Here is a 65,472-nt window from a genome sequence, read left to right as displayed (position 1 = left end):
CACATGCAGAAATCTGCTTGACTGTGTCTAAATTAGTTAATAAGAAAATTTTGGAAATTTTTATTAATAGTAGGAGATGAAAAATCAACTCCAGTACTGTTACAATGAAAAATAAGGTGTAATATGATATATTTTTCACACAGTATTATTCATTGGTCTGCAATTTGAAAAAAATGTAGACCTATAAATTCCCACTGTCGTCCATCCATCTGTTTTTCCTTATCTCAACAACAGAGTTAGATAGAAATCTGAGACCAGATACGGAAACCTTAGGGACAGGAGGCTCTGCTTAACTGTATACAAACTTCCAATGCAAGCTGGAAGTCATGCTATTTCAATTCAAAAAGTTCTCCCTGAAAGCAGTTAATAGATGACTGGCGCAACTGTATTGTTAAAGGACAAGTATGATATACAGAGCCAAGCCACTAATTTGAGGTGGAGAGCATATATTTTAAATTAAATAAATTAAAAATTGCAGCCTGGCATTGTGACGATGTCACAATAAATAATTGCTTGTAAAGTAATTATAGTAATAGCAATGCTCCTTACAGAATGTAATAGTTGAAACAAGGCAAAATATCAATTTAATACATTATGTTTATTTCTGCTGTAATCTATAAACAAACACTATTTTTAGTTCTAAATGTATGTATACAGTAAAACTTTCCATTTGTGATCACTCAGGGAAAAATCAAAGTGGGTGCTATTTATAACTTTTATTTCAATATAAATTATTACAGAATTTTCAATAAATCGCAAAGACAAGAAGGATGTGTATTCAAAATTTAAGATAAGTTTTAATAGCAAATTAAACTATTTTAAGCAATTAATCTGTTTGTATTAATGGTAAACTTACTGCTTTTGTCAAACATTTTTTCATGTTATTAATAGTTTGATTTATCAAATCAATCAGTTTTGAAATATTAGACACTTGGTTAGTGAAATGGAATGTCTATGTAAATGCTCTGTGAACATTTTTGATATTCAGAGTAATGTAATCTGATGAAGGTTTTTGAGTAAGGCCAAAAATGTTAGTTATAAGAATTTATGGTTGTTTACAGTTCTGTCAACAAATGCAAGTTGCCAAAAGAAGTCATCAACCACCCTAATTCTCTTATTACTAAAGACAAGTTATATTTCATTGGTTAGTGATAATCATAATAAGATTCCTGGAAACAGAACAAAGAAAGCAGATCTATACAACAAGGAAATTGCTTGTGAAGTAACTCCACACAATCTTGTGCAAATAGTCACATATCAGAGGGTGAGTTGGTGGAAGAGACCAAAACTATATGGTTACATATTACAGATGGCTACAAAATAGAAGTCTATATCCCATTTTAAATCAATGGAAAAATTTTGCCAAACATTTCTGTTGGTCACAAATTCAAGGTAGGCAGAAAGAACGGTTGGTCACAAAGGGAAGTTTTACTGTATTTTATAAATTGAATTAATATAAAAAAATTATTTTTTAGTATATTTATTTAAGCCTGTTTTTATTGATAGAATATAAATTAAGATGTAGGTCAATCATTTTTGTTTTTTAGCTGTTTTTTAGTTATTGGTGCCTGCAAGCTTATTTTTTGTAGATGAAAATATTGTCATGGTATGGTGTAAAATAATAATAAAAATAAATGTTTTCTGTTAAAAAAATATTAAAACTTTGTTTATAAATGTTCTATTTTTTAGTTTAGTATTAAAGTTGTATGCTGACATTTAATTGTATTAAGCTCTTTTATTTAATATTAAAATCAATGTTAAATATGGTTAGATTATTAATTGAAACAGGAGCTTATTTAAGATCTAATTAAATAATACAAATTTTTAGAATCAGATTAAAAGATTAGATGATTATTATAATAACTAAAGAGAAAACAATTGGTTACTTATGTTTCTTTAAATTTATTTAAAGTTTTCAAAATAAATTACAGATTTCCTTCATTTACAGTAGATTACATTCTGATGAATTCATTGTAAGTTGAATATTATATGTTAAATAACTAACTACTGTCACTGAATAAGTAAATAAACATTTATCGTAAATATTTTAACTGATATTAATAAATGTTTTACTACAGGTTCCGTATAAATTTCTAATATAAAATTCAAATTTTTAAATTGCATAATAATTCACAAAACCAGAGAAATACCGTATTTACTCGAATATAAGACGACTTCACATATAGGATGTGGTGTGACTTTAAAGATCAAAATAAAGAAAATTAGATTTATTAATACAATTCTAATTTTATTTCATTTAATCACAAGTAAAATATCAAATGAATGTAAATGCACACATTGTCCTGCAAAAATTACTAGCATTTTAATCTTTAAGGAAAAATCTTGTAAAATTGACAACATAATTTGTTCACATAAAGCGGAACCTTTTTTTTTTTGCCAATTCTTAACAGTCGAATTCACTCATTCACTCTTCGTCAATTACACTTATGAGTTTTTCCAAATTCTGATTTCTGAATAATCATTTTTCACATGGGAATAGATTAAAACTTATATCGTGCTCCCGTTTGATTTTGAAATTGGAATTTCAATCTGGAATTCAATTCAAAAGCTTTGCTTTTCCTATTGCTATTCATCTTTACTCCTGACAATATACAAGAACGATTCAAACGATCCAGATAAAATTCATCTGTTTTTAAATACAAGAGGGTAAGCATCCAGAATAAAGTGCAAATACACAGTTCACAAAAATTTTATTTTCAAAAACACAAAGAATCTTTTGCTTGTGCCTATAGGACAACCTAGGAATTTGAAGCTGTGATAAATGAATAAAAACCTCGTCTTATATGTGAGTAAATACAGTAATTATTAAACCCAGCCATACCTTCAAAATTCAGAGAGAACGGTTCAAACCCAGTGAGGTGGATGATTTGAAATATTTAGGCCTCAATAACCATTTCCAGGTCAGTGAGGTGCAGGTCACAACCCTAGGCTGAATGGATGCTGTGCCATACCTGGCACCAGTGTAAAATATCATACAGCATATCATTAGCCCAGTAACAGATCAAAATTCAAAGTTTGATAACTACTAAATTGCTAGTACACCATCATAAAGTGGGATATGACTTATGAAATTTTATGTTGGTTTATCTATTTTATGAAAAAATTGTATGGGTTAAAACTGGTGGCTCACTAATTTTTTGTTGAGAAATTTTGAAAATAGATACATTTTTATTATTTAAGCATTTATAACAAAATCAAATAAATTTTAGTTCAATGCTGTAACCTTATTCTTCTTAATCTCTTATGTAATTGTACCATCAAAGAGTACATGAAAATTTAAATTTTTTCTTTTCTGACCTATAGAGAACTAAAAATTTATTTAACTCTAAACCATTTGTTAAAAATGAAATAGAATTTTTTAAAGGTTAAAAAATCAAACAAGTCTTTCATAGAGAAAAAAATACTGTTTTTTATTACATGATATTTATTCCTAAATGCATTTTGTCAGTTTTCTGGCCTCCTCAGTAGGGCTTACAAATCTATATATATAATCAAGACGAGTTAATAATAATAATAATAATAATCAGTGCAGAGTCCAAACTGTTAGGAGTTGAAAGTTGAAATTTGCTACACAGTTAGGATACGTCACAAGAATGCAAACTAAGAAGGGATTTTTTGAAATACCTCTCCACGGGGGGAGAGACAGGATTAAGGATTTCAATTAACAATGGAAGTGTCAAGTAACAATGGAATTGTTAAGAGAAATCGACGTGCATGATGCAGATGCAGTTTTTTTTTGTTTTTGCGGGAAATCGAACACATTTTTAGACCCATCTAAAAATTCTCTAATTAGTCTGGAAATGGGGGACCCAATTCTTGCATTCTGTGAAAACGGGTAAGGTTGACTGTAATGTAATCTTAATTTTCGCTAAAACTGTTAAGAGTTGAAAGCTGAAATTTAGTATACAGTTAGGGTACCAAACTTAAGTACCAAAGTGTTAAGTAACAATGGAGAACAAGAGAAAGCGATGTGCAAGATTTACGGGCTCTGGAAAAAAGAGAAAAATGAAAAAGGGTAATATGTTAGAACACATTCGATTTTCAAATTTAAACAGATTAGTTCGGTTTTTCTCTACCTTTTTTCTTTAGAACATTCGATGAAAATCGAACGATATAATCAGAACACTTCGTGAAAATCAAACAATATTGGAACATTCGATTTTCAAATTTAAACAGATTAGTTCAGTTTTTCTCTACCTTTTTTCTTTAGAACATTCGATGAAAATCGAACGATATAATCAGAACACTTCGTGAAAATCAAACAATATTGGAACATTCGATTTTCAAATTTGACCTTTCTTTAGAAATACTTAGTTTGTTGATGAAATTACTCCTTTTCTTTTGTGACTATAATGTAAAAATCTTAATCTTCGCTATTGTTACTTTTGCCCGAGCAACACTGGGCCTACCTGCTAGTACAAATATAATTTAAAAAGCCAACAATGACAAATTTTCATTACCCAATTTGTGTACTCTTTGATAGTACAATTACATAAGATTGAAAAATTCTGACTCCATTGCTTTTAATAATTTATTTTTACAATCATCTTAATCTGTTCAAGATTAAAATGTAAGTGGCTCTAGCTCACTGGCTTGTCCAAATTGGTATGTTAATATGCTTGCTGTTAATCATTCTGATGTAAAATGATGAGAAAATAGTCAGTATTGAAGAATATATTTGTTAATATTAGTGATGAGGAATATATTATTTTTAAAGACTTGTAAGGTAATATTTAACCAATTATTACTAAAAAAAATCTTTTATTTTTGTTTAGCTAATTTACAGTTTGGCAATAAGAATATAGCATTTGTTTAATTTGTTTAAATATTGAGTTGATGATAGACATTTTAAAGAACTTCGATTATTTTAAATAGATTACAAGAAGACCCTCCTGCTGGGGTTAGTGGAGCACCAACAGATAACAATATTATGATGTGGAATGCTGTTATATTTGGGTAAGTATATTAAAACTTTATACAATAATTAACTATTTCTTTAGCATTATATACCCAGCTTATCATTTCTGTATAAAGCACTATTTTATAAGTTACACATAAAATGCTATTTTTACTATAAATATATATATTAGAAAATGTAACTTCTCTGTTGCCAGTTTTGACTAGTTCTCTTGGTATATTGTGAATATTCATAATCCGCTAAGAGAGATTTTGTTTATATTCACATAACTAATCAGAACATTTATATCTGTAAGTTCATATGCAGTAATATTCTACTGTCTGGTAATCCATTGTTTTGCCATAATTGTGTTGTGTATATATTCTTGTTGTTTTTGCAGATTCTAATTGGTAATGAAGGTTGATAGAGATGTTTTTTGGCATATCATCTTGCTTCCTAGACAGATAATTCAAAAAATACAGTTAACCCTATATAGTTACAACATAAGACCAACACTCTACAACAGTGGTTCTTGACCTTACAAAGTATATGACCAATCATATACTTTTTATTATGAAAAGTTAAAGGAGGATAGTTTTCAATTTTGTGAAATGTAACATTTTGTTGGCAGCTAAGACTCTTTGCACTGTTCTGGAGATAGTGGCATGTCTTCCATGAATCTCCAAAGATAAGAATTTGTTATAACATGCAAAAAATGTTATAACCTCTCTCTAGCTTTCCCCACATTAATTATAGATTTTCACACATTTTTGAAAAAATGGCATCAAAGATGGAAAATTGTACTGCAGTGGTTTCCAACCTTTTTGTACCTGTGCCCCCCTTTAAAAAAATTGTTGCGCCCCCTTAATTTTTTTAACAATCTAATTTCATAAATACTCAACTGATATTATAATTTATTTAATGGGCTACAAAATAATATACAATATTATGTAAAAATATACATAAAAAAATAATTATTTATTATAAGAAATAATAATTTTAAATGTAATAAAAACAAATTTTACAAAAATACAAAAAAAAGAATATATAATTAATACAACATTATAAAAATTTAATGCGACGGTTGAGCTTGTTTTTCGGCACAAATTTTCTCAAACCATGGTATCATTGAAGAAATCGCGGTTTTCAGTTCCTTTTCAATCACTAAGCGAGATCGATACTTTGTTTTTAAGACAGCTACTGTAGAAAAACCAGTTTTAGCATTTGTACCCGAAAAATTCGCGGCGAGGATTGTGGATTACATATACCTATTTTGCTGATTCATTTTTTGACACCTATTCGACTTTTTTGGTTTGTATTTGAAAATGATATTTTGGAAACAGCTGCATGCCTCCTTGCAACAGTCTCGTGCCCCCCACAGGTTGGAAACCACTGTTGTACTGTGTGTGTAGTACACCTTTATATTCTCTACATTTAAGTCAGTCATTGTGCTAACATATTATGGAATTACAAAAAGACATATTTTTCAATGTTCCACTTATTCCAGAATCACATCGTAAATATTTTCTGAAATGTACGTTTCAGGAAAGTGAATGGCATTTAGTATTACCATTTTATGTTTGAATTCTGAAAAATTTTAAAAATATATTAAAATACTTAAAAAAAAAACCCTTATCTATTATTTATGATCTATATTAATCCAACTTCATTACAAATCTTTCTTGCCCATTTCATCTGTGTATATTAATTTACTTTTTAAATATTCTCCTCAGTAGTTTAACTTAATGGTCATTAAATCAAACAACTCCATTACTGAGGATATTGTATTTTTAATACGAATATTTTCTATAAATGAATACAATAAAGAAAAATAAGATTCATTAATGTAAATGATTTGATCGTTTATATATTATTTTTAATTAATTAATGCATTTTCTTTTAGGCCACATGATACTCCATTTGAAGATGGTACTTTTAAGTTAACTTTAGAATTTACAGAAGAATATCCTAATAAACCAGCAACTGTTAGATTTGTGTCAAAAATGTTTCATCCAAATGGTAAGCATTTTGAAAAAATATTATTATATAGAGTTGAGTTGGTGCATATGAAATTGCTATTTTGAACTAAAAATTCCAAACAAAAAATACTTGTAATAATTTTGATTTAAATAAAATGATTACATTGACTTTTTTATACATGCTTTCCAACAAGTAACTAAATCATTTGTCTTTGCATAAAAATTAGTGTTCTTTCATGAAATGATTCCTGATAAGATGCTTTTCAATAGCTCCTTCATGTTCAAATTGTTGATTTTGCAAAAGATTATTCAAACTCTTTTAGAAATCTATTGGTAGAACTGGGCAGTACTTTAAATAAAAGTATTTTAATTCCTACTTCAAATATTTTGGGACTGTTTTGGTATTTTTATTTGAAATACAAGGTATGTTAGCTTAGAAGTGCCAAGAAAAATTTGACATAAGTAGTGACATTCCCTCATCAATATTTTTCCTCCAAAACCACTTGATCAGAATGGTGACAGGAAGGGTTTATTGCATCTGACTTTATTCAGAAACTAAAATTGCTTGAGGTTCAGAGAAATCTTAAAGCTGAATTTGGGAATCCAGTACCAAAATTCAAGACATTATCCTAGACAAAAAAAGCATTTCAATACAATGGGAAACATGCAACTTCCACATTTAGGTAGGCCTGTCTCTATATGTAATAAAGCCAACAAAGCCTGTCTTCCCTTAATTGGAGAGTTCCCACAAAAGTCAGTCAACCAGAAACCTGTTTGCTAAACTGAATATTCTGAAGCATCCACATATCTAGCATGAAATAAAGCATTATTTATACCCCTCTAAGCTAATTCACTCTCTCCATGAGAATGAATCAGATTCACCTATCAGACGTGCTTGCAGTTTGCCAAAAAAATGTATCAAAAAGCTTCAAGACAGTCCAGATTTGAGAAACCATGTCATCTGTATTGATGGAGTAAATTTCATTTGTTTGAAAGTGTAAATAGGCACAGTTCCATAAATTGGGCTACTGACAATCCAAAGCCTTTTGTGGTCATATTCAGCAATAATGATGTGGGATGGTAATGAGTGATCTCGTGGACCTGTTCTTTTTAGATGATTGGTAAATGGTCAAACTTATCTCAACTTAAATTAAGGATACTATTTAGAGATTCTACAAGAAAATGATGGCAACAAGATAGGGCCTTCCTCAATAGCCACAATTGTGCATTATGGTTAAATGACACATTTCCTGGAAGATGGAGCAGTCACCTGATTTTACACCTCTCAATTATTTTCTGTGGGAATATTTTAAGAACAACATTTATGCAACATCTTATGAACAGTCTTGAAGACATGTGCTAGGTGATTATTGCTGAGTTCAGGAACATATCCTTTTTATATGCTTTAAGGCACATCTCCATTGGTGTGTGGGATTGGAGCAAAGGGGGTGACAACATTGGTAGTGCACAGGTTAACCATGAGATATCAACTAATCAGTCTTTGGATAATTTTCAATCTAGTTTGTTTAAATGAAACCTTGCTTTCACAACAAAACTAATGTTTTTAATATCACAGCACTTTAAACATTTCTACTACTAACTACTACTACTACTAACATCCTATATTTTTGAAGGATGTAGTTATAAACAAAAATGCTGGAGCAGGGTAATGGTTTTATGGGGGTTAATAAATCTAATAAAAGCAAAAGCATAGAAGCAAAGATCTTTCAGTGTAGAAATTGTGCATCAAGTTAACTTTTGATATACAGTCAAACCTGTTTTTATGCGCTCTTTTTATGTGCGATTTTTATTTGTGCGATTTTTTTAATGCGAATTTTTAATTTATTCGGTTTTTTTTTGTGCGATTTTTAATTTGTGCGGTATAGTTGGCGACTAGTCTCGTGCGATTCGTCATGTCTCACGTTGACTTATTATAGCTAAATAAACTTATTATAGCATAAATGCACTTATTATAGTAATATTATTGCATGAATATGCGAAAAATGAAATAATTTACTTTTTAAGTCAACAAAACACCACCTGGACAAAAATATGTAAAACAGACGATAGACCAGACGATGCAGTCAAGTGCTGACATCTGTTGTCAATAAATTCTATTTCGTACGGTTTTGAGTTATTTTCTACGTGAGACTTTTTTATGCGTTCCCTATTCACCGCATAAAAAAAATATTTTTTTAATTGTGTTGCGAAAACTATTTTTTACAGCCATTCGTGAAGTTTCGTGCGATTTCTTTTTATGCGTTTTTTTTAATGCGGTCCCTATCCCCCGCATAAAAACAGGTTTGACTGTACCTAGTTTGTTTAAGATTTATAAGTTAACAATTTGTTAAATATTGATATTGGATTTTAATATCAATCTTGAATATTATTATGTGAAGGCAGCCATTTTTAAAACACAAATTAACACACTTAGAAGCCCTAATATTTAGGAGTGATGTTTTTTTTGGCAGAAAATGTGTTTGTAGTATTACAAGTTAGAACATAAGTAAATAATTTATAGTTAAATTTAGTAGCAATATAAAAATTAGCTAATTTTGTAATTTTTCTATGCTACTTGCCCTTGAAAAAGCTATTCAGTGATTCAGTAAAAAGCACAAATAATTTTCAAAGTATTTGAAAATTATTTGAGCACTTCAGAATACTCACAAATATTGGTATTTAAGATATACTGTATTTAAAACATTTTGAGCATTAAATGTATACTGTTTGATATATTACTGTCATATTAATGTATACTGTAATATTCATATTTTCTCCCTTGTTGTTGTTTTATTTTTGTTTTCATTTAAGAAAACAACAAAATTTGTCAATAAGATTTTTCTCAAAATTAGAGACAATTCCTTTCAGTGTGATGTATCTCAAGCCTGCATGCATTAACTAATCCTTTTGATGAGTACGTGTGTGTGTGTGTGTGTTTGTGTGTACAGTGGAACCTCGCTTAACGAGCAAAATTTGTTCCAGAGTCTTACTCGTAATGCGAAACACTCGTTAAGCAAAACAATTTTTCCCATAGAAATTAATGTAAAATACTATAATGCATTCCACGCTGAAAAATATACTCAAATATTTTATGTATAATATTTATTCAAAGAAAATTATATAATAAACATTGTTAAGGACCATGAATCATCATCTTTTCTTCTAGCATGGAATGAACCAACCTGAAATGAGAATTTGATTTGCAGAAAACCAAAAAAATCAGATAATTTGTTCAATAAACACACCAAATTCTTGCGCTATGCAAAGGCTATAATTAAATATTAGAAATTAACTGCTACCTCTTGTCAAATTAATTATGTTTCTATCTCATATTAAATTTAATAATCTATATATATATATATATAAAAACAAATGTATGTCTGTTGTCTGTCCTTCATACATTACCACACCATTTATCCGATTGCCATAAAACTTTGGGAAATTGTTTAATACACTCCTGCGAAGGTTTCTGGCATATGTGAAGACCACCATTTCCCCCCTTCCAAAAATATCTTTATATATGGATTAAGGCTTTTATGTCCATCAGATGGGGCTAACTCTGACGAACTAAGTTTGCTTTTCTCTGAGAATAGATAGAAAAATGATCTGCTTTAGTCCATCTATATAAATAAAATATAATGTTTGTTTGTTCCTACCGATTCCTTTGAAATTTTGACAAAATGTTACATTCAAATACGCACGTGTTTTTATATAATATACATGTCTAAATTCCCCCTACTGGGGGGAGATGGACAGGATTGAGGTTTACCGTAAAGAACACGGCTTCTATTATACTATTTTACATGCGGTTTTTTGCGTTTTAATAGGTTACATCAACAGAATATACACTAAAAAGGGATTTTTTGATATCCCCTTGCGGGAAAGAGGGACAGGATTAAGGCTTACTGTGAAGAACTTGACTTTTATTATACTGTTTTAGATGTGTGTTTGATTCCATTTTAATAGGGTACGTCAAGAGAATGTACACTAAAAAGGAATTTTTTGAAATTCTCCCCACGGGGGAAGTGTTATACATTTATAATATATACATTTTGAGCCACAACAACGCGTGGCCGGGTCTGCTAGTTATAAATAATTAATTTTTAATTTAGACATTTCTGGAATTTAATTTGGAATTGGTCATTAAATTAATACAAGATGGAAGTATAACTGCCTACCTCTAGTCAAATTAATTAATTTCTAATATGAAATTATAGCCTTTACACAGCCCAAGAATTTGGCATATCGTTTGGCATGTTTATTATATAACGGGTTATGGTTGTTGATGTTTATATGTAATGTGTTGGAAAAATGTGTGATCACAAGTGAGACTAAGATGCTAGCTGAATGAGTGCTAGATGGAGCATGTGCACAATCCGGGACTTCCCCTCTCTTGGCCATTCGGTATGCGAAAATTCGTTCGTTAAGTGAGTCATTTTTGACAATTTATTTTTGCTTATTATGCGAGTGCTTGTTAAGTGAGGTTACACTGTATAAGCACGCGCACACATGTGGTGGACTCTACATATTAAGTGCATGTGTGTATATATGTTATGGACTAAGTGATGAATATGGGCATTATAAACAATACCCAGTTGTCATGAATAATGACAAACAACATCAGACATTGTAATAAATTATGATAAAGAACATGAAATGTATCACATTGACTGGTCAATACGAATACTGCTAACATCATTCCTCAAAGTATCTGTTGGGCAAAGTGGTGATGATGATGATCCAACAAAATATTAAATTTTTTTTTTACACCATATACCAAAATGACATTCCAAAAGTTTCCTTTAAGTTTTTTATGACAAAATTATATAAATTTTGTTAATTAAATTAATGTCAACAGAAAGTATTAACACAGTTAATTTTTTTAAAAATATTTTTGTTTTTATCAGTATACAGTAGAGCATCGATTATCCGACTTAATTGGGGACTGGGGTTGGTCGGATAACCGAAAAGTATGAAAAAAATACATTATTAGTATAGTGTATTAGGCCTGGTTTAAATACTAGCCTCTCTTTCATGGTAAGCTAAGCTCTTTCATGGTCTGCTGCCAGCTAAAACATGCAAAAATTTAACAAAAATAATATTAAAGTAGCAAGACATAACCAAATATTGTAGTGCCACGTCACTAGCGGACATTTGAATTTGTCAACTAGAACACGGTCGGTTAACTGATAAGTCGGTTAATCGGGGGTCAGATAATCGATGCTCTACTGTATTTAAAAAATATTTATGAAATTTTCACAAATTATTTTGTTGAATGTGATGTAATTGCTGAAGTTAATTTAATAACACAAAATAAATTATTATATAGTTTGTGTTAGTTAATGATTTTAATGTAATAAATGTACAGTACCTATATTAATATAAATCATATAATGAGCATGTTTTTCTTAAAATATTTTAAGAATATTTTATTTTTGGTAATTATTTCAATTGAAAAAAGTGATTAACTTTGAAAATGAAATTGCACAATGGGAATGTACAGGTATACCTCACCTTACGTCAGTAATTGGTTCCAACAGAGAAGACTTAAGTCGAATTTACTTGTCACTAGGCTAAACCACAAATAACCATTTCCAGTTCTGTATTTTATTTATAAATGCATTTTTAATAATATATGGTTAATAAGAATCTATTTTAAGCTTACAAACAAATGACTTTTTTTCTGTACTATATTAAAAATTAAAATTTATCTAAATTTACAAATATATGTACAGTACATGTTTACAGTACTCTTTATATCATCTTAGAGCAAACCACATTAACAAATAAAGTAAAAGGATTTTGTAACGTTAAATAACAAATAGTTATTAAAATTATTTTGTGATAATAGAAAATAAACTAATTTACGTTAAATTTACTAATAAAGACTGCTAAACATAATGTTTTCATATTTTGTTCTCTAGGATTTATGATGTACAGTAACATTTACTGTAAATGTATTTTAATATGATTTTATATACTTTTATTCTTATTTATTGTATAGTAATATGATTTTATGTCTGTCCGTCACAAATATTGAAGTCGCAATATCACTAGAAAAGCGTTAGAAGCACATAAAGTCGAATAAAATGACTTAAACTTGACTTTTGTTTGTCAAAAATATATATATATACACGAAAAAACGATGTATAATTGAGAATGACTTAACTTGAAATGATGTAACCTGAGGTATACCTATACTTTATGCATTATGTCTGGTCAATTTAATAAATTAATTTATATTTATCAGACTGCATGGCCATATTAAATTTACTGTTTTTTTTTTATGCAGGTTGAATTTACATTATATATACACTCTTAGAAAAGTTTTCTTATAATGCAAACAATATTAAATAACATTTTAAAATTTAAGTCATTGTCTGTATTGAGTTTATTAATTTTAAAAATTTATCATGTAAATTAATGCATTTTTCTTGTCCGATTTAGTTTATGCAGATGGGAGTATCTGTCTAGATATATTACAAAATCGTTGGAGTCCAACTTATGACGTTTCTGCAATATTAACATCAATACAGGTAAAATTTGATTTTTGTTTTTCCTTGAAAGTTTACAATATACTTACAATTACGAATTTTTATTTTCCAGTCACTACTCGACGAACCCAATCCAAATAGTCCTGCAAATAGTCTAGCAGCCCAGCTCTATCAAGAAAACAGACGAGAATACGAAAAGAGAGTAGCTGCTATTGTAGAACAGAGCTGGTTAAATTTTGGAGACGACGATGATAAAGAAGAAAAACAATCTTAGAAAATAATAATTGTGTAATGAATGAATGTAAAGAATCTCCTTCCTGTTTTGAATGAATGCTACTAAATGTTATACTGTGGAAATGTTTCAATCATACTCAATAAGAAAGGAATTTTATTTAAGACAAATTTGGATCAGACTATTGTATTTATGTACATACTGAACAAAAAAACTTTGGGTAGATGATATGGAAAATAAACTTTTGATATTTTGAGATTTTTAATACTTTTAACAATTGAGTAAAAGGCAACTCATGTAAATGCAAATTATTATCCTCAAAGTAGATTTCTATTTTGAATTATATGTACAAATATAATTATATATATATAAGTTACAAAAATAAATTTGTGCATTAATATATATTGGCTCTAGTGTGAATTTTAGATTTCTATTGGACGTTGAGGCATACATAAATTATAAAATGCTGAAGCATCCCAGAAAGAAGGATCTTTCCATCCACACCAACCCTGAAAAGAAAAAAGTTTTCTAATACTGTACTTGACCAAAAGCTAATACAGGAAATAAAAATGAAATACCTTATTTTGAATTATACTGATATCTTCGGACCCAGTGTAATGCGGATCTAGGATCAGGAATTTTAGTTCCCCACTACCTTCATTAAAATCCACTCCAAGTATTGTATGAGCTAACATACCACCACCTGTAAAAATTTAAATTCTATAATTTATACACTGATTTTAACTAAAAATTAATTGAATTTTTAAAATAATACTGTAACATTTATTATTAGATTATATCAGTTTATATTACATTTTAATTTGAATATTGACATTTTTAATAAATTGTTTAAATTTACTTTATATAAAATTTTAAGGGCATCCACCACCCTTCCATGGAGGTTACATTTCAGAAATAAAATACACGTGATGCAAATTATAAAAATAATTACCTATCATAATTGGGGTACCTTGTGTTGAGAAATGACTGGATAATTCTCTACCCTTATTTGCCAGCTCAGAACCAGAACTAACAAACATTATTTTGGATGTCACCTGGAATATTTTAATATTAAGCTTCAAAATATTTTGAAATGCTTACATTTCTCATACTTACTCCAATAAAATGATTCAGACAATAACTGACTTCTTGAGAACCAATCCATTTTTTTGAACCCACAAATGATGATGGTTTATCTCCCAGAGTTACTAAAGCCTATAAATTAAATTAAATTAAATGATTTATCCTATTCTACAGACATTAAAGCATCTTAAATATTTTCATATTTCATTTTCCAACAAAGCTACTGTTCAATTAACACCGTTGCAAGGAAAGCACCAATTAGTATAGCTTATATGTAATCACCATATTTTTGTATTATCATTTAGGGAATAAAGTTTACAGTACATCAATTTGGCCACTGTGGGAATACAAAAAAACAAAATTGAAAGAATATTTATTAAAATAATCAATTTTTATAAATTTTTTTTCTTGAAAAAAAATTTTGTAAACATTTCATTATGTAAAATTAAGTAAATCAATATATTTATATACAGTAAGATTCTGCTTAATGCTGATTCGATATAATGCAGTCTACTCGAAGCCTTAAAAAAAAAAAAGCTCAAAATTTACACTGATTCAAATTATTGCGGCATTTCATTGATTTGTATATAATAAGATTATTTATGAACATGAACCAATCGGCAAAAGGTGGAAATTCATCGTAGCACTGTACTTTCCTTAAATCTATGTTTGTTTTGTGCAATTTTGGAAAAACTATAACATCACGGATGTCACAGGAAATAATTCTTGCCAAGTGAAGTCTATAACTGATAAATGCATGAATGGAGTGTGGAAGAAGTTATGGCTGAAGGTATCCAAGAATTCTCAATGAGAAAAGCCCATTGCTGTATCGTTTAGGTTGACAATTTGGTCAACTTAATCAATACAGCAGGATATTGAGGAGTTACTGCAGGATTCTGGTGAGAGCCTTACCAATGACAACCTTCATGAATTGGCAGAATAAGGAATTCATGTGCAACTGGAAAATAGAGATTCTGAAAACGAAGAACCCAAATAATTTCTCTGCAGATTTCCTTAGTACAAGTTCGGTAATGATAACCGAAATCGTTAATCAAATTATAGCGAATGATCTGATTTTGAAAGGAGCAAAAGCGAAACGAGGTATTTTGGATGCGATCATCTGAAATGACCTAGTTTAATGCTGCTTCGTCTAGGAATGCATCTACCACGTTAAGCGGGGTCTACTGTATATGTATATATCACCTCCATTATGAAATATTTTTCTTTTAGATAGATAGGTCTAAAAATTATTTGATTAAATCTTAAAGTTTGAAATGGATAAAGCAATACTAAAATAATAAGCTAATTTCAGTCATTAGTATCTCTATTTTTAAAATAGACTTTCCTCACTCAATACCATTACGTTCTTCACACAAACAGTATATGAACAATTAACTTTGCATGAAAACATCAAAATATTCACTCCAATATTTTAGCACAATGACATAGTTTGTTTAAAAGAATAATAGTTAAATTTTTATTTTATATTATTTCAAATCTGTTCAACGTCAGCTATAATATAATACCTGCTGAATTTCTTTGTGTGTAGGTATAGCAACATCTGTATAACCTTGATGTCGGAACCAAGATATGATGGTCTGCAGTGATCTATATGCACATCCCCAACCATTATCGTCGATTCTATCTTGCATATAATGATGATAGGTGTATGTTCCCCAAATAATAGAAGGTTTACCATTTTGTACTATATTAAAAAAGAAAATTTCAATATGAAATAATATAAAATACTTTAATTTACATAATACTTACTGCCTGAAGAAGCTAGACCAACATGAGTGTTAGTTAAATACGGTTCATTTAAGTCATTTATGAATATTTTTTTATTACTTAAACGTAATAATGGTTTGTCAAGTGGTAGCAGTAATTGTTGATGTAGTTCTTTTCGATAAGATTCTAAGAATAAATTGTTTGCAATTTATGATGTTGTCGACACAGATTGTTTTTATACTGAATATCAAAACAACTTACCTAGCTGCTTATCATTTAAACCATGTGGATAAGTAATTGATATTGGATAATTACTTGTTATTGGCCAAAAATAATAAGGAACTGGTGTAAAATATTCTGTTCCCTGAAAAAAGTAACATATTTTAGTACAACATTAATATTATCTGTTCTAATACAAAGAATAATTATTTGCTACATACCTTCTGAAATTTTAAAAGACATAGCTTAATTTCATCTAACTGATGAACAATACCATCCATTAACATATTAACCAGTTTGGAAATAGGAAGTGTTTCTTGTACAACAGCCATTACATCAAGAAATAAAGGTATAGTAACACTTTGAAAAACCTCTACAATAGTCATAAATTTTTGTAAACTAATATCAGAAATAATAAAAAAAATCACATAAGTAATACTTTACTTACTTCTTTGATAATGGATGACAGGAGTGAAGTTTTGTTGATCTCCCGTTGTTTGAAGTAAAATATCAAAATTTAGAACTTCTTGCTGTAATTAAATATATTTTTCTTAAAGTAAAATTCTTTCAGATTATTATATTTTTACTTAAATTTTATATACTTTAGACAAGTCAAATATTTGCTTCTTGATCTGTTTCTGTCTTTGATAATTATCACTTGTTTCTACAAAGTCCTTCAAATTGCAACATGTTAAACCATCAATCATTTGGTCATTTTTTAGCAACAGCAATAATGAATCCCTTAAGTGAAAAGTTGAAGAATCAGAAAATACACTTTGCAATTTTTCAATGGCTGATGTTAAAGACAATCCTTGAAATTCTGTCAAAAGATAAAGTCATTGTTATTTATCAGTTTATTTTGATACTTGATATTTATAAAATATTTACCTTTTTCATTATCAGCAATTTCAAATGATAATTCAATTTCGCCTCTTGCTCTGAGTAATAAGAATTTCTGCAAGATTGTATCCGAAACAGTAATAGGAACAGAATCTTCAATTGTTAGAGCTGAAGGTGAATAGAGTCTTGCTTCAATATTAATATCTTTGCTTGATGGAATTCTTGAAACAAATAATAAGATACCATATTCAATATCTGACAGTTCCTGAAAGGAAAATAAATATGCAATTAAAAATAAAAAATAACAATTATGAATTTCTAATAATTTTCTCTATGCTTCTATACTAAATTGGCAATCTAAAGGCATTTCATAACTAAAATCATTAATCTACACAAGGATAAAAATCAGTAATTAAAAAAAATAAAAATTACTTAACATGTACATAAAAAAAGTTTATTTTAAATGGATAAAGAATTGAATTTATTACTACTAAATACATCTCAAAAACTTAAAATAAGTTTATAAAATTTATAAATTAAAATATTATAATTAGATGAATGAATTTTTAATTAATAGTTTCCCAATACTTTATACATGTATGCTATATTTATTTTCCTCCTATATATTAATATAAAATTTATATAACAAAAGAAATTCAAATTTAAAAAGTATTTGTAAAACACAATAAATCAAGGAACGAGAATTATCACATGATTGACTTTAATTTTCTGAAATGAGAATGGTATCTAAAACATAGTGTTATAGTGCAGAGGAAAAAAATAATTTAGTTTTGGAATTGGTTCTTCTCAGACTGGAAATTCATTGAAATATTAAATTTTATACATAAAAGCTTCAAAATATAAAAAAATTGCTTATAATAAAACATCTTAGAAGTCTGAATTAAATTTGGTAAACTGAAATTTTGACATTTTCACAAAAACAGCCATTTCTTTTTGTTATTTTTGAATAAGTCAAATGAAATAAAATAATTCTACATTATACTATTTGTATCATTACTATGTAAGTTTATATTTTACGTTGAAAAACCCGTCTGTTGAAAAACTATTTTTATGTCAAACTTCATACAATGCAACTGACATCGTTGCATATCAAATGACTATCTTATAAAATATGTTTCAAACACTAAAATAATATATATTTATTACTGATAACTTTTAATTAAATGCAAGAAAAAAGTACAAAAAATAAATTAACTAACTTCCTTTTTTTTAATAATTTTGTTTATTTCAATGATTTTGAATAATAGAAACTTATCCTTCCACTCATTAGCATCATTCCTATACTGGAGCCAACCTTCTTTCGTAAACAAGAAAGCTGGATCAGTATATATCAGTGATAACTAACTCCTAGAAGATCAGTTAGTTAAAGAAAAACAAGGCATATTAATGAACTATAATTCTATAGCTATTGCAATTTTTTCAATAGATTTTCTATCTCAAATGATATCCATTTCTATACAGTATTTTATCCCAAGTATTGTTAGACATTTCTTATACAGCTTTGAATAGGTAATGATTAGTACGAAGACATGGAAGAAATAATAGACTACTTCGATACATCTGACTATCCAGAGAATAACATAGGTTATATACCTAGAGTTAACAGGAAAGAACTTGGTAAGATAAAATACAAAAATAATGGAAAGATTATGACAGTTTATAAGAGCATGTGAGTGAAAATGTACACTCTGAAGGTAGATAATAAGATAATAAGGAAAGTGTGAAGAAATGTGTATGTAAAAATAAAATATCCTTTGATGGTTATAAAGTGTTTATTTAGTAAAATGGAACAATACAGAATAATGAACTCTAAGCCAATAGAATCAAAATTAGTTTTGCTTGAATTGCATGTAATTTAAATATTCTTTATCCATGATGTATTTTGGCATCACAACAACCATTTTCTATAACAAAAATTTTAATTTCAAAAATAAAAATTAATTTAAATCAATAACTATACAATTTTTTCATACAAAGATACATAACAGATATGACATGTTTATATACACTTCCATACACTGTCTGAATCTGTATATTGTAACATGATTATTCTAGTTAAAACAAACATTATATTATCAGCAGCAGTGGCTACTTAGCTGGGAGTCAAAAATTAATAAATGTTTTGTCAAGGAATCAGCTCTTCAAATTTTATAAACCCTAAATAGTTACTGTAGTAATGAGAATAAGAAAAACACACTGAAACAGTGCCATAACTAGAAATTTTTGTCTCTTAGGCAAAATATGATAGGACCCTAATATCGAATAATTTATGATTAATGCAATCAAAAGTTAAAAAGGTCATCAGAGACAAATAAAATATGATTTACATTACTTGGCTGGTTAACATACTTTTAAGATTTTAAAACAAATTTAGTAATTATAGCATTAAAAAATACAATTATTGGCTGTTTAAAAAAAAAAAAAAAAAGGGAAATCTATTACTTAATCAAACAGGATATTATTATTAGATGTCCAATAAGACTAGGGTTGCCGTCCCAACTTTTCAGGATTTTCCCAATTTGGAATACTTTGTCCTGATTGGAAAATCATCCCAAATTGTCCCAATTTGTTCATTTTTACAAAAATATTCAGATTTGTATTTTAAACAAGTCAAATAAGAATTGTAAGTGACAGCTGTTGTGCACGCATGTTCTAACTATCCTCATAATTTCACATGGAACATGTATAGTAATCTTTGGCACATACTGTGTTTTGTGTCCCTGTGCAATACTATGCAATAGTTTCAAAACTATTGATGATTTTGTGCAATCATTGATGATGGATCAATCAATGATTATATCTGGCCATAGTCTAGCTTGTTTTTGTTTGATATTTTTTCTCTCTGCCTTGTGGGCACTAAGAAGACCTTTACACTTCAATAGAGCAGCAGGGTTTTCTAACAAAACTTAGTTGAAATCTGTAACCTAATAACAAATAAAAAAATGTTCAATAGTTAATAATTCAATAAAATTAATTTAATTAGAATTATTCTCTTATTTTCCAGAGTACCTACTACTTTCAATGCTGGGTAGCCATCAATTTTTATCATAATGTTGCATTTTGAACTTATAGTAACTCTAACCTAAATATCGGATATCCAATATGTGTGAGTCATACCTCATCTTTGTAAATTCAGGTCCTGAGATGATATTGTAGTGCTGCATCACTTTATTATTGTTTTAGATGTACTTACAATTTATGTATGCAAATTATTTCTGTTACCACGTGTTGGGATCTACTTTTTGTAAATGTCCGCGGAATATTATGTCGCATCACCTTTCTTGCAACACGAACTGATAGGGGCTAATTGGTCAAAGATGGGGTCATGTGTTAAGTGTGTATCCACGTGACAAAGGTATATAAATGGGACCGTCTCGTAGGTTGACCTACCTTTTGACCTTTTCGCTCTCGGATTTGAGTTGTCATCGGACAGGAAGAAGAATTCAAAGGGAAGAAGAAACAATCGACCAGGAAGAAAGGAAGAAGAATCGTTTAAGAAATAATCCAATTCCATCCAGCAGTGGGTCTACCCATCAGGTTATATAAATAGTGAAGAAGAGTCCAAGATCACCTGATTCACAAGTAAGATAGTTATTACAAAAAATTTTAATGTATCTACGCAACAGGACAAGTTATGAACCACGTGTGAGTAACAAAAGGAATCGTATTTCGTAACAATGTATAACATGAAATACGGCTACTGTACGTACCAACTTGTAAATAATTGTATAGTTTTTCTATTTTAATTATGTATTAGTTTATTATTTTTAGTAATTACTAGTGTAATCGCAGAATTGTTGTTATTCTTATAATTGATAAGAACGTCGTCGTCTGTATGAATCAGGCAATCAAGTCGTTCCTTTCTGTATAATTAATAAAACTGTTGGAGGAAGATTAGTCTGTCTGAATTGTTCTGTACATTGTAAGGTCCTCGTTACATTCCCCTCTCTTTACAACAAGGTATATTTCGGCATATCCTTGTACAATACAATATTAAAAAATATGACACTTTTCATTTGGTAAAATCATTTTAGAATAACTATGGGAAACTTCAGCTGTCAGGAATGACAGATGCAAGCATCTTCTTAAAAAGCTGACAGCCATTTTTTTCATGCTTGGGCTTTACTAGAAAACTGGTATGGAATACAATTTTTAATTGCCAATTGAAATGCCATGACTCTTATATCAGTTGCTGTTCTGCACTTCAAAACTATTCTATAAGCTCATCTTCAATTTCAGAATTAAAGGTAGGCTTTCTACCAAATTTAGCTTGCATCTCATCTATGGTTTGAGTTTATAAGAATAAATAAATGATATATATATATATAATAAAGTAATGCTATATTAAGCAAGAGAGGACGGCCCTAAAGAAAACATAAACAAGAACAACAATTCATACAATAAAAGCTTGTGCACATAAAAATAAAAAAAAAAATATCATAAACAACCAAAAAAGTTCATTATATAGTTTTCTAATGTATTTTTAGGGACACCAAATGTCTTTGAAATTTTCGGAAAATCCATCTCATTTTTCACAGCCAAAATAGGTTTTTATTATTGCTTCTGCATACCATATCTTTCTTTGTTTACTAGGAGCCATAATAAAACTGAAAGGGATAAAATAACTTCAAATAAAAATAAAGAAAGAAAATGCAACTTTGGACAAAAATAAAGTAGCCTAAAATCAGTTATCCAAATTCAGTAATGGCAAGTGTGTGATATGGGAATCAACCCACGTAATGAGCTTTTATTATGCAAATAAATTAAACAGTACCATTAAATATAATAAAAACATAATATCAAAACACTCTTAATTTCAAAAATATCCCCCTTTTTTTTAATCACTAATTTGAATTTTCCTCGAGAAGCCAAACAGTTTCAACTATCTGATAGTCAGTTTCTTTCTCTTAAAGGATCCTTCAAACTTAAAGATTAGCCCCTTCACATGATGGCATAGAAATTTAAAATTTTTAATTGTTAGAAAATATAGGTAGGTATATTAAAAATTTCTTTTGTTGTAAGCAAATTTAATGTTGAACAAAAAAGAAAAAATAACCTACAAAAAGATTCAAAAACAAAATAAAAATTATTAGACAACAAAAAATAAAAGATAAAAAATAGCAGTATTTTGGTATTTTTATTGTTATTTTATTTGTATAATATAGTATTATAATATAGTGTAAAGTATTGTCATATCTTTTGCACCGTTGTAAAATGATAAGTATAATCAGAAAAAATAAACTGTAAAAACTGTCTAAATTAATTAGCATACACTTATATAAAATTAATTATTTCTAGTCAAAACAAATACAAAAAAATATAAATACTTTTCTTACATAATTAAAAAACTTCTCTTATTTATACTTTTCCAAAGAAAATGATAAATATGAGAAAAGACTTGGACTCGGCCTCTTTATGTCATGGGCTCTTAAGCATCATTTAATCATGCTTAATAGTAGTTTTATCACTGCTCTGAAATCATCATATTGAAAACTTAACATTTATTTTGTAATAATTATAAAACAAAATAATTTGAAAATATTAATTTGTTATTTTTAATGAGAATATTGTGGTCCTTCAAAATTTGAAAACTCGGACCCAAAAAGACAATTGTGTTAAAAGCAGAAAGTCTCATGACATCATCTTCATTGTAAATGATTAAAAAATTGATTGATGTATAAAAAATTCATCACAAAATATAATATTACGAAAAAAATGTAAAATAAATTAAATATATCAAGTTTTGTTTTAAATGCTTTAAAAAAAAATCTCTTTCAAAAATTATTAGATCTTTTTTAAAACTTTCTGTTCTGTAAGTATTAAGGAAAAATTTTTAATTAGCCCATCATGGATTCAACTATACAAAGCAGTTCTAGACAGCTGGTTAATTATAGATGGAACCCAACATGTTTGGACCAAATCATTCATTAAAACTTCCTGTGGAACCCAATCCACTCGGTAATACGTCCTTCAGAATAGCAGGCACCTTCCCTTTTTCAACAATCTAGCTCTCTCATCTTTCAAATATTTAGATTTTACACTTGTAACAGATCTAAATAATCTTAATTATATTTAAGAAATTAGTTTGGAATATTTAAACTATGTTATTTTTTAATTTTAACATTTATTACATTAAATTAAATTACATTTTATCAAATAACATAAAACCAACCTCATAATTTGTCATGTAGTTTTCTAATGTTTGTTGAATTAATATTTCTGTGACTTCGTCAGGTAACATTTGAAAAAATGCACCAACAACTTGAATACCCACAGGAAGATGTTTATCTGTCAGAGAACATCCTGAAAATATTGATATAGTAAAAATACAATATACTTGCTTTATGATGCTGATGAATATGCATGTGTTAAAGGAATAAACACAAATCTAATATTGTATTTATAAAAAGTAAATTTAAAAATATATTTTCCTGTTATCTCATCTCAAATCTATATATATAATCGAGACAAGTTGATGATAATAATTATAATAATCAGCGCACGGCCCAAACGGTTAGGAGTTGAAAGTTGAAATTTGGTACACAGTTAGCGTACGTCACGAGAATGCACACAAAGAAGGGATTTTTCGAAATTCCTCCTCACGGGGGAGAGGGACAGGATTAAGGCTTAACACTTCCATTGTTGATGGAAGTGTTAAGAGAAAGCGACGTGCAAGACGCAGATGCAGTTTTTTTCGTTTTTGTGGGAAATCGAACATATTTTTAGACCTATCTAAAAATTCTGTAATTTGCAAGAATTGGGTCCCCCCATTTTCAGACTTTCTGTGAAAACGAGTAAGGTTGACTATAACGTAATAATCTTAATTTTTGCTAAAACGGTTAGGAGTTGAAATTTGGTACCCTGTGTACCAAATTTAAGTAACAAAGGAGAACAAGAGAAAGCGATGTGCAAGATTTATGGGTGCTGGAGAAAAAGAAAAAGAGTAATATGTTAGAACATATTCGATTTTCAAATTTAAACAGATTAGTTCGGTCTTTCTTGACCTTTCTTCTTTAGAACATTCGACGAAAATCAAACGATATAATCAGAGCACGTCGTGAAAATCGAACAATACTAGAACATTCGATTTTCAAATTCGACCTTTCTTTAGAAATACTTAGTTGGTTGATAAAATTACTCTTTTTCTTTTGTGACTATAACATAATAATCTTAATCTTCGCTATCGTTACTTTTGCCCAAGCAACGCCGGGCCTACCTGCTAGTTACAATAAATAATCAAATATTTAGTTATAGTTTCAAAATTATAAACATTTTAATTTGCTATAATTTTTTTTTACATTGTTTCAAATACAGCATAAATAAATATTGAATATATGTGCTAAGCTCATCCAGAAAGTAATTACTGTTAGGGTATTAAAAAAGATTTGCAATTTGTTTTCATTTGTATTTTATTACAGAAAAATCTACATACCTTAAACTACTTTTTGACATATTCACCATACGAATTAAGGCATGTGTCATATCTTGGCACTAATTGCAACATACCCACTTCGTAGAATTCGGCCACCTGCAACCTGAACCAGTTCTGGATGTTTACCTTGATCTCATCATCACTTACAAAGTGGTGGTGAGACATTGAAGAAGTTACAGTGTGCAATACAGAATAAAAAGGCATGTACTACTGACTTCTGACATTGTGTTTGTGCATTGTCATGCACAACCGCATACTGCATGTGTAAACGACGACACTGCTTGACTCATTTTGCTGGGAACAATTCTGTTACCCTCCTTATAGTCTGGACCTGGCTCCATCCGACTTCCATTTGTTTTCCCATCTCAAGAAATTTCTTTGCAAGTGATGATGAGATCAAAAACGTCCAGAACTGGTTCAGGTCACAGGCGGCCGAATTCTACGAAGCGGGTATGTTGCAATTAGTGCCAAGATATGACACAGTGCCTTAATTTGCATGATGAATATGTCAAAAAGTAGTTTAAAGTATGTACATTTTTCTGTAATAAAATACAAATGAAAACAAATTACAAATCTATTTTAATATCCAGACAATACTTACTTTCTGGATGAGCTTAGTATATACAAATGTGAACAACTTACTCATTACTTTGATTCATCATGAATTCTATATATCATAGATATTGCAAAAAACATTTTAGAATTGATTTAGAGAATAAAAACTCATCCTATTTACAAGATTTTAGTTTGCCTGTTGCCTATTGAATATTTTGCAATTTTATCAAAGATGAATATAAGTATAATTTGGAATGACATTATATAAACCTTATTTATCACATATACAAAAGAAAATGTTTCAAGACATTTGATATCCTCCCCAAAAATAATGCCTGTAACAAAATATTAAATACAAATCAATATACATGAAAAAAATCTTGTTTTTATTTATGTATAATCTATTATTAAGTAATCGTTTACAAATGTGTTTAAAATGTCGAAAATCTTCATGTAGATATTGTTCCACACAGCCTATATTCTGAACAGATCAACAGAAAAGGGACCTAAAAGATGGGGTAAAAAAGTTTGGCCATCTGTAACTTGTGGTAGAACTCTTAGGCACAGCCAATCAGAATAAATGGAACCATGCAAGTATTTGTATAAGAGTAAATGGTCAAAGTATTTGATACGTTCGGTAAACTGGGAATTCCAAATCTGGACCTAGCAACTTTAGCATTTCAGATAAAAGTAAGATTAGAGAGCTTATTTAGAATAAGTACTTTTTGTATATGGGGAGAGAGAGCCATAGCCCATATTGACAAACAATAATTGAATAGAGACTGAATATTGGCAAAATAAATGGATCGTAAGACTGTTTTTGAGGAAATAGTTTTGCAAAATGCCAAAGAATTCCACAATGAATAGCTAGAGATTTAATAATCTTATCAACATGTCCTATGAAAGTTTAAGATCAAAAATGACCCTGAGGTCATTGTGAAAATTAATATATTTTATGGGATTATTGTAAATATAGAAAGTGAACAACTGAGGATTATGAATCAGTGAAAATTACACAAATAGTTTTTTGTACATTAATTTTTAGGTTGGCTTTTTGTAAAAGGAAAGATAAATAGAGTAGATCAGACTGAATGATATGAGGATCATGGTTAATCAATTTAATGTCATAGGATAATATAGGAGAAGTAATACGACAAAGTACATTGATTAAATAAGCTGAAAATAATAGGCTACTTTCACATAAGGAAAAGAAATCCAAAATTTCAAAATTGCCAAGTTTAATTTTACAGGTATGAAGGAGGTAGTAATTATTAAGCCAGGATTGATAAGCAGGATCAATTTTAAAGTGATCTCTGAGTATTGAGAGAAGGAGATTGGGAATTACAGAATCAAAGGCTTAGCTAATATCTATATAAATTATAAAAACAGATTGCTTACTTTCTGAAGTCTGAAGGATTAATGATACAGTTTCCAAAGATTGGTGGTGTAGGCCATAATACTGAATTGGTATTAATTTAGATGAAATTGTTGAAAACTTTGAAATCTCAGCATGGCAGATGAAATGGAAATGGGACAGAACGAGTTTTGTTTTTTCTAGGTATAGCTATAATGTTTGAAGAGAGCCATTGTTTAGGACAAAACTATTTTTAGCAAAAAGAGGATCTGGATAGGATAACTGCAGATATTGAGGATTATAAAAAATTGACAGAATTAGATCTGGGCTGTTATAAGAATTATTTAAGGTATTTATGGCATTAAGAACTTCATTAAAGGAAAAGGCGGCAAGCTTATACGAATAAAAGTGAGGGGATAATGGAGAAAATATGGCATTAGGAAATATTGTAGTAAATCTTTTTTTTTTTTTAAATTATTATGTACATTATAAACATCAGCTTGAACAAGAAGTAATTTACTCGATAATCTCTTAAAAAAATTGGACAATAGACCAAAAAGTGCAAGGGTCAGACCAAAAAAAAGACTGTTACTTTATTAAAATAATTTTGGAAAGTATCGCATTCATGGTAGTACTTTTTTTGGTTGATATGGTGTATGTAAAGATTGCAGAGGTTACCGAATTTTCTCCATTTGTTCCAGTGTTTTCAAAGTAAATTATGTAAATTTTTTTGATGATAAGTATATAAATTTTATGGTATTGCAAGTATTTATGTATAGTAGGTAAAATATTTTATAAATAATGTTAAACTGCATTAATAGTGATATTAGAATCAAGGTAAGACCAATTCACAGAACAGAGGTGGGTGGCAATTTTTTTCCAGTTAATTTGGGACCATAAGGGTATATTAAGAAAATGCTTCATTTTACCAGAATTTAAACAGGGAGAAACTTCTAAGGCTGATCTTGTGTCCAGTGATGGTGTAATAAGTCTAGCATTGAAGAAACACCAACATAGCACTCACAAGTATATACCAAGACTATACAAGAAGCCTATCATAGTATAGTATTAACTTTTTTCTTTATATTTTAATTCATTATGAATTTTATATAATATATCAGTGACTAAGAAAAATGAATTTCATTCATTGACAGAGAATTCAGATGGCAATGCAACATGTGAGCAATCTGCTGAGGGGATGCATCCCAGAATGACTTTTATAGGAAGCTGGACTCTATTTAGGTGTTACTAACACGAAGAAAACCTGGAAAACTCCACATGTCCATTGGTCATGCCTGAACTCACGACTAACTACCTACCAGAGTGGGCTTATTAGAATTAAGAAAGTACCATTCAGAAATGAAAAAACCATTAGATGTCATTAGATGTGGAAAATGAAATACTTATATACTTACTATAAACTTTTTACAGGATAACACTTTCGATTCTATGCAAGCAAATGCTGTATGTTACCTGTCTCAGTAATCATATAGCGTGTTTATATCATTGTTGCAGTAATTAAGTGAATATAGTATATAATTTTTAAAATTAAACTTTTTTAAGAATTATATTTAATTTATTATTTTGTTAAAATTTTTGCCAATATATGGTATTATAGGGAAATCAACAAATCAAATGTGGATAGAAATTAAATGATTTACGGAAATCTAATAAATGTTTTGGGGTGAGATGTTCGACATTATCTAAGTTAGAAGTATGTGAATGTAACTGTTGAGTTTCCTAGCAATTGGTCAAATGGACTAGGGGTGTATAATAAACAAACAAACATCATTATTTATATGTGTGTGTATATATATATATAAGGATGTTTGTTTGTTTGTTTGTAAAATTCATATATTTTATATATATATATAACATTTATGAATTTTTTTTGTTAATTTATATACTATAGCATTTTTAGTGTCCTCTGTTATTTGTTATATATGCAGACAACTTGTATGTTATAATTTATACTTCTAAAACTGTAATCTATAGACAACATAAAATTAACTTTATAGTTATTTAAGTAAAATAAAATTTGGGTAGACCATTATCACAGTAGTTTTTGAAATTTGAATAAAGAAAAATTAATAATTTTAAAATATTTTCATTTACCCAAATTAAGATTTTTGTTGACTATTTTTTGACAATTGATTTTATCTACAGGGTGAAATACCTCTGCTACAGAATATAGAATGTATCCAGAGCTAATTTGCTCATGTCAGGAACATATTAGACCAAGGAGGAAACAGACTGATTTGTATTACATGCATGGCAGCCATATTGAATGCAACTCAGAAACTGAAAATGGGAAGGGATCATGTGACATCATTTAGGATCAGAATTTCACAAGAAATTGATTTCTGAAATATTTTCTTGATCTACCTCAAATGGTTACAGAACTCCACACATTACATGATGTGCTCAATGTACTGTATGTTCTAAGAGTGCATTCTATATTCTGTAGCAGTCTTTCTTTCCCACTCTGTATTATAAATATGAAATCAATTAAAATTCTTCTAGTAAACATTAGTAGTTCAACATAAAACTAAATTTAAAATATGTATTAAATAAACTGTGACAAGTTTAAAACAGATAACTGATTAGATCAATGCTATAAGTATAGGTATCCCTGATACAACATGGCAGTTCTAATACATGATTTTGGAAATCCTCTAAATATAAAATTTCATAACTTTTAAGTGCAAACTTCTTTATTCAAGTAATCTTGCATATTGTCTCAAATTTGGATTTTAGAACATTGAAATTTTCAATTTGTTTTATGCCTTTTGTCAGATTTAATGAAAACTGATATTGCAATTTTTTTCTCTTCCTTGTCCTATCATTCCTATCAACCAGGTTTCAGATTTCAGCCTTTAAGACCGTCACTGTGTTTTGTTTTTATTAGGGTTTCTCATTTCCCGGTCTTTTGCTTGTCCCAGGATTCTGGGATAAAAGTGAATTGTTTCCTGGGATAGAATTAATTATTTTTAAGATATTTATCATTTGATTTCAAGATATTTTGTATTACTTTAAAAAATAAAAAATAATTATATGTTCTGCAACCTCCAAAATCATATTAATAATGCTGTGTAAGATATATATTAAAAATTACATAGAAATTTTTACAAATAGAAAAAAATTATTAAAGTTTGCTGGAAACTGCATACAATGACAACAACAAAAAAAATGCTTCGAACTGAGTTGAAAATTTAAAAAAAATAAACTTAGATCAAACTTCTAATTTAAAAAGTAATTTTTGTTTTTAAATAAAACATATTATAAAAATTTACAATAATATTTTGTATTAAGATTTTAAAAAGCAAAGATAGTCAATACTCCAATCACTCAATCTAGTTCTTATTTAACTAATGAAAAGCCTGCTACCAAGAATGCCCTTTCCGATTCAATTCCTGTGGGTGGAATCGTCTTTAATGCATTTAAGAGAAGACAGATGTTGTGTGTTTTCACCTGTAGCCTGGAAGATTTCTAGTTCATTTTCAAGATTGTAGTAATACTTTTGTTCTCTAGTATTCTTGATTTGTCTACCTCGGCTGCTTTAATAGAAACATCCAAGCTTATAACCCAATAATTCGGCAGTTTGTTTGTCTTTAATAATTAGGTTTATGAAGAAAAACTTCATACTTGCAGAATTTGTACTCGTTTGTATCCTTGCCCAATTTTGCACAACTTGGCGTTATGCAGTTATTGAAGTTACTGGGCATGGTTAAAAATTAAGACAGCATAAGCACAATTATTCCAGATATTACAGGTTCCGACAAGTAAAGAATTTTGAGTCCTGCCACAAATAAGCTATGCATTGATTATTGACCATTTGTGACATGCCATAACGAGCAAAAATTTAATAAAATTAATAAGTAGGTTTAGAATTAATAAATACAAATGTATTCTGACAGTTTATGAGTTAATTATACTTTTTATTTGCAAAATTTCCTCAACCTTAACACAAAATAAGAAAATAGTGAATTTTTTAGAAATTTGTGGGATTTCCTGGTATATTTTCCAGGTTAAAAAACAACCGGCATTCCGTTTGAGAAACCCTAGTTTTTGTAGATTAATCTTTGTATTTAGTAAAATTTATGTAAACATTTTTAGGTAAGTATTATTAACCCTTTTTTTTAACCATAGGTAAGTAATCATTTTTAAAAATGAACAAAATACAATGATATCTTGGTACTCAATTGTTCCCAATTCAAACAATTCAGTATTCAAACACAAGTTATGGGGTAAAAAAATTGCTCAGTCCTTGAACAAACATGATGTGCTAAAACAAATGTTCGATTAATAACATATTTTTTATTTTGTCATAAACAAAAAACTTTTATGGTAAAAATATTAAGAAAATGAAGACTTTGCTGATATTTCTGATTAAGGTCAACAAAAAAGCTCAGAAAATGACAATACTTTGTAAAAAGAAAATATCTTCATTTAACTAAACTTAATATTAACATGTAATAAAGTACTTTTAATTGTTATTGTTTTATTGTTAGTTAGTTATATATTTATTTAAGCAGTCAATAATTATCTCTTTGTAATGAAAAAGAATAGTATACATTTGTTAACTTTGGAACCTAACCTCACATTTTGTATTAGTCCTTTGTTTCGTATAGCACAGATTTGCATAACACGGCACTTTTTGAAATGTAACTACTGTGTTATATGAGGAATACCTATACATTATTCTTGACCAATTTAATTTCTTGTTATTAGAGTGGAAGTTATATAATTATATTTATCTTCTTAATGAGATATATAATGTGTATAAGATTTTATCAAAATGCATTACAAGATTTTTCTCCACAATTTTTGCAAAGTTTAAGAAATTTGCACTTATTCAAAGTTTATCTTTAAGGTAAACTTATAATTGAATATATTTTTATACCCATAAAAATATTCTGAATACATTTCAACTTACATAGGAACTTTTACTTTAATATGAACATAATGATCACCATATCCTGGAGAATTTACTCTTTTCATTCCTTTTCCTTTCAAAAATATACGGGTATGAGATGATGTTCCAGCTGGAATCTATTTTTATGAAAGAATAAAAGTTATTAAAAAGTATGAATATAATTTGAAATTAAAAAACAGAAATTTTTCACTGTAAATTACTAAAGTAGTCAAAATGATCAAAAGAAATGTTTTTATTTATCAATTTACTTACTTGAAGTGGAATTTCTTCATATAATCCAGATATGTGGATAATCCCACCTAATAGAGCCTGTGACAAATTAATACTGGCATCTGTATGTATATCTGATCCTACTCTTCGAAAATAGTCACTTTTAGCAACCTAGATTTAAATATATTTTAACATTAGTAATATGAGAAACAAAGTTAATATATAAATTTTATACCTGATTGGAATATACATAACTCTATTGTATAAATTTTGTTCTTTAAATTTTTTTAACAGTTTAAAACACTTAAATAAAATATGAAAAATAAACTAAAGTATGAATTCCATTATATAAACCTCATGCGCACAAATAATAAAGTTCAAATATAAATAATGTAAAGTACAGTATATACATTACATATTGTATGTTTTTATCAAAATAAAAACACACAATATGTAATGTAGTCATATTACATTATATTTTATTATTGTTTTGCCTTGTTTCTATTAATTTTCACAGTATTATAAATTGTTATAATTCATGTTAAAGATAATTAGTTTTAATACTTTATAATTTTGGAAATAAATTATAAAAAATATTTTGAATGCCAAATAATCCACCAGATTATCCATTACGCTATTTATTTTAAGGCTAGTAAAATAAGTGCAAAGATTGCCTCATGTCACAATACAAATCATCAATGACAATGCTATTTAAATTATAATTCGATGTGCACACAGGAAAGATACTACAGTACAATCTCCAAATAGTGAACAATGTTGGGGCCGAAAAGTTTGTCCATTATTTAGAGGTGTCTGCTATTTAGAGGTATATGCTAGTGGCCATATTTTATTTTAACTTGGTCATACAAATAAATTGGATTGTTATTTAGGCTATATAATATTTTAATTTTCATTATTTTGTAAATTTTAACATTTACAAGTAAACTTTCTTGTTGCAATAATATATTTTACCTTGAATGTAATAAATATTTCTTTTCTACCAATATTCATTCTCACTGTTTGGCCATCTTCTACACCTAAAATTACATTTGTATATTAATTTAAATACATAAATATTTTCAATAATAATAATTATATTATATTTTTGCAGAATGACCGGCTTGCTGGTCTATCTGGGAAGACTATAAAATCAGATATTTCCATATGGTAAAAACCAGCATGTTGGTTTATCCCATGGGAATGCTGGTTTAAGTGAGGGATATATATATATCCCTCTCTACAGGACTCATTAAAAAAACAGACGAGTTTTTATTCTAAAACTGTGAAACTGTCGACATTACATCAAAAACTACAATTATGTGTTTAATTTCTTCATTTTGTCTTCTTTCTAACCACATAAAATACTCATAGAATTCCAACAGTACTTTTTTGTGTGAATTTTATTGTTATTTGATTCAAAAATGCAAAAATAAACATTAAATTTAAGAAACTGGCTGTAAATTATCTCCACTTGCACCTATTAACATCAGCTTTGTGTAAAATTTGAGCGGAAGGTGTTATTTTTAACTCAGGTTAGATGGTCAGTGTAGCCCACACTGGCTAACTTCTACTACCACTAATGTCAATAGGTCATTAATTGTTTTATTGTCTTGTAAACAAAAACTGTTCCTGATCTTAAGTCAGTCAAATTGCAATGTTATTATTTTACTGTACTTGGAAGAATGTTTTCTTTAACATTTAATTAACAACTAGTTTTGTTAGATCTGATTAATTTTATATTTTAGTCACAGTTTAACTGGCATGCCAGTAACCCTAGGGTTTCCAGCATGCTGGTCATTCTGCAAAAATATGGTAGTGTTATTGTTGTTATTATTAAACTCTCTTGATCATACTGTTGAAGTGAAAAAGCTTAATAATTCCAATGAATCATATCTCAATACTGGCTGGAGCCTAAACTCCCAGTAGGGTCACTTAAGCTAGTAAAGTCTATGGAGAGAAACAGAGGCAACAATGTTCTATTAGCAGTACCTGACTCAGAATAAATAGCATAATTCTAAAACCCACTTGCTTGCTTCCCTGTAGGCAGAGCTTAGCAGTGTGTCTAGGTGTGAATAGATGGTAGTGTGTAATCGTAGCATTATATAATCATCTGTTGGCATTTTCTAGTAATTTTTATATTAATTAATTAATAATCCTTGCTGTTGAGTTATTGCCAGATAATTCTAATAAAATTTTAAATTAAATTATATTAAATTTTAATTTAATTATAATTTTGTAAATTAATAAAATATAGATTAATAATTTTTATTATTAAGTTTATCACACAAATTTGTAAGCACACATGCAATTTTACAACTGTTTATTTTCATTGTCTATTATAAAAATCAATACACAACTAAAAAAATCTTATTTTGCTAAAATGTATTCAGCGTTTTTTAAAATTATAACTCTATGGTGACTACAGTTTGGTATACTTCCAAAATTCCGCAAGCCAACCAAAGATGAAAACTTACAGTTAGAGAGAAGACATATCACAGATCATCAATCCATCAAAAATGGTGGGATTATTATCTCCATATACTGTATGTGGCCAGCAGTGAAGAATACAACAAATAAAAATACATAAATTGCATGAAGTCCTCCATATGTTCCAAAATATCCCACACACAATATCATTAAGCTGACTGACAGCTCTTTGTCTCTGCCCCAGAGTATCAACTGACTGCAATGGGTTAAATATGATTGTAAACCTTCTATCCAACAAAATTTAAATCGTAGTTACACAAGTTACTGACAACATCGAGGACGCCACCAAACGTCAGTTTACAAAATACCATGTACGTTTGTTTCCTGCCATATTTTGTGCAGCATACGATGTAATGTCGTAGTATAAGTCAAGTGTAAAGTATGAAATAAGATAGCTTTCAGGGGCCAAGAACATAATAAATCAATGTTTGGCTTACAACTGAACAGAACATTTATTAATTAATGAACAGAAACTCATAAGATCATGAGAAAAGTTTAATTCAAGAATCAAAAGCAAAACAATATTTTTCTTATTGTTTGTGATAATTTATAAAACAAAAATATAAATTTAAACGAACAGAAAATATTATAAAATGTTTATTCAAAATCAAAAGCAAAACGATATTTTTATAGTTTGTGATAATTTTTAAAACAATCTTCTACGCAAAGGGCTGGCTTCTCAAGACAGATTGGACAGAAATAACGCGTTTCTCGGCGTTTTTTAGCTTTGGTACAAATTCGACATGGCTTTGTCGGATGTTGTTTTTTCTGAGTAGATGGGATACTCTGTAAATAGTGAAGCTTCTGCAATTTAATTTTTTTTGAAACTGGTTGAATCTCTTCTCCAATCAACGCTTTGACGAATGCTTCTCTAAACTTTTAGTTTAGAGAAGCATTCGTCATAATGAGAAGCATAAGTTTTATTTTAGAGAAAAAGAGAAGCATAAGTTAGCTTATAGAGAAGCATAAGTTTTATTTTAGAAGAAGTTGCTTTTTGAAAGAGTTTGTGTGCATTATGTATATATATTTCTATAATATGTAATGCAACCTTCTTTTGAGCCATCTAATAGTCTTTCTTAGAGCTGTGTAGTACGATAGCATTTGATCTGATCGTCAATGCCAGACGTTCCATGATTATATATCTCGATTTATATTCGGTTTCAGTCGAACATTTTCCATTGCGATTGAACACCTCTACCATTTCAACAACGTGCATGTTTGAAATGGTAAGGACTTCTCGTTTGTCTTTCCATTTACATACAGTAACAGGACCATTTCGCTGCCAAATAAACTCCCCCATCCTCACCAAAAATTTTGTCAGATTCTGAATCACTTAGATTAGTGTAGTAATCAAGTTGTTTTTTAGTCAGTGGTCTTTTCTTATCCATTTTGGGATATTTATAATTTGATTATAAAAATAAATAAAAAATAACACTCTCAAAAAAGACGTAAATGTGATGTGCTCGCTCTATATCCGATTTATTACTAATGAATTTAGACGCACATCTCCGATTGGCTGTAGCGAAGTGACAGGACGAATCGTGTCTGTGCACGAATTAACTCGTAGTTTGGCTTTAGCGAAGAGCTTTCTGTTACATAAGCCAACTACGAGATAATTCGTAATACCTTTATTTTAAAGAAAAAACACATTGTTATTGATGCTATTTGATTATACATATACTACTTGATTAGAGTTTTTTAAAATATAATATAATTATAATTAAGTTGGCGTTTTACAACATGAATCCTAATAAAGTCACGTGACAGTCAACTGTGGTTAAATATGATTGTAAACCTTCTATCCAACAAAATTTAAATTGTTCTTAAACAACTTAAATGAAAACATCGAAGAATCCAAAAACGTCGTTTACAAAATACCATGTACTTGCAAAGACCCACATACCTACATCGGAGAAACAAAACGGAAACTAAAAATACGAATAAAAGAACATATAGCTGATATGAAGCACCAAAGGATGCAATCCGTTTTCCACGACCACTGCTTAATAAATAATTGTAATATTGATAAGGACAACACCAAAGTTTTGTATAAAGAAAAAGACATATATAATAGAAAGTTTAAAGAAAGTTTTGCTATAATCAAATCAAAAAATTGTATAAACAAAAATACAAGTATAAATATTAATAAAAACTGGTTAAATATATTATAAATTTTAATATTAGTTAAAAATACAATAAATCTCAATATCTTACCAAAAATACCGCTAGGAGGCTCACTTCGTTTCAACCCATGTAGTTATGCAAATTTTAAATGTCGCAAAACCTAAACAACGTTCAACAGGGGAAAGTTCAGACTAAAACTTATACCCAAAGTTGGTCTACAAATTTGTCCTTTAAAAAAATTTTCTGGATTCTGTCTCAACATAAACGAGCCAAAAGTGCTCGAACGACCTTTGAAAATGTACTGTGTATTAACCATCTACTAAGAAGTACAAGAGAACAACAAAGTAAGAACTTGTCCCAGTTTTATTCACAGTTAATGTAAATTTATTGTTATACTAAATAGTTGTACTTTTTAACTCAAAACAGATGTAAAAGAATTTTATAACTTTTATCCTCGAGTTTGTAATGTCCAAACTTACCGTGTACAAGTGCCATACTGGGGGAAGAACTGGTATGTTATATACGTTTAAATGTTTATATAACTTGTCGGTAAAAACGCTGTATACATTATTTTATATTATTTTAGTTGACTGATGAGGGGCATAAGGCCCGAAACGTGTACCGTATCAACTAAATAAAGGTGGAAAAAAGCCAAGTGGTTGTTATTAACACGAATTTGTGTTTGATACTTCGAAGAATAATACAACACGGTTTCACAAAAATCAAAATTTAAATTGTTAGATTATCATTTATAGTTGATGAGCTATAAGCACGATAAATCTTGCCATTCATTTGGTCGCTCCAGTTTCCCTTTAACAAACCAAATTAAAAGACGTGTTCTGATCAAAAAAAGAACAAGAATGACAAACAGATTCAGCAGTATTTGCAGATTCCCTGACTTTTAATGCAATTCTCTGACTTTCCAGGTCTGTACAGACTCTGGACATACTGTTAAGTTCTTCCCACAGGGAAACAAGCAAGTAGGTTTTAGAATTATGCAAATGGGTAACTGTTTAATGGCATCTGAATTCCTTATAATCTTTACAGTCTAATAAAGCTTTTTCTTTTGAAAACTACAACTTAACTCATCAAAGAATATAGTAAAATGATAATGTTTTATAATTTTAATATGGTTTGGTAAAAAATGAAATTTCACTTTTCAGTTACAATACGTATCCCTTTTAGTTTTTATTAAATTTAAAAATAATAGTTTTTGTAAAAATTGTTATCTAAATAAAATATTAATAGCTTCTTTCCAAAGATTTTTTCCACCTTTTTTGTACATTTAAATAAAAGAATTTGGTTGCTGTGAGGTTGTTCAGTTTATAAATATCATTTCAAAATATCTTTGTATATTTAAAAAAAAATTAAACAAAATAATTTACAAAAAACATACACTTGATCTGTTAGCTTTAAGAAATATATCATATATGATAAACTGATATTACAAGCAAACTTACTAGTGCATCCTGTATGTTGATTTTTTAGTAGAAAGAACAGTTAGATTAATGTTTAAAATTGCTGCTTTTGTAGTTTAATGTGAGTAAATATGAGTTTAACGTAAGTATCCATAGACCGCTGAGACACAGTGAAAGGATAAAAACATTTCTCTAAATTTTTTTAAGCCCATAAAAAATAAATTTCAATCACATGATTTCATAATTGTGAAAAAAGTATTAAAAATAAACTAAAATTTTCATTAAATATCAGAAAACTATTGCTAAAATAAATAGTAAGGAAAAGGTTCCGAAGTAAGATAAACCAAAATTCAGTCTGTCTCTTGACAGTACTGTTTGTCTATGGACATTTACTCACGTTAAACTACAAAAACAGCAATTTTAAACACACTGATTTTTCTAATAAAAAAATCAACATTCCACATAAATATATGAAAAAAAATCTTTATCTCAACAAAAAATATCTGATTTTGACATTTTTTTCGTAGTGTTTTATCTCAAAACAAACTTTTAATTTTAATATTACTCTCTTTGTGTATAATAAAAAACTTACCTTGAGGAACAGGAATGGTAACATTTTTCTTCTGAATAGTAGAACCTTTTCCATTGCACATTTTACATGGATTCTTGATGAATACTCGAGATCCATGGCAGTTTCTACACGTACTTCTCATTACATATGGTCCCATACTAACAGATTCCTGAAATTTTATCATTTTTTAAACCTTATATATAAATATTTTAATTCTTTATACTTTTATAACAACATACCATTCCGGTTCCATTGCAGAAATGACATCTAACTGGTTTGCAACCAGGTTCACATCGAAAACCTTTGCATTTCATACATGTATCCAAAACATTCATAGATACTTCTTTAGTTACTCCTCGAGCTGCTTCTTTAAATGTTAAATTAACTATGACCTAACATAACAAAATTTTACAAATTAATAAACAAATATATAAAAATTTCAACATAAAACTTTCAATATCACTTAATACACTTATAAGCAATACATATTAAATATATATTAAGGCTGCCACACACGTTCAGGAAATCCTTTGAGGGATAACTGTGCAGGCCTGACCTTGAGGAAAACTGTACAATTTTGGCAGCCTGTACAGTCCACCGGAGTAGAAACGAAAAACCATTTGATTTTCCTGCACAGTTATGGACTGCGCAGGCCAACTGAATGTGTGTGCTGTCATGTCATTCAGTTGTGAGGCCGCTGAGTAGTGAGAACAATGTCTCATAAATGTTTAGAAGAATTATTTTTTATAGCCTTTTTAACTTTTATTACTTATAACCTGAAAAATTAATTTTTCAGGTTATAAATAATAAAAGTTAAAAAGTTAAAAGTTAAAATTATTTTCAGATCAAAAATTTCTCGAGTAAATTAAAATTATAAATAATTTTAATATTTAGACAACTTCTCAATTCATTTCCTCAGTTTTTATATTTAGAAAACTTTTCAGTTCACTTCTTTAGTTTTCATAAAACATCTTGATACTCTATTATTATTTTAGACATAAAGAACATTTTAAAAAATTTATTGTTTTAATACCTATACCTGTTTAATACCTGTCTTAATGTTGTATTAAAACATGACAACTTAAAATGATATTTTAACAATAAGTATAATAAAGTTTTTAATAAATTATTTTTAATTATTAAATTATAAATTAATTTGCGATAATAAATTTTTTACAATTTGTACTAATATCGGATGTGGTTGATAATTATTTATATTTTTCTTTTTTTTTTTTTTGTTCTAATATTGGAATAAATTAAAACACGACAATTTGAAATAATATTTTGACAATAAGACAAAGTAAAATAGGGAAATAGTTTTAATAATTATTTAAATTATATTTTTTACTTATTTATTAAATATCTATACAATATCTATACAAAATCAATACATTTTGTATTGATTATGAAAATATCTATTTTTTGTTCAATTAAGAATTGTTTGTAAGATAGAATATCGCAGCAATGCTTTTTAAAATATTTGTGGTAATAACAATCCTTTTTAATATTATCTGATCTCGGACACCCAAGAAGTTCGATGTCTAAATAACTGTAGCTCCAGTTTTTAAAAAGACTTTTTTCCCCCTATCTATCCACCTTTAAATAAAAATAATTCTTTATACGTTGAGAAATAATTTAATAAGTTTTGTAAATTACTATGTTCGATCCAGCCAGTTATATCCGATGGTTTCTTGTCTATAAAATTTAATCCATGAATATTTTTGGTAGTAAAATCGACTTGCCATTGATCTTTCGCTGGTAACTGATGCTTTTTAACAGAATCTATAGCCCAAGATTTCTCTTGAAAAATTAATTTTGTGATCTGAAATAATGCCATTAAAAAATTATTCATATGAAAAATTAATTTTGTGATCAGTGCTACCCAAACCACTACTACTAATCTTTACACAGACTTTACAAGAACAGCCAGTAAGTTGTCATCAGATGCCATGGCCAACTGACTGACTGAGAGATTTTCCTCCTCGTGTGTGGGCAACAGGAAATTCTGAATTTCCCCAAGGCCAGGCCTGCGCAGTTATTCCTCAAAGAACGTGTGGGGCGGTCTTTACAAAGGTTATACAATTCCTATACAACACATTAATATAAAAATCATATAATAAACCTGCACAAGTTGTAAAAAGTCTGAAATTAATTTACCCATTTAATCCTTTGGAGAACATGGCTAATCTCACAGATACATTCAGAATTTTTTTTAATCTTTTTGTTTTGAAACAGCAGCAATTTTGAGTAGCTAATCTCAAGGGATTGACAACATTGATTAACTAGCATTGCTTTGTCAGCTGTCTTAGCTGTGCAAAACTGCACATTTTTCTCAAAACTACCTTAATTTGTATATGGGAGATACTACAAGCTATTAGAGAATTTTGTTTTTTAGATGTTTTTGGTTTTCTGTTTGAAAATGGAAAATATCACATATCAAATTGACAATGAGAAGATGATGTTGAAATAGCAGTTGATAAAAATTTGATTATTGAATCTGTAAATGAAAGTAAAGTGAAGAAAAATGATATATGTTAGCCACTTTTATCATAGGAGTATATAATTATAACCATGAAATATTATGTAATCAAGACGAGACTTTATCGTGAAGTTTCAGGTTAAAACCATCATACATGCAAGGATATAAAATTGACAGTGTCATCGATATGTTCTTTAAATTATACTATATAGAATTTTTGAACAATTTTATAATTGTACAGTCTCTATTCATATATATAGGACAATATTATCAATTTTTACTAAACATATTTTTAGGCTGAGACACTTATACACACACATATTATATTTGAGTTTTAATGCTAATAAGATTTTGCACAATAACTATATGTAAAGTATATTATAGAGGTACTAATGATTAACATAGTAATATCCTGAAAATACATCTGTACATATACTGGCAGAATTGAATAAAAAAATATTATCTGGATGATATTATTAGTCTTATATTGTGTACCCCGTTACATTTTTGTGAGTTAATTACATCCTAGGTACATGCAATTGCTTATGTCCTAATCTCAGTAGACATAAAGTCCCATTTATTACATTCGTCTAAAATAAAAATAATAACATATGTAGCAATACCGATCAAAACTTTCTAGTTAAAATGTATTCAGTTCAGAATCACATTATTTTTGTGATGATAGAGAGAGGACGAAGAATACTTTCCAGCATTGCTACTGTTCTTATCACAATATACTATTATTTTTGGTTGGAGTGTATTATCTAGTCTGATCCGCTCGAGAGGCTTATATTTTTCAATTTATTTAGCGAAATGCATTACAAAGTCCATGCACAGAAATGTATCATTAAATAGTCAGACACAATAACATATGGATAATTAGAGGAGTTAGAAATTATTGATCTATACTTGTGTTTGGTACAATCATGTTTCAGCATACCATAGAATCTCTAGCATATAACTGTAAGAGAACTGAAATGGAGTTGTAACAATTTTCGTGTAATTATGTTAAAGCACTTGAGGTAGATTATCGAGATTCAGAGTAATAGACTATCTAACAGGACTTACCTATAAGTTAAAGTTAAAGATAATGACTGGCAAAAAATGTTTCATAGTTCGGGCTGAGCTAAGGTTAGCGACCTCTTCTGACGATGAGACAGCATTTATGATAATAACAGGTGATTTAACCTTACATTTCATCTCGATAAACTATATGTGGGAGACTGCGTAAATTATAAATAAGACTCATGTGCCATATAATTCTTGTATATAAGATACATACTAAATAATAACTACGGAATTTAATAGAGTTTATTTATATAATATATAGTAATTTAATCATAGATTTTAGTAACTAATTAATACTAAATAAAATCAACACGTAATACATAAACTAATGATAACTTACTATCAATTTGCATTTCAACAAAACAAATATTTTACATGAGGATAATATCTTAGCTACAATATGAACTCAATTTAATATATAGCTCATCTTGAGAAGGATACGCATAAAAATTGTACTCTCTACCATCAAATACTGAAAATCTCTGATATATCACAAGGTTTAGGAAATTACATACTGGAGACTTTAAGTGAAGCCATGAATGAAATAATATCACATTTTAATCATGCTTTGTTTTGTATAATTGTGGTTGATGAAATCCATGCCTGATATCGCCCTTATTTTGTATTACTCAATAACTTAGATTTATCACAATAATCACACTCATTGTTAAATCTCATACTCACTTATGTCTTATATATAATAATACAATTAAATGACCGTTAATTCCTTATATAAAATTACAATTTAACTCACTTTTATGTTAAAGATGTTAAAACATTGACTTAAATCTATATAACGCACTAATTCGAATTATACTGAATTTTATTATATATTTTTTTTAATATATTATCTAAATTTATTCTTTTATATTAATCTCTAAAGTGTACATAAAACAGTACATTTTCAGTTGAGGTCTTGTTTCATATGTGATCGTTGATCCGCTGATGTATTGTTGATTCACTTAAGATGAAATAGCGATTTGCTCATTGAGATATACCTCTGCTCTCATGCTATATATCCGATTTGCAATTACTCTTAAACTTTTATAGGAAAGTGGATATTTTAAAGGGTCAGAATATAAAGCCTCAAGGAGGCAATTTACTACATGAAATAAAAGTGAATGATTAATTGGTTAATTTCTAACTGTAAACCCTTGATTGCTTGAGATGTAAGGTTAAGCTTGTCCATATCTGGATTGTCATTACGTATCAGAATATATAATATCCCCCGCCTTTCAAAGAAAAATAATTTTACTTATTATTCTCGCGCATTACACGAGAGGCTTACTATTCTACATATCGAAAGTGAGGAAAAACCTAATCATGTTCTTTATGCTGTACAAGAACTAGGAATCATAGACATGGAATCATGCAACTATTATCTGTTGATGCTGCAATATGGATATTGCACTCCGTAGAGATATTGGAGATAAAGAATGTATCAAATTCGAGTCAATGCCTACAATTATGTTAAAATTAAATAATTAAAATACGTTCGCTGCTTTTAGTTGTACTATCGTGTGACTAATATACCTCTTGTAGTATAATATTTTGACGCTAGAGTCATAAGAGAGTTGCAAGATATCTCTAGAAAATTTATTGAAGTATGGCGAATATATCTAGTATAAGTATAAATTGTTATCCTTTAAAAGTAAACTACTAGAATTGTTGTAACAATTATCCTTACGGGCGTGAGAGTAAGAAATTCGATCGGGATTAAATAGTGTTCTAAGAACCAAATCTCTATTTTTGATACGATAGACACATCAGCGCTCTTGTAGCATTTTTTACTCTATTATGTCTGTACTTCATCGTAGAGTTCTATATATATGTGGATATGACTATGAATTGCGTATTTAAGCTAAGAGGTATAGACATCAATCGACAGACTGAGAATATACCATAACATAAAGAAAAGAAAGAGATTTATATTTGGAGAATACCCCTCTACGCATTACAGGAAAGATTATGATTTATCATACAACAACTTAATATTATAGTAATGTATTGAATATCGCTTTAAATATACAGTATCGAACAATGTGTTTAGCTGGGAGTCAGCTAGTTTTATAAATTATATCAATATGATTTATGGGCACTCATATATATTAAGTGTCTTTAATACAATATAATAATGAGAGATTTTTAGAATATATATTATAGCGCATTATAATTGTAAACAAACACATGGACAAAAATATTGTTAGATAAAAAGTATACGAAAGCTTGCAATGGAAATTTTAAATCTATCCACAGGTGCTAATAGAGCAATATGATAACTAGAACGAGAAATTTATATAAACTCTATAGCAGAGTGTGACTTGGATAATATGGTATCTCGTAGAATTGAATACAGAGTGCCAACTGCGCCTTGATTTGAACTAAGGTTAATATCTTAGGTCTGAAATGAATATGTATGATAGCAGATGCAAGATTCTGAATAACAGTAACTCTCTCTAACATGAAAAACATAATTAAAAGTAGATTCACTCAAAGATAAATGCAGAACTGGATAGTATCTAAATATTCGACATAGAATTTCTGCAATGCTCTCAAAAACTATAATCGCTGCAACTTAAACCTGTAATTTATATATGAAAACATTTGTACATATTAGAACAAATTGAAAATATTACACAAATAAAGAGTTCATTTCATTAACAGAGATATGCATAATTCTCACATATGTCATTTCAATATGTGATTATAAGCTATTATTAATCGTTTCTAACAACAAAGAGAATACTCACACCTATCTAGTATCAATATTGTACTTATGAGAGAGAGAGTTAAAGTTAAGAAGATAAGATTGTAGACATGTGCCACATAATTTGCAAAATCAGTATGTAGAAACTTACGACGAAGAGATCTTTTTCATAAGTTCTCAAATTATGAAACATGAAAAATGAAACACTCATATATATATTATAGAGTTAGAACGTTGGTAATATATTGCTACAAAACAAGAAATAAAAATTAAGTTACCTTTAATTTGTAAATATAACTAGGAAAGTTATAGCATGTATGTAATAAGAGATTAATATGTAAAGCAAATATCTATATTTCGATATTTACTGATAATAACCGTGTCAAAAGTATAAAAAAATATTATAGAGTTCATTTAATACTGAAAAGACGAGTAAAATTATTAGAAATAGAATATATATTAAATTTACTTCACATCTATTATGTCTGCTCACGTAATACTGAGAGATAGTCCATTAACACAAAATGTAAAAATAATCCTGATTTTTTTCTCAATCGAATATAGAGAAGAGAACATAGGTAAGAAGTGATGATTCAAGAGAGATATTTATTTATATATCCTGATCTGTATCAGTATCGAAATTAGAGCCAAATAGAGAACTTTATAAAAGAAATCAGGATAGTACATATAAATAAATATAAATGAGTTAAATTTCTCATATGTGGGATTTACTATGAGAGTAAAACTATATGTGGAGAATAATGTTGTAAGAATGCTGTCTCCAATGGGCATATTATATATCACATAATAATATATCCGCAGAGTTATGATTATATACAATATAATTTAGTCAGTAGTTTCTACTGAATAACATATGCATGTCTTATCTAATTGAGAATTGGCGGAGATTCTGAGAGAGAGATTTAATTCTATACCAACAGCAATTCTGTAATAATAATGTACTATATCAAACAAGTGAGAAAATAAGAAATAGTACTTCAATATTAACTATAATATGACATATCATAAATTATAAGATTAATAGTGGTCACTCACTGAAAGGTACATTGGAAAAAATATATAATTATTATGACGTGTCAAAAAAGTTAACAAATAAAAAAGCAGAGGTGATTAAATGTTGAGATAACCAAACTTTAAATGACGAGGAAAATTGAAAAATACTCATCATAAAGAGGCATTTGTGAAACACAGGATAAAGATAAAAATCTACATTATACAATATTTCCACTTATTATATCAAAGTTATCCAAGTTATAAACTATGACCATAGACAGACGAAGTGATTTTTTCTAGCGACAATTATAATCGTTAGCCGTAAATATATTCATGCGGATCCGGGAAAAACTATTTTCTGCGGAAAAAGTTCAAAGGAGAAAAGTATTCATATAAATAAACTTCATCATAAAGTACAATGAAACTAACAAGAGTTTTGAATTTGACACCAATTTCAAGCTATTCTTCCAAATAATATCAACGTCAAATAACGATAAGGAAAAAAATAAGAGATTAAAATAAAGAAAAATTTCGATAATATACTGATAGAAAGCAAACAACTTAGATTCTAATTTTGTCATCTTTAAATTCTGTAAGTCGATGTAACTAATCCCGGATATACGAGAAATCTTCTGGATAAAGTATAAGTTCTCCATGTGTATAGATTTATGGTGCAGATACACTCTTCTGAGATGCAAAGCTCTGTCTGTTCTTTTAGTGAATTATGTTGAAATGTTCCAATTAACATTTCTCGCATGTTTTATATTTTTAAGATAATGCATATTGATATACACACTCACAATTACTGATTATAAAAGCGTAAAGCTAATGGATCTACTTAAAATTCTTGCACTATTTCAGCATAGAATTATCGATTGTAATAAGATCTTATAGATTTATAATGAAATTATCAATATTTTTCTATAATTATTGTCGTAATTTTAAAACAGAAATTTAGCTTTATAAGTAATTATTTTACTATAAAATCTACCTCCTAATTATAAATTACATTAAATAGAATGTATCTTTTCGAGATCTAGCACAAACAACAAGCCTAGACAGCATAATAAAGAGGTTATAATATACAATTAAGAAGGTTTAATGTTAAAATATAATATTACTATATATAGCTATCAAAATTTTTTATAGTAATAAAATTTCACTATATCTATATGCTTCAGAAACTTTGGATATATTTTGAACGTTGGCCATGATTCTGGATTCCATTAATTTTTCATCTTTATAAAGAATGCTATATGTTATGCTGTTTATTCTCTCAGCTATATCTATTTAAATCTGTATTTTAGCTATATTATCTGACTAAATTATCCGCGAGTTATAAGTACCAATATTACGTTGACTGCTAACGAGACCTATATAAAAAATATAATACACGAAATAAGCAGATTATATACTAGAGCTTGAGAGGCTGTAAAGGCAAATGTTTATGATGCCGTTAATAATAAAAATTTTTATGTAAATAAATATATATATATATCAAAGATATATAATTTAATATCTATTGACAAAATATTAATAACAATATATTCATATTAACTTTTGCTACTAATAAGCGAGCTATATTGTCTATGTTTACTCATTATATTATTTTCTAGTATAGATCGACATAAACGAAATTTACACTACCTTACAATTATTATTCCTAAACGAAATATTATGTGTTAGTCTATTATTAATCAAACAGCATTTGGGATGCCAAGCGAAAATATAACTTTTTCAGAGTCGTATCTTACACATTTCAGAGGTGACCTTCGAATGACTTTATGTATACGAACAACTGCACAAATTATTGGAGGCATTAATAGTACTAAAATTGTTGGTTAAGTTTAAAGAATGAGAGAAAGGATCGAAATAAATCGTTCTATTGAGAGCGAAAATTAACAATTTCGACATTTACTTAACAACCGACAAATACACGGACTAAATTCTTGAAAGTCCTGGTACTTTTTTGGTCTAATAATTATCAGGAAAATATCCTAATATTCTCCGACATATATTCAGCTCTCTGCAAAATAATATTCGAGCGATTTTTAATAAAATTAAGAAATTTAAACAATAATAAATATTTTAGACACATAAACACGAAGACACAATTGATATAAAAAAGAAACAAATCATGTTTTTGAAAATTCACTCGAAACTTAACACAGAAATATTTATTTAATCATATATATAATTTCACGTATACCAAATAATACCGGAAAGTAGCTCTTGTAACATTTAATACAGAGATAAATATAAATAATCATAAAATACAACAAGATAATGTATCTCTATGCATGTAAATTCACTTGCTTGGTAATTTTATTAATGACTAAAGAGAATAATAAATTTAATATTTTGAATAGACGGATTAGTTAGAGACTAGCGAGACTGTAAGATATTCATAATTTCATAATTCTCGAGTACACCTAGAGATAAAAATATATCAATATTAGTAAGCGTCACTAATCGCTAAGGTTTCTACTCTACCCAATAATCTTACGGCACAGTGAGAAAGTGCATATGTGCTAGGTTCTGAGAGAGAGCTGGCAGTCACTGAGCTGCATATAGTTACTGTTATGTGTTTGATATTATGTTATATCAGATTGTTCGTATATTTGCGTCATGATTTTCAACTATTTTTTAAACTCAACCCATAATCTCCACTTATAAAAAACCTGATCAATGTACGTGAAACTTACTTATCAGACGAGATAACTTATAAATTTATCATAGTAAGAGTTAAATTCTTTAATCTCATACACAGTTCAGTATCAAAGGATATGATGAGACATGATAGCTTATCACTTAAGGTTAATTAACTTCTTAATATACTATATCTAAAACGCAGAGATATAGAACTATGCGTATCATTTTATCGTATGTCAAGAAATATTAGCATCTATAAATATCGAGATCATATTATATAATATATATAATTGGAGTACCAAAACACATATTTAGCAACTATTGAGGATACTTAATACATACAGCAAATATCATTAGAACAAGCACATCCAAATTTGATACGAGATAAATATTTCAATATTGTTCAACGAATCACGCCAACAGAGTACGTGTATACGAGAGAGGGATTAAAGTTCTAAACCAAACTAAGTGGGAGAAAGCTAGATATACATTACAGTGAAGATGACGTATTCATACGAAATAGATAGACCATAATACTTGTTAGGGTTAGGAGATTATGTAAAACTGCACAAGTCTATCTCTAGTCACAGATACTGGTATCTACATTAAAACGCACACAATTATTGGATAGACTTTACATTATCAAAGAAATTTTGGCAGATGATTTATAGAAAGTGATCGTAATGACGACATAAGAAATATAAATATTCCAGATTATATGTATTCAATACTTGAGCGATACTATAATAGAACCGAAAACAGAGAACAACTTGAGCCAAAGAGAACAGTTATAATACAACGTATAATTTAAAAGGCTATATACTCATGATAAATATTGAGCACCACTCTAGTACAGAGCACCTAGAGTTAGACGTTAACTCAAATTCATATTAATTTAATAATTATATTATTTTTATTCTAAATTAACAGGTACATTATTAATATTAAATTTAAATAATTTAGACTGGATAATCTAAATGGAAGATGCAAGAGTCGATAGTGACTAGGTCGACAAATCACGAAAAGCTCAGGGAAGATGACGATCAGTGTATCCTTTGATTTACGAGATGAAACACTAAGATAGATAATATTATTCACTGTACCAACTTGTTATGTGATATAATAACTAGCATTGCGCATTAGATTCCACGAATATCCGAAATATAAGGTCTTGTTATATTTTGTAGGTCACACAAATATTACAAAGATAATGTACTAATTGAGGTACTGAGCACACAGAATTATATAACTTATTTTAAAACATTAACATCACAACTTCGTAATAGTACCTATTATTTTGATAACTTTAGATATTAACAATTATATAGCACATATATTTTCATAGGTCATTACATGAGATATCCTAATATATACTTGTCATATTTGATAATCCTCACTAATGTCTGAAGATAGTTTTTCGTACACTATTCGAGAGCAATATAGAGCTCTGAGAGAATAGTGCAGAGCGCAAATAGTCATTTTGTTAGAGAGTTTAGATCAAAAACGATGGCTTATCGCATCAAAGCTCGAGCTCGACTTCTCCACTGATCATCTATGAGAGTTCAAAAAGTGCATGTTTAGAGCGAGACATCTTGAACAGTAAGTTGGCGATGACGATCATTTGCAGTTAAAATCATACTCTGAGTGTAGCAATCCGTGTTTATTGATACTTATTGTGCAAATAAACACCTTAAGAGAGGCACCAAATTTAATTATGCCTTCTTAAAATTATATTTTTAATACATATTATCAACCTCAGTATTTTGATAAAGAGTGCAATGAGACAATTAAGACATTATTGTGTACTATACTTATGAGAGACAATGAGTATAATATTACTCTGACATTTTCATTATTACGCTATAATTCTATATATTCTCATACGCAATCGATATAATCAAAATATAGTAGTATATAAACCTGCACGGATAATTGTACATTTAATATAAAGTATTTTAGAAGTATGATGTTGTTTAAGACTTAATTAAATGGACCATAATCTATCAGTAGTAAGAGATTTATGATATGATTGGCTTATTCATCCTCTAGCAATTATGAGTAATTCATAGCTCAAAGAATGTTGAGGTTATTCAGCAGTAATTCACTCGTGATAACATATAAGATTTATTTCATATATATTTTTCTTGTAAGCAATTTCTTGACTACATCAGGAATTATTTACATCGAAAAACAGAATTTTGGACGACAACTGAATGTAGGTTCATAAAGATACTACGTTTTTGTATACTAAATTCTAATCAACATCATACTGATGTTTGAACATGACGAAAGTTGAGAGAGTTATAAAATATCTTACAGTTATTTATACTGCTTGTCACACCTTATATTAATTATATAACACTTTAATTTTGTTGAGAATAATAATCTTTGTACGATACATTAAAATTACCTAGAGTAAATTTATTTTCTATGTAAACAACCTGAATAAATTACAATTTATCATAAAATTTATTACAATTTATTATTATATAGTTACATCAGTATATATAATATAATATCGTTATTGATTTAAAGATAAACGCTCTTTACATTATCACTGTTTGTGGACTACGTTTGTATGTTTTCACGCTTTTTTAAATCTGTATATATTTTCCACGCAGAGTATTGGTATATCTATAACTCGAGAGTAACATTGAGAATATGATGAAAATATTTTTTATAGTGTTTGTACTGATTCATATATATGCATGAGAGTGAATAAAAATATATCTTCTGTATTTTTTCTACTGGTGCACGAAATATATACTTCGCTCTTTCGCGATAATTAACAAGTCTTATTTTATTGCTCGATTAAATCAATTTATTATAGATGTCTTAGCTCTAGTTTATCATCTATGCAATTGACCTTGTACTACTAATATATTTCTATTAGATAATCTCATTAAATTTCTATATCTTTTGAGAGTCATATAGGTCAATTCAAATTTCTATAAATTACATCCTCAAATAACTAATTAATATATTATTATGAAATTATATTAGATGGTGCTCCTCAATAACATTAAATTGCTCTTATGAAACCGCAAAGTTTATCAGCCTTCAATTATCTATGTGATTCAATACTCATTTAGTACTTCTTGATAATGTAAATAGTCCAATACTTGCAAGATCATCTACTCTAATTCCTCTCATAATTGAGAGCGATGACATTTGAAAACAGGAGAGTTTGTACATTATTATAAATATAGTACTTAGTGCATTAGATTTAAGAAGAATACTCATGCCAATTCATATTTTATAGCAATGAAAGTGATACACATTCCAGTGATAAGATCAAACACTCATTACAAATTTTAAATCAGTGATTTTCACAATATCTGAAGACCAATATTTTACATAAGATAAGCGAAACGCAAATTACGTGTTTTTCCCAAGTATTTTTGGATTAAGTGGACTTTATTTACGATGGTCAATTCCATGTATATTATCTTGCTATTTCTCATATGGAGTTTGTGTGTTGCACTCAATAGTCTCAGCTCATTTTGATCTCATTGAAGGATACTTAAGGAGCACTTCTAGAACAACTAATAATATTTCTATAGAGGGTAATCATACGTTCCCTGACATAGCTGTAGTTGAACTATCTTACAATTATCAGGCTTGATTATAGCTTACGGACTATGTACAAAGTAAAGAGTTGCAATAATCAGTCAAGCAAGATTATGTCAAGTTTGGTACATTATATTATGGCAAGTATATTTTATCTAGTTATTTATTTACTATTGTAAAAATATAATTAGTATTATTGAAATATCGATAATTAAAATTCATGGTGCTTTACTATCTCTATTTTGAGTTGTTATGAGCTCAGGTTCTATAATTAAAAAATCTTGAAATTTGCGTGATCTGTTACGATGGAGATAGATTAGTTTATATTGACTAATATACATAATAGTTGTTAAGCAGAGTATGCTGTTTATCATATCGATTTCTAGTTGACAAGATGTGAACAGGCAAGTGAAAGTAGTGTTACAAATTACAAGGTGGTATACATATGAAGGATACATAGTATCTCAGCGACTCGACTAGTAATGCTGTAATGTAATAATATACTAGTATGATATAAGAGAGAGTGTTATTAGACTACCATTTATATGGCATGTTTAGAGGTTATGAGATTCAACTAATTAGGATTATTGTAGCATCTCCAGAGTTATAAAGCTTGTCTTTTTATTATTTAATTTAAATGTGAGTTGTAGTTTATTTACATATATGTAAAAATACTCACGTTGCATACCATACTAACTTATAAATAGAACGATTAATTTTAACTAGCAAGAGTCATATTACTCGTATGTTGTCATACACCAACGCTTAGTTGAGGAATATTTATTCTATATATCTCTTCACTAATATTCATATTATACACGTGAATGAATTGAGTATAACGCAGATATTGCACTATTCTCTTAGTAATGTATTAAATCACTAATTATATTCACAAAAAATGACTAAAATGTATATTGATATTAATGAAAAAATTCTGATTCTAGAGAACACATAAATTTTTTATATGCTTTAACACACCGGCAGTTTGTATTAGTAAATCGCACCAGGAAAAGATATTGGAGTTGATATAATTTGAGCGTGAAATCTCTTGCTGAGTTCAAACTTTTCTTATCATAACGCATCGAATATAGAGAATATCTTTGACCTAAACATATTCAAATGATTTGCAGAAGACACGACAAAAATAAAAAAAAATACTAGACAATATGTAAATAAATGCACCGATAGAAATATATAATTGTACACGATGTCTGTCATTTATTCGCATATGGCTAGTACATTATAAGGCTTATATGTTACAATTAGAGTAATAATTAGAGTATTAAATGTATGTGTATAATTTGAGTGACGAGAGGTCAGCGGTTGAGTGCGCGCTTCTCAGGTGATTGTGGTAACTGTTGTCTAGTTCGCTCTGGCGATGGAATCTAGCGTCAAGTTAGAGGTTTCTTTGAGATATATTAGATAAACGTAAAGGCTTAGAGTATGTGAGAACAGCACAAGATTTGTAGTAATCGTAAGGTTGGTGTGTAATACAGAAGCGAAGCATCTCGATCTTACATAGATGCTAAGCTGCAACGAGTGTCTATAATTGCACATGATCTATGAGGGAGAAGCATCGAGAAACAGCACTGAGAGCCGGACGTAGAGGAAATCGCGCTGTTCCATGTTCTAGGTTCCGTATCAGTCTGGAGAATAATATGAAGCACACTTCATATGGAGAGAACTCGTTTAAGCGATCTGTCACTCGTTGTATCCAACTTATGATATCACACACACGTTAGTCTCTTATGTTTTGCTCCTTTATACTTAAAGACATTTTGACCTCTAATGTGTTCCGACGAGTACCTAGATTAAGTCACAAATGTTCCATTGTAAAAATTGTTTCTTTATGCAACTGAGTTCTTTTGCTGTTATAATCTTGAGTATTATTGATTAAATATATCGAGCAGCAGTTTTCAACAGATGGATAAGATTTTTAAGAGGTGATTGGAGCGTGTTCTGCAATAAAATAGTTCGAAACTGCCAATGAGGCTTCTATTGATGGATAATAAGTTCGAACTGCTGCTCTAGTGCAAACATATTCATGAGTGGGTGGCATAGTACTTACATTTAGGCCTATGAGTGCATGTCCTATAGCTGTTCTGGGTTAAAATTGCATTATTTTTCAAAAAATTTTTAATATTTTATTTTCATTTCTTTTAATTTTTAAGGAAAGACAGCTTACATTTCTCCATTACCAAATCCTTCGTTTTCACAATTTTTAATAATTTACTTTGTGTATTTTTATTCTCTATTGTAATTGCTCTCTCATTCAACTTATAGTGTACTTTTATTATATTTTTGCAAAGTTTCCCAATAACATGAACAAACACTAACCACAAACTAAAAGGAATTGAAACATTCTATTCAGCTGAAAGTTGGAGATATCACAGCCATGTTCAAACTTACATTGACTTTTAAGTGAAACATCAGATATAGGCCTACTCCTTGCAATTTTCTATTTTAATCATGAGTTAATCATGAGTTAAGACATTAATATGTAGGTTCAAATCCCTTATGAGATTAATAATTGTTTTCTATGAGAACACTCACTACTTTATCAAAATTTATTGAATCGTACTAATTTGAGTATAGAAATATTATAGTCAAGTGAATTCAAAATCAATATAGTGTGTCAAAACAATTTAAAGTTTTTGGAACAAAAATATAAGCTCATGATACTATTCAAATATACTATATATTTATCTTGGGGGATATCTATATTCCAAAGGAATAACCTGCACTAGAATTTTTAGAATAGGGGTATTATAGAAATATCAGTGAATACGGTTAAAAAAATAATGTGTTTTAGTTCATTGATATACTCAACCTTAAATGCAACTCATAGATAGTATAACTAATTATTGCGCTACAGTGCGTCAACTCGATGCCCGAACTTGCTGCAGGCAAAATTGAGCCGGTGGACGATGATTGTTGACACCATATAATGCCTGGGTTTATCTGATTTTGGTGCTTTTAATTATCGAAAGGGTAGGGTAAAAACAAAACCTATCGATTCTGGATATGTGTGATTTAAAAAAAGTATTTTTCTTCTGCACTTTTGATTTTGAAAGGAGCATAAACATGCTATAATGTTTATCACAGTGGATCACATGAATAACTGTGGATGAGAATTAGATGGTGTGGTGCTTTAAAAGATTAGGCTATGGTCAGCATTGTAGCATAATATTTCTCTATATCAGTTTTTCTATGGAGATTACTTTATCATGTGAAATAACAAGGTTGAAATTGTAACTCATGGTGATACCTTAATCGGTATATACTCTAAATCACAACCAATAATTACTAATATAAAGCGAAAAAATCTTCTGTAAAAGTATTGTTTGCTAAGCATGTCTTATAAAAATGATGCGCATAGATTTAACTCCATATAGTATACTATACGATATTGGTAGAGTTGGTGTGTTGTAACTTACACAGTGATGTATTGAATAGAGTTAGAGCTAGTTGAACATTAACTTATTGGTTTTCTGTGACTACTTTCAGATTAAGTAATTGCTGCTCAGATTTGTATCATAGGAGACTGAGGGAGCTCTCATGATGCTAATTCATTCTGTGTTTCTTTCTAATTTAGTTTATATACTTCAATGTTTTCGCATTTACAGAATGAAGTGGTTCCTTATATTATATGAATATTTTTCACGTCCTTTAAGAAATTTGAAGAGATATTTGTATAGCTAGTTTAATGGTAGAATGTTATTGCCACATAATCTGATCATCATCCAACAATAGAATCGAATCGCTTTTTGCCATAACTGCAAACAGTGTTATGCCTATATACTGATACTGGTACTCAACTTTGTGCTAAAGAAAATACATTCAATTTAATTTCTAATACATATTTATAAGATCTATAATGCGCATCTCCGGAGTTTAATAACGGATCGATAACGTCTACATCTTGTCGAGAAAACGAGACTAGAGGGACACATTATTAAAAAACAGATCAGGAAACGTAAAATTCTGTTCGCATTTTATATATCGACTCATTATATCGTTAGATCTAAATATTTAAAATAAAGCGTTAAACTAGATCCACAGGAGAACCCACCTCGTGCCTCGTCCTACAACATATGAACAAGAAACCTCTAAGCGGTGATTTTCGACTAAATTCGAATACAAATTATCAAATGTGTTCTAAATAATAAATATTTTATTATTTTGAATTAATACATTTTATAACATTTTTATTTAAAATACGTTCTATAATACTAAGTCGAAAACATAGATTAAACTAATTTTTTTTCATTTTTTTACTCTTCTGTAAACACTTTTAATCATTTTTTAAAAATTTAATTATTAATACATAATTATGGAAAAAGACCTCTTGGTATCTTCAGGGATGAAAGAGTCAAAAGTGAAAAATACTGATTTGTTACTCTTTATCATTTTTCGATTCTGGTACAACAGACCTTCAAGGTCCGATTGTGTGATAGTCGGATTCGAGGAGGGACTTCGTCGGATTAGTCTGCCGCTCTGAAGGACCTGGGTTCGAATTCCAGTCAGAAATTTTAGGATTTTTTCAGGTGTGATCTGTCCCGGATATGTTGAGCTCTCTCCTTTCACACGCAACGTGGAGCTGTTTTAAGGGGTGGAGATTCGCTTGAGCGGACTCATAAAACACTAGAAAAAAAGAACTTATTATCTTAAGAAAAACTTTAAAATCACAAATTGTGTCTTCTATACTATAATTGAGATCATAATACAGTCATTATATAATCATAATCGCGATTTTTAAGCATTATTTTTATAATAAGGTATTATTAGTCACGTAGATAAGAGATGTCGGTTCGGCATTGTAATGAAACGGTCGGCAGTTAAGCGGAATCGGCTGCCGATCATTGACGAAAACTTGGATATCCAGTAAATTTATAATCACTGGTAAAATAATGTTAAGGCAACATTCGGCCTGGTAAAGCGGTTTTAAAATAGCTGATAAACAGCCAGTAGTATAATCCGTTTCAAATGAAATAAACTGTGTCATTGGCTTGGTTATCCCTAGGACTTTGATCCAGCAGTACTGAAGCTGTTTTCCCAGGCAATGTGTATTGTCGCGAGAGGAAAAGTAATTTTAATTATAAATTCGATCTGGGGAATTCGCTAATACATAGGTTATTTAATATTTTCATAATAATAAATTTTAAAATACACACTATACCTCGGGGTTTGACTCTTTCCGCCCTATGGACAATAAGATGGCTTTTCTCATCAAGCCTTCTAGGTTCGGCCAGGCTTACAATGGAACGACCGAGTGGTGAGGGACGAGACCCGAATATCTAGGACAGACTATCCCCTGAAAAATTCCTGGGGTGTTTTGACCCGACCATATTCATTCCCGGGTTCTCCAGATCGATAGGCTGACACCGCTCGGCCATCCACTGTCATGTGTTGTAGTAAAGATGCTGACTATCAGTCCGCGTCAAAGTAATTATGTAATTTTGAAGCGTACTGATGTAAAAAAAAAAAAAATTAAATGTATCGTTAAACAAACTACAGTATATATTTAATTTCACACGTAGAAGTTAATTTACATTAAAGTATACATTTATTTCTGAAATATCAAAGAAGAATAAAGGTCAAGAAAAACTGTTGTTTAGATTTTAATATAAATTATACTATAATGTACTTGTTTTGTAAATAAATAGACATTTATTTCTATTTTGTAGCATACAATAAAAAAAAAACAAGAGAAATATGAAATATAGTGTAATAATGTTAAAAATGCTGGATTGTTTAAATAATGACAAAATTTCGTCAATATTCTATAATAAACTTTTTCACCAATTGTTTTTAAATTGGCAACAATGCTCTAACCATAAAACATGCTTCTGCGTGTGACGTTAATGCGCTTTTTTCTTCGATATCATAATGTACCGTATTTTACGGACTATAAGACGCACTTTTTTCTTCGAAAAATTGCCTCCAAAATTGCCACTATCTAGCTGCTGGACATTTGGAAGTTAAGAGCGTAACACTTTTTTCTCTCGAGGATAGTCAACTAATGTAACCTTCCGAAATTCTCACCAGGTACTATAGAGACGGGTTATTTCTATTCTTGTACGGACAAAAATGCGGTCCAAAATTCAGCAGGAGATGAGGTCTTAGAAAAATGCTAACACGTAGACGTTTATTTAAGGCGTATTTTTCGATCTCTTAAGAGTACTTAAAGACATAGCTGCTACTAAACATCTCACAGGTGCGTCATTAAATAAACTTCGTTGAGTGCTAAAGCGTTGTTAGATTGCCGAGTCTTACAATTGACCAGAGTAGGCTTGCAAGAGTAATTTCTTTGCTGCCGATGGAAGTGAGATGGTATTATAATAGTCGAGTTTTTTAAGTTAGCGGGGTAAAAGTAGTTGTGTTACGATAATTTAGCTGAAAGAATTTTTTGTAATATTAATTGGACGAAGTTAGTGCTTCATGGAAAGTTCCATACCAGGTAAAGGGATCAAGATATGAAAATCGTTGAAATTAAATAAGGCCACGTAGAGTGCGAGACAACTTTTATCTCTCTGTTTAACTAATTAGCGATTTAGCTTGATTAATTTTATATTATCGACTTATTATGGATAACAGAGATGATTCGAAACTTATATTGACCAGGACTTGATACATTACTCTGTAATTGTATAGCGCATACATGTAGACGCGTCGATCAGTGGAAAGAAACAATTGGGAACCTATTCTGGGTTACCCTCTCCAGTTAATGATTTGTTCAGTTTCCGACATTGGTACGAAAAAATACATGTAACACTGTCGAGTGTTTCAATATTTTTGTGCCATATTCCGGCTATCCAGCTTTCCAGGTATGAATTTGTGAGTCGGTACAGCTGATTTTATAGAGGACACCTTAGTAGCAGAAATTTTTTAATAAACTTATGCGTAGGCTATAAGTTTAATCGTCTAAATCGATTTCAATGTTCTGCGATTTTGGTACAAGAACCAAATAAATTATCGTAAAGAGACTTATAAAAGAAACATGAAATTATACACGCATATTAGGAATGACATTTTTAGTATATATCAAACATTCGGCATTTTTTGGTCTAGAGATCACAGACACAGTCCGGACTAGGAAAATACGTTCGGCAACTTATCCGTTGCGCATATACAACTGTACTTCAGGGACGTTCCACTTATTCGGGCGCTCTACTGTGAGCTATAAATAATGAAGCAATTCATTTATTAATAGCAGGAGATTATGGATATGGCCTTATCCAAAACTAAGTTGGTTACACAAACTAAAGAAATTTTAAAATAAAAATTGTGTAATTGTGCCTGTATTATCCGTTCATCGCTGTTGGTCGAACGAGATGAGCTCGTCTATTTTCGTGTTCAGCCGAAATCTCGTTCCTCGATATCTCACTGCGGGTTATTTAAATGCTCAATATTCATGGTCCGGTGTCGTTTTCTATAGAAGATGTCGATTCCAGCGAGTTCTTTGGTCGATCGCCACAGAGTTATATAGTCCCCGAGACAGCGGTAATTCATTTCTTTATTCTCTCTGCTTCTCTCCACTAGTGAAGTGTGATTTTAATTGTGAAGGCATCACATGTATCTAAAATGCCTCTTTTGGTGCAATGGATTGTTGACTCGCGAGTAAGAAGTAAGATGAATTGATCTTTCGTTAATTAGACTGTAATTGAGGAATATAATTTATATAGACGCTGGTATATTCTCCTAAGCTGTTAGTATTTAAGTTAATAGTACTCCTCATTCTCGAATGAGATGTGATGAACTTTCAGCGAATTTATAATGTTTGTATCGTAATCTTACAGTTCAGAATCTCTTCATAGAAAAAATTTAATAGTTTAATGAGAATAACAAGTAATCACTGTTACATGTGTAAAATTTTTTGGCGTTATGCGGTTTTTCGTCATAGTGTATTAAAATTCTGTTTCATTATTACACAATAAAATAAAATTTATAACTGGATCTTATTAATATGGGCACGTATAATTAAATTATAATTCACTACGTATAAGTTAATGTTAATTAAGTAAATTATTTTTTCAGTTTTAAGGTTAATGCATTTACACACTTATGTTACATAAACAATGGTGAAAAGTTATATATACGTTTTCCTATAATATGTAGGAAAAATAATATTAATTATAAAATAAATATTATTTGGACAGAGTACTTGTATTGAACAGATCTTAATAATCTGATTTTCTATCTAATAACTTTCTACATGTCATACGCACCCGGTACCGCAAACGACCTGAGAAGAAAATGTGTTAAAAATTTAGTTTATATGTTATTGAGATTTGATAATATAACCAGGGTAAGATTAGAGGGCTGGCGCTAAGGGGCAGTGGCCGAGCATAGACGTTTCAAATATAAACATTATCTCATCTCATTAAAATGAGAGATCGGTTTAGACTGCGCAAGGGTTCAGTAGTGAGTTGCTTAAGAAATTCAAACGCAAAATAGGCGTGGGAAACATTTATATTAAGACCGCTGAGTGAACTGGAACCAATGGAATTTGATCAGTGAATGAGAAGATAGGTGAACACTTAATTTTACGATAAAAGTCGCTCCATGTTAAGTGTCATGTGTCTGAGTTTCTATCGTTAAGGAGATTGGAGGGACTGACAAGGTGAGTTTGGAAAAAGCATATGCAGACAGTGGCGGCACGTGACAAGAACATTTTCTGTCTGGCATTCACAGATACCTGACGTGAGTGCTCTCCCCAGGGTGAGGCTTGGACCATGCACTTTAAGAGTAAGATGAGTGACAAGACTGCTCACTAACACCAGACAAATGGAGGGCAGATGGGCCAGGTGTGGTAATGGTGTGGGTAGTCTACGTGTGGGGCACTGGTGAATCGCGCTAACCAACACCTACAAATAGCAGAAAGATTAGATTTTAATGTATATACTTTGACGGTTATGTGTACGTTATACCGTTTGGTTTGATCTGGGAGGCATAGATTTCTGTTTGGCCAGTGTCTTTGCATATTGTAATGAATAAAATTGTATGCAGTATTCTTGCCAGTGTTCAGACAATATCACATAGTTTAATTTCATGAGCAAATAAGATTTAATATAACTGTATAATCATTTCATTATTAATACTGGCCGCCATGAACCTTTTATCACGAGTTTGTCAAAACGAAAATATATGTTTTCATGCCTGAAGCTATATTTGGTTGTCCAGATTTGTAAGAAAGAAATCAGAGAATAAAAAACGGGAAGTATGAATAAAGTAACGTATTAAGGCTACGTCTAAGTGGGCCGCGACCGCAGCTGTCGAGAAAAGAGATCTTTGTCACGCGCTCTTCACACTTAACTCGAGCACGAACGACTTCTGAGTCCAGAGTGGAACGTGTGGGTTGTCTGAGAGAAGAAGAGAGCTGGCAGAGAAGAATACTTCGTTCGAAATAGCTCTTATCGCTTAAATAATATTCACTAATTATAATGAATTAATGGATGATAAACACATGGGCATACACATTTAAAAACGGTAAAGTCTCTTCTATTAGTAAGAAAAGTGTGGGTTACAAGTCGAAAGTAAAAAGATCACTGAAGTCAAATATATGGTGGTAGGAAAAGGCGAAGAATAATTATCAAAGTTGAATATAAGTTATTATACTTGTTTACAACGGTACAAATTTTATTAAGTACAAAAATCAGAAATATTAGAAATTAGCTCAAGTAAAGTTTATATTAAGATACAACAAATGTTTATGTATTTGTCATTCTGGATTATTTTAAATCACAGAAGAGATTATCTTTTTACAGAAACAATATAGTTCATGTCTATAGAGAGAAGTAGCGAAAAGCAGGTCATGAGCAATTACAAACTTACTATGGTAGCTGAAGACTTCTCGGTCATTAGCGCGCGGTAGAAGCGATCTCAACAGTCGCGCTGGTCGCTAACATGCTACACCGGCGTTAACCCCGGACGCGCACATTTGCATAGACCAGTTAGTGAGTATTGAGCATAGAACAAGTTATTTTTTTAAATTGGATCCTGGCTTTAATTAAAAAAAAAAGCATTGTGGAAAAATAGATGTTCAGTAATATTTGACAATAAAAAAAGTTAGTGCGCTTTATTTGGTAACGATAATAAAACAAGAAGCGGGTTATAAAATTCTAAGCGACTTTAAGAAAATGACGTCGAATGAATTAAGTAAATATTATAGAGGGGCTGATAGGATAATACGAGTAAGCAATGATGAAGTATTGTTTAATGAAGAGTGGTGAGGATTTAGAGATCTAGTCATATGTTTTAGTTTTGTTGGGTTATACTTACTTTTTTTGGATGTTTATATTTATTTTTTGTATGTTATATTTACATTTAAATTTTATGTTGTATTGATATACTGTAATTATTTATCTGTTGTATGTTTAGTTTATTATATTTTTCGGGTTTTGTATGTATTTTTGCGGAGTGGGGGATATATATGTTTAATCAACAAACCACAAATTTAGATGTTCTAGAGTGGATGAAATGGAATTCTAACTCATTATTGTAAGTACAATATTTATTTGAAGATCTGTAAAGTCTTCCGTTACGATAATAAGTAATTTCTCGATAGCTTTGTTGCGTGTATTTTAATGTTAACTTCCTTCGTCCCTTCTTCGTTAACATATGCTGTCACATATGAACCTGTCGTATGTGTCGTGCCACTCGTACCTCGGCAGGTTGTTGGTCTCGCCTTGCTCTCTCTAGTACTCGAGCTCCCTCGTTTCCTGAGTGTAGCGCCCACGATACACAAAGCCGTCTATGTGGAGTTCTTAAACGAGTGTTGGGGGAGTTAAGTGGTTGCCAAATCTGCTATGGTATAACGAATCATCAGTGATCAATCCAAAAATTTCTCTATATTCTGAGGAAGATGTTTATTGTCACGATATGCGGCTCCTGGTATTTCAAGTTGTGATCATAATATAATATATTCATACCTCTATTATTCTAAGAGGGATAGAGCTCGTTAAGTCTGGAACAACGTTTTCGTTCATAATAGATATCTTCTCAGCGACTCAACTTGATATAGGTGTTGCTATTTATTTATACAGCACAGTACATTTACTGTCATTTATTATTGTACATGGAATTTCTTACAATTATGCTGAGAAAAAATCTCAATTATCTTGTCGAATTAGTAAAGAAAAATACAATGGAATTACAAATATTATATTATATTTGTGATGTGATATCTCTAATTGATTATTTTGTGATGGTAGTAATAGAATAAATGACAGTATTTATTCGAGTAATTAATGGTAGTCAAACGAAATGTCGAGATGTTTCGACTGCTCTCCAATCAAAATAGCAGAGAATCACTAGTAACTTTGAATCTCTTTGAGATAAGGGCAGGGACAACCATATCAATGACATCGCACATCTTGGTATGGTATGGGGTAGGGAAGTTAATCATTTGGTTGTTAGAATGTAATGTTAAGCTCTGCAGACATGAGCAACTTCATTAAAAAAGCATCATATTTCCTCTATTAATAAAATGTTCCACTAACTTGCTTTGGTGTAAAAACTATAGTGAATTCAATATTATGACTGTAAAATTATGATTTGCCAATCTATTCATTTCTATTTATAATCACGGAATACAAAAAAAGAAAACATAAAGAATAAATTCTCTTATCATTTTATATATAGCCGTATAGAACATCAAGACTAATTTTTATTATTATTAAAGGGTGTAGATGGCTAGCATTAGTGGAACTGAGTCACTCTGCACTAGTCTTCAACAGCTACACGCTTTTAAGAACTCACTAAGTCATCTGCAACATCAACACTCTGCCTTTCGATTTTGGGGGTATAGGATAGGCATAGTGGTGGTCTTAGCTAACTCATTATCCATATGCGTCCATTTGTCGGTGCCCTAAGTTCTTGGAGAATGATGACTTCGAGTATCATTCTTCTCTCGATATGAATTATTAAATATTATGTCATAGTAACAAAGAGTGTATAGTCAAACCTGTTTTTATGCGCTCTTTTAATTGTTGACCTGATTTCTAATCGTTCAAGCACGTGAACGATGTTTCAGGGTTCACGATGTGATGGATCCACACTGTTAGTCCAAACTCAAAATTCTGCTGTATTATCGATTACGTTGTTGTGTAGATATATAATTGTTACCTTCCTATGTTTGCAGACTTTTTTTTGCGGCCTTCGACGATAAATAAATATGTGAGTCTGTGTTTAAATCTCGTGTTCGAGAACTATTTTTAAGCCATCCGGGAAGTGTTCGAATCTCTCTGATGTCGTATCATTTTTAATGCGGTCCCTATCCCCGAGATATCAGCGCATAAAGCAGCGAGCTCTATCGACTGTAGCTATGTATTTATAGAACTAGTAAGCAAAAAAAGATAGTCCTTAGTATTGAGGCCGCTTAAACTCTATCGTTTATATTTTGTAGAGAAAACGTTTGATCGTAGGCAACTCTTGGAAGGCCCAAAAGATGATGAGATTAATTGGCAGGATGGCTGAAAGATTACAGGTGAGAAGTGAACACACAATGAAATAACATGCAACTTAGCTATAATTAAATGAAGCAAATTATACCACGTATGCTTATATGGTTTTGTATAATTCAATACTATTCTAAACATAAATTTCACTAATAGCATAGGATATTTACTGAGAGTTAGCGTATATAACACGATTTTTTATAATATAACTGTTAATATAATTGATGTTCCATGACTCGGCACGCATATAATATTAGAGGAAACATTCTAAAAGAGCGCCGCAAAAGGATGTTAAGACCGGTACTAGACGAGAAAGAGGAGTTACAATGTAGGAGGTTGAAAAAGCCGTAAAATTACTAACACCAATACAGCAGAGACAGGTTTATTGAAATCTATTCAATATATCCACAAATTTGTTAACTAGTGAATAGAATGATAATATATAATATGAAGTGACAATGTTAAACTTGACAAATTAAAGCATGAATCTGTGACCTTGTCACACACCATGAAATTTAAACTAAAGCGAAATACTTGGAAATATGTGATAATAATCATATAAACGGTTTCTTTGAGATATTAGTTAAAAAACATTAGTTGAGTAATATGGTTGCTGTATATTTGGCCTCTTCTTTAGATACGTAGAAAAAAGTGTTCTTAGTAATATAAACTTTCAACCACAACAATAACATAAAACATATGACTAAGATAACTTTGTTCGCCTGAAGTGGCCTCTCACCGCTAGAATCTACTTCTCCATTAAAACAGAATATATCTTAAGGATCATTAGATGACTTACAACTACGCTATTGATTCCGATGTCTCTATCTTTAAAAAAACCCGTCATTGGATTTCAGCAGTACGTCATTTATTCGGAAGTTGGATTTTAATCTCAATTCCAATACATCCCATTCTTCCCTGTG

General features: G+C 29.6%; 3 protein-coding genes and 1 long non-coding RNA gene across 4 annotated transcripts; 2 read left to right on the top strand and 2 right to left on the bottom strand.

Moving 5' to 3' along the window:
• Nucleotides 1-4,842: 4,842 nt before the first annotated feature.
• Nucleotides 4,843-14,025, top strand: LOC136970520 (ubiquitin-conjugating enzyme E2 1-like). Its single transcript, XM_067264958.1, has 4 exons — nt 4,843-4,977; nt 6,822-6,937; nt 13,345-13,433; nt 13,504-14,025. The coding sequence occupies exons 1-4, from the start codon at nt 4,952-4,954 to the stop codon at nt 13,663-13,665; spliced, it is 393 nt and encodes a 130-aa protein (XP_067121059.1). The 5' UTR covers nt 4,843-4,951; the 3' UTR covers nt 13,666-14,025.
• On the bottom strand, nt 13,760-25,150 carry LOC136970522 (ufm1-specific protease 2-like). The gene is made up of 13 exons (XM_067264960.1): nt 25,021-25,150; nt 23,687-23,817; nt 17,542-17,758; nt 17,256-17,473; nt 17,102-17,183; nt 16,875-17,026; nt 16,696-16,798; nt 16,477-16,620; nt 16,233-16,411; nt 14,740-14,838; nt 14,576-14,678; nt 14,202-14,326; nt 13,760-14,132 (listed from the first exon to the last, which is right to left on the bottom strand). The coding sequence occupies exons 1-13, from the start codon at nt 25,148-25,150 to the stop codon at nt 14,046-14,048; spliced, it is 1,770 nt and encodes a 589-aa protein (XP_067121061.1). The 3' UTR covers nt 13,760-14,045.
• Nucleotides 25,151-31,787: 6,637 nt separating this feature from the next.
• Nucleotides 31,788-38,991, bottom strand: LOC136970521 (protein tumorous imaginal discs, mitochondrial-like). Its single transcript, XM_067264959.1, has 5 exons — nt 38,841-38,991; nt 38,623-38,770; nt 32,974-33,038; nt 32,044-32,172; nt 31,788-31,907 (listed from the first exon to the last, which is right to left on the bottom strand). The coding sequence occupies exons 1-5, from the start codon at nt 38,934-38,936 to the stop codon at nt 31,788-31,790; spliced, it is 558 nt and encodes a 185-aa protein (XP_067121060.1). The 5' UTR covers nt 38,937-38,991.
• Nucleotides 36,920-37,253, top strand: LOC136970524 (uncharacterized). The gene is made up of 3 exons (XR_010879996.1): nt 36,920-36,956; nt 37,039-37,123; nt 37,199-37,253. It is a non-coding gene; the product is annotated as an uncharacterized lncRNA (long non-coding RNA).
• Nucleotides 38,992-65,472: the final 26,481 nt, after the last annotated feature.

The sequence above is a fragment of the Centruroides vittatus genome, unplaced genomic scaffold, assembly GCF_030686945.1.
Source record: "Centruroides vittatus isolate TY-2023 unplaced genomic scaffold, ASM3068694v2 contig_2018, whole genome shotgun sequence".
In the NCBI taxonomy this organism is placed as follows: Eukaryota; Metazoa; Arthropoda; class Arachnida; order Scorpiones; family Buthidae; genus Centruroides; species Centruroides vittatus.
Note: the sequence above shows the minus strand (reverse complement) of the source record. Positions and strands in the feature narration are given on the sequence as shown.

Coding starts and splice junctions, on each gene's coding strand:
- LOC136970520 (XM_067264958.1), top strand. CDS start 4,952: ATGATGTGGAATGCTGTTATATTTGG. Junction 4,978..6,821: donor TGGAATGCTGTTATATTTGG/GTAAGTATATTA, acceptor ATTTTCTTTTAG/GCCACATGATACTCCATTTG. Junction 13,434..13,503: donor CAATATTAACATCAATACAG/GTAAAATTTGAT, acceptor TTTATTTTCCAG/TCACTACTCGACGAACCCAA.
- LOC136970522 (XM_067264960.1), bottom strand. CDS start 25,150: ATGCCTTTTTATTCTGTATTGCACACTGTAACTTCTTCAATGTCTCAC. Junction 23,818..25,020: donor GGCCGAATTCTACGAAGTGG/GTATGTTGCAAT, acceptor CAATATTTTCAG/GATGTTCTCTGACAGATAAA. Junction 16,621..16,695: donor TTTAAATGATAAGCAGCTAG/GTAAGTTGTTTT, acceptor ATTTATTCTTAG/AATCTTATCGAAAAGAACTA.
- LOC136970521 (XM_067264959.1), bottom strand. CDS start 38,936: ATGAATGTTTTGGATACATGTATGAAATGCAAAGGTTTTCGATGTGAA. Junction 38,771..38,840: donor TCTGCAATGGAACCGGAATG/GTATGTTGTTAT, acceptor ATAAAATTTCAG/GAATCTGTTAGTATGGGACC. Junction 33,039..38,622: donor TACCATTCCTGTTCCTCAAG/GTAAGTTTTTTA, acceptor ATGTAATTTTAG/GTGTAGAAGATGGCCAAACA.